This window comes from Pinus tabuliformis, chromosome X (genome assembly GCF_031772625.1).
Source record: "Pinus tabuliformis cultivar Carrire ecotype Pingquan chromosome X, CPIR1, whole genome shotgun sequence".
In the NCBI taxonomy this organism is placed as follows: domain Eukaryota; kingdom Viridiplantae; phylum Streptophyta; class Pinopsida; order Pinales; family Pinaceae; genus Pinus; species Pinus tabuliformis.
Window position 1 is genome coordinate 984,262,374 of NC_142308.1, and position 72,089 is coordinate 984,334,462.

Consider the following 72,089-nt stretch of genomic DNA (forward strand, 5'->3'; position numbering starts at 1 on the left):
ATTTAGGCATCCAGGTTTGACCACGACCTCAAAGTCATATTCTTGGAACAATAAGAGCCACCTACATATGTGCCCCACCAACACAGGATTATTGACCAAGAACTTTAGTGCAGAATGGTCTGTATACATCTTGAAATGCCCTCCTTGAAAATAGTGTCGATATTTTTGGAGTGCGTAGACCATCGCCAACCCCTCATGCTTGGTTGTGGAATAGTTCTTCTCAGCTTTGGACAATCTACGACTTGCAAACATGATAGGATGATCCAAGCCCTCTCCACCCTCTTGTGTGAGCACTGCTCCCAACATGATACATGACGCATCAACATGGACATGAAACTCCACATCCCATTTTGGGAAGATCAAGATTGGAGCAGAGGCCAATTTCCCCTTTAGGACATCTAGGCTCTTCATGCAATCGTCATTCCAGCGAAATGTGACATCCTTTTTCAATAGTTTCTCCATTAGTGGGGTGATTTGGGCATAGCTTTTAATGAACTTCCTGTAGTACCCTGTGTGTCCCAAGGTAGCACGCAACTGTTTAACACTTTGCGGTGCTTCCAAATTTAGAATCACTGCAATCTTCGCAGGGTCCACCACCAGTCCCTGTTTGCAGACCACATGTCCCAATAGGTTTCAAAAGAGAATGACGAATGTGCACTTCTTAAGGTTCAATGCAATCTAGTGTCGTTGGCAAGTATCTAGCATCAAGCGTAAGCTTTCTACGTGGTGCTTAACCAATCCAAAGATAGTCCAATCATCTAGATAGACCTCCAAGAACTTGTGGATGTTTTCTTTGAATGCGGCAACAACGATGTGTGAAAATATGGCTGACACGTTCTTCAACCCAAATGACATAATGGTGTATTAAAAGCAGCCCCATTCCGTTGCGAATTTCATCTTGCTCCTATCTTTCGGCGTGATTTTGATCTGGTGGTACCCTGAGAACTCATTTGTGAATGAGTATGCTTCTTGTTTGCTAACATCTTCCAATACTTCATCTGTGAACAGTGTTAGGAATGGGTCACATACACAGGTGTCATTCAGCTTCCTCAGGTCCACGCATATTCTTATTTTACCTTTCTACATTTTCTCCTACACTACCATCGGGCTCACCCAATCGGATTCTTCCATTGGCTCAATAATTCTAGTTGCGAGCCTTTTATCTAGTTCTACACAGACCTTTTCCTTGTACTTCAGATTCAAGCAGTAAGACCTCTACTTGACTAGCTTCGCATCAGGTTCTAGGGTGATCTTCATCATCCCTAAGTCACCAACGATCCCTTTTAAGTCTGTAATCTTGGTCGGGAATAAGTCTTGGTACTCGCGGAGTAACACAGTGACCTTATCCACCTTGGCATCATCCCAATGGTCATCGAGTGTTGCATACATTGGTTTAGCTTCTGTCCCAATGTTTACTGCTTCATTTTTAGCGGTACGATGATGTGAGGATCTTTAACCAAGTGTCCTCAAACCTCACGACAGCTTTCAGTTTCTAGAATGTTAATTTTTCATGGATCCTCATCATCCTCCTCAATATTCAAAATTGTAACGCTCCACCGTGCAGCTCAGCTGGGTTGCCCATTCTGGCTGAATCACTTCCATTGGTTCCTGGGGTATTTTGAAGATAACTTCTTTTATTGCTTGTAGCGCATCATCAATAGTATCCCACCAATGATCGTCAAATGTGAAGGTTAACAGGAATCCTTCGTGCAAGATATCCCATTTGCTCATGCCATGGCAGAGCGCTGTCTTAGTATACCAATTCATGGGTATGACAAAACAAATGCACCCATTCAGGTTGTGGCTCTTCCCCATAGACCTTCGTCCATTTCGTGAGGTGTGCATGTGGATCATCCTGTCTATCATACTTGTCTATTAGCCACATCTGCGATTTCCCAAATTGTAGGCACATCATCCTTCTGCATCCCCGTCAGTCCTTAAAATTCCGCCGGTACGTACACCACCACCTTGCGGGCATAGTGCGCAGTACCCATTTTAGAGCATCAAAACACTGTTGTTCTGACACGTCTTTGTCAAACTTGTTCAGGAAATCATCCACCGCTGTCAACCCATCATACATAGGTAGATCTGTTACCTCTGTTTTCACGCAGCATAGTGATCTTACCATCATGTTTCAATTGAGTGTGGTTACCTCATGTAACCAGTTCTGCCATCGTTCTATTTCCTCATCTGAATCTGATGTGCAGGAGCTTTCGCTTTCCCACGAAATCTTGCCATCCAATGTAGGATACACCCAGTCCTATTCTTGATTAGTTATCTTGTAGATATAGTCTAGATTGTTGCCACTGTCATCATCACGCACTAGCTCTGTGTAGCATGATCCTTCCACAGGGTATAAAGGTACCACTACACGTAGTGACTTTTTCTCAAAAATCATCTTGCACTTCTTTAGATTTATCACTCCATTCATGTCAGTGGCCTAATCTATCCCCAGTAGCGCAGGATAGAAATTTTTGTCATCAACAATGTCTATCACTTCAAAATATGCAAGTGTACTGGCACCTTCGATATCTACCGTTATTCCCTGCAATCTTCCCATCGATAGGATATTTTTCTGGTTTTCCATTTGCAGTTGAATAGGAGACCATTGCAACATGGGCCTGCCCATGCGCTCCCATGTTTACTTTGATAGGACGTTCGCGTCCGATCCTAAATCCAAAATCACTTGATCCATTTCATATTCCTCGATTTGCACAGTCAATCTCATCTCCCTTATTGTTCACGTTGTGTGCTTTTCGATCTTCAGGACTACGTGCGGTTCTCCTGACCTGGTGCAACTAGTGATGAGTTTTTGCAGTCCCTTCACAACCTTGCTGTCGCATAGCAGTTTCATGCATGTTTTTAGAAAGGTAGTGAGCATTGAGGGGTCCATCTCCAGTTCTAGTTTGGCCTTACCACCTAAAGTGGAGGCCTCCATGAAGCTCTTCTTAGCTTCCATGAACGTCACCTTTGCGCACTCCAAATCAAACTTTGGTTCCTTTGTTGACACCTTGCAAACAGAGGCGCTCTCTTCAGACTACTTTCCCTTGTCATCTCCTGTTGTGATATTGCTTCAGAGCACAATGTTTACATTTGGGTCCTCTTCATGTGGCTCAGACTTCATCATTTGTAGGTTCTGAGTTGGGGGATGCTGGAGTGTTCCTTTATTGCAAAACCTTGCTATCAATGTGGGGCAGTCCTCTGTCTCATGATGAAACTGGATACGATATAAACATGATGCTCTTGTCAGATTTGTACAATCGCGGGCATAATGCCTTGGCCCTTCGCAATTGTAACAAATCAGCTGTCTACGTCCCCTTCCTAGTCCCATTCCACCTCAACCTCATCCGCGCCCCTGAAATCCAGTGTGCGCCATCCCTGCATTTTCATAAAGGGCTCGCATTTCGGTATGAACTCTATAGGTAGGAGCCTGATCCATCATCAATTCATAACTTCTACAGGTGTGCTCATCATGGCCTACTGATCTGCAAAAATTGTAGAACAACTACTGGGATTTAAGTATGGGGGATTTACGCAGTGCATTATATTAGATATCATTTTTGGGATTCAACTGCGTTAAGTAAGTCATTCAAACGTATGACCATTTCCATGAGAGGTAGTCGTAACTGACTAATTTCTCATGATTTTTGAATAGTTCACTTAGCACTCATTGCATCGGGTGATGCTCACAGGGGTGAAGAAGTGGGATTGAAACTAGTGAAATGTGGAGAACGAATCACATAGCATCAATCATCACTTCCGGGGCTTGCACCCGGTAACCAGGACTTCCCAGGAGGTCACCCATCCCAGAACTCCTCTGGCTCAAGCGCGCTTAACTGTGGAGTTTTTCCCCACAATCAAGCCCACTTAGCTTGCTACCCCATTTGCAAAACCTTAGCAAGTATTGTGCCTCATGAACCATTCAAGTAGAGATCCCTTGACTCTTTTTGAATTTAAGTATGGGGGATTTACGCAGTGCATTATATTAGATATCATTTTTGGGATTCAACTGCGTTAAGTAAGTCATTCAAACGTATGACCATTTCCATGAGAGGTAGTCGTAACTGACTAATTTCTCATGATTTTTGAATAGTTCACTTAGCACTCATTGCATCGGGTGATGCTCACAGGGGTGAAGAAGTGGGATTGAAACTAGTGAAATGTGGAGAACGAATCACATAGCATCAATCATCACTTCCGGGGCTTGCACCCGGTAACCAGGACTTCCCAGGAGGTCACCCATCCCAGAACTCCTCTGGCTCAAGCGCGCTTAACTGTGGAGTTTTTCCCCACAATCAAGCCCACTTAGCTTGCTACCCCATTTGCAAAACCTTAGCAAGTATTGTGCCTCATGAACCATTCAAGTAGAGATCCCTTGACTCTTTTTGAATTTAAGTATGGGGGATTTACGCAGTGCATTATATTAGATATCATTTTTGGGATTCAACTGCGTTAAGTAAGTCATTCAAACGTATGACCATTTCCATGAGAGGTAGTCGTAACTGACTAATTTCTCATGATTTTTGAATAGGTCACTTAGCACTCATTGCATCGGGTGATGCTCACAGGGGTGAAGAAGTGGGATTGAAACTAGTGAAATGTGGAGAACGAATCACATAGCATCAATCATCACTTCCGGGGCTTGCACCCAGTAACCAGGACTTCCCAGGAGGTCACCCATCCCAGAACTCCTCTGGCTCAAGCGCGCTTAACTGTGGAGTTTTTCCCCACAATCAAGCCCACTTAGCTTGCTACCCCATTTGCAAAACCTTAGCAAGTATTGTGCCTCATGAACCATTCAAGTAGAGATCCCTTGACTCTTTTTGAATTTAAGTATGGGGGATTTACGCAGTGCATTATATTAGATATCATTTTTGGGATTCAACTGCGTTAAGTAAGTCATTCAAACGTATGACCATTTCCATGAGAGGTAGTCGTAACTGACTAATTTCTCATGATTTTTGAATAGTTCACTTAGCACTCATTGCATCGGGTGATGCTCACAGGGGTGAAGAAGTGGGATTGAAACTAGTGAAATGTGGAGAACGAATCACATAGCATCAATCATCACTTCCGGGGCTTGTACCCGGTAACCAGGACTTCCCAGGAGGTCACCCATCCCAGAACTCCTCTGGCTCAAGCGCGCTTAACTGTGGAGTTTTTCCCCACAATCAAGCCCACTTAGCTTGCTACCCCATTTGCAAAACCTTAGCAAGTATTGTGCCTCATGAACCATTCAAGTAGAGATCCCTTGACTCTTTTTGAATTTAAGTATGGGGGATTTACGCAGTGCATTATATTAGATATCATTTTTGGGATTCAACTGCGTTAAGTAAGTCATTCAAACGTATGACCATTTCCATGAGAGGAAACTGTGCCAGTACAAGTTAAGGATCCATCCCAGCCATGGACATAGAGAAAACATGGTGAGAAGTGTTGTTGATCATATGCAAAGGATCTAGCAACATGCATGTCATTGAGGGCATGAATGCAATCCAACCCATTCAACACACTCACCAACGAGAAGACAAGAAACAAGTCCAACTGGGGATCAACATGCACTTTGGCAAGTTGATGCGCATGACCACCAACACACACTTGAAGATAAGCATGGACACTATGCATCAGTGTGTTGTTATTTCAATCGTACCCAAGAAGAACATGCACATGTTAGCAGATGAGTTGGATGAAGGGGTCGAACCAATGCACCAGTGGCAACAGAGGGAAGAGTTCACTTCAACAAGATGTCACCATGAGGTGGATGCACACCATCACGAATGACCAAGCTTGGCATCAACTCACTAGCTTCACCATCACAAGCATGTCAAAGAGTTGGCCTCACTATAGTGGATCGAGTGTCAGTGATGTTTTGCAAGGCTTGATCAAGCCATGTTGTCTCACATGAGTACATGTGCATTGTAATGTTGAGTCATGTCAAGTGTAATACAAGTGTTAACAGTTGGATGTAACAGTCATAGAGTAGGTGAAGTGTCATGAGGGTAGTTGAACTGACACAAAGGGGAATGTCAAGGGTCACCCCACCATTTACTATAAATATTCCCTCATAACTCATTGTATTGGATTTTGGTTAGCCAAGCTTCTACTAAGGCTATGTTCAAGAAGGCTTTGATAATATTGTAACGCGCCTTGGCTTCTCCACTACACAGAGCTAGTACATCTCTTTGGAGGAGAAGGGGGATGTGGCTGTAACGTTCCACTGATAGGGCTAGCATGTTTACATGGTGTATTGTATGATTGTGACTTACACCTCTTTATATAATAAAAGCCAACACATTTTCATGCATATTTTGTTATTGTATTTGTACTGCTCTGGTTTCCTTAATGATATATGTTGTTTAACATACATACTTGTGTATGAATTGATTCACGTGAAATTTTATGAATCTTGTTGTTAATGTGTTGCATATGTTATTAATGTTGTCAGCATCAGTGTCAACTTCTCTGCCAGACACCATAGAGACCTTTCTCTAAACCTTCTTATATCAACCTTCACACTCGTCTCAGACTGATCCATGAGTGTTGTTCATGTTATCTTACCTTGTATGTTGGGACTTTCGCCTCCATGTCGACTACTCTTCCTGAAGCCGTGCATGTCCTTTGTGTGGTGTGTTTGGTGACTGTTCCCCCTTTGAAGTGTTGGAACCTCTCATACTCATTCCTTGGCTCCCTGCATCATTCACGCCCTTGCTATTGACAAAGTTATCTTAGTTGCCTCTGTGCGACATCGCGGTCAAGGTATTACCTTACGACCCACTGTTGGGACTCCTACACCAAATGGTCTCAGGTCTAATTGGGACATCTTACTGGGGAGATCCCCTTGACATGTTGGCAGATCTAGCACAATCAACATTTTCTGGTGCTAGAAGGTGGGCCTAATGACAAGCAGTTTACTCTCAGCTAGTTTTGAACCTTTTCATATCTTTCATGGAATATTACATTCTTCTTACCCCTAGGTGTTTTTCAAATCATGAAGATGTCTCCATCTCGAGGAACCTTTTCAATCTCTTGTTCACTCACATGTACGATGGTGAAGGAGAAGTAGCCTGGCCTGAGCACTTACATAACTTCCTTTCCATGATTTATGAGGAAGATGAGTTCACTGATGAACACACCATTATGCTACTTGCATTCACACTTCGCAAATCCCCATTTTGTTGGGTGCTCAGCCTACTAGCTGACATCGTGCACTCATGTGAGCACTTATATGATCTTATTGAAGATACATTCCATCATTCTGATCCAGACCATCTTGACTAAAAACTGTTACAGCAATGGAAGGCCCCACATGAATATGTTATTAATTTTTGGAAACGCTTCCATGACTTACAGTTTCAAGATCTGAAGAGCTAGATGAAGTTCGCTTATCTCTCAGACTGGCTCAAGTGCTGCCTCTAGGAATCTGCCCATCCGAAGAGAAAGCTTGATATCAAACCTCGCTCAACCTTCTTCGTTGATGGAACTGCACAATCACATGCAAGAGCAAGCACTGTCTCAATAGACTATCCACCTCCCTGTCATTCAACAGTTCCACTATCACCTAGTGATGTTGAGGATCATGTTCGCACATCTGTTCATTCTTCACACCCTCCCAACATCACTCCACTCTACTTTCGCACAAAGTTGGTTGTTATTTCTTTGAGTTCCCATATTCATTATTTTCTTCGACCTTAGGATGATGATGTCTTGTGTTCGTCCATTTTGGACTCTTCACTTGTTGTGAATGAGGAACAACTCACTGACAGAGTTGGTGTTGCACAACCAATATGCGCTATCATTCATGGAGAGTATGAGTGGGAGTTTTCACATCAACAACTCAATGAAGGATGATTCCCTTTCATCTGAGCCCCCTCTGTTCATTCCTAGCTTCTTTGGTGAGCCTGCTATCCATGATTTTGTATGTCTGTCTTCATCTACAAATGCACACATTGTTGATCACTTGCGAGACTCACTGGATGCTAGTCTATCATCCGACAACAGAGAGGACAAGTTATTCATTGAAGTTCCACTTGATCCTTCATCTATATTTTCAAGAAACACAAAGGATGAGTTCGTTCACTTTTCATCTACCACTCAGTTTGATTCATCTGATCATGAGGATCCCAAAGAATTCATTGATTTTTCTAATCATGGCAGTCGTGATCCATTTTCTTCCATTTTTTTATCACGATCATGAACCTATCACAGTTGATCTTTCGAGGCCACCAGTTTATGATGATCTACTTAATGATGAAGTTGAGGCACCCAAGACTGTCGAGGCACTTCAGTCTAAGTTGATGGTTATGTTAGGTCCTCGCCCTCTTAGGGTTAGTCTCACTTCTGATCATGAAATTTTTTAATCACCCAAGGCTCCTAATCACTCATCGATATCCATTGAAGATCCATCTCACGCATAGATCACACTTCCTCTACTTGAACTAGTTGATCCCATTTCTCATGCATTGGAGGAGTCTTACATTACAGGAACTCTTGCGCGATGCAAGTTATCTTTGTTTCTTTCATTTGCTTACATTTCTCTGTCAAGATTGTACTTTTGGTTCAAAGTTGCACATACTGTCACACATCACCATGATAAGTCCACGAACTGTCCGTCATGAACATGCACTCACGTATGTCCCATGGTTACTTTCAAACACGAAGTGTGGCTGTCTTCATTGCCAGATCTTTCTTGTATGCTAGTCTGCACAACTGGGTTACTCGTGGACCAAGCCTTCACCCACATGGGTCTACCAATGTGCCAGTGGTTGCATTGGAAGTATCACTTCACATGATCAGGCCCATGCACCATTAGTGTAGGAGTAGGAGTAGTGTTTTCTTTCAGTTGTTTGCTTCCATGCTTTCTTATATGCTTTGTTTGCTTGTTGTTTGCTTACTTGTTTTCTTACTTGATTTGCATCCACTTTCGCTTCTCCTTTTTCTTTGATTTGATGTTTGTTAGTTTGTTTCATTCATTCATAGGTTAGTTTGCATGAAACCATGTGTGACTCATGAAACAAGCTGGGTAAAGTGCAAGAGGACTTGTACAACTTTCACTACTTGGTTATCTATCATCTTGCCTCTATATGATGAACTTGTTACTCTTAGTCCATGATATGTCGAAGGAAAATACGTACTGTTCGAAGTGAACCTTGGTGTAAACGCAATGCTTGCATGTTGACTACTGTCACCTTCTCTACTCGATTGTTTTTGGGTTAACCCTTGTCAGCTCAGTCAATTAGAGTAAGGTGAAGGGGAAAACCTTAATAGACAAGTTAGAGATATAATAACCTACTTATCTACTAGAACAAACTCCTCTATTCTCAATAATTCGGGATCCCTCTTCTGCCTCTGAAATGAATAAGTGCTATGCACAGTGAAAATGAAAATGAAAAAAATGAAAAGTCAAAAAATTATAAATGAAAAATGAATAAGGTGAAAGGAGAGAAAGGCTTCCTGTGGAGGGAGGTGATGCAAGAAACTCTGCCGGGGTACTAACCAGGCTCGCTGGCAGTGGAGCTATGCTTGTGTTCCTATGTGACTCCACCGGGGTATTGTCCAGGCCCGCTGACAGTGGAGCAAAACTAGAGATGAAACTTAGACTCTGACGACTATACTACTTGTGCACTTATATACCCCTTAACTCCAATCGAAACAACTGTGTTTCCTTGGCTTTGAATGTGTGTCAATCTACCAAGAGTTTGGCAGATGCTACATCTTACATCAAGCTAGTGTGAAGCCAAGATGAGCTAAGAACTGAACAATACTTTAAGAGGTGTTATACTTGCTTTTCACAAACAAGGTCTATGCAAAGAGTTGGAGTTCTACCATTGTGTCGCCACATGTTGTAGCAGTTACAACCAACCTCCAAAATTTTCCTTAGCCTGTTTTGGAGCCTCCATACCAACCTTCACAACAGTTTGCCTTACTTCGTCAATTTCTCAAGCTTTAGTGTCTTCTTTCTCAAAGGCAGCCTCTCGATCACAGTTTGATCTTTTCCCTTCACACGCTGCTCACCTAGACTTGGTCTAGTTGTAGGCTAACCAACCTCCCAGTGAGATTTGTACATTTCTGTAGGGAAACTAACCATTCCCTCCAGGAATTGCGTAATTCCCTTTGATAGCCTGCTAGGCTCTAGCATTGTGAATCCTGCCGGCCAACCCTCCCAGCAGGAATTATGCAACTTTTCCCATCAACAGGCAGTTCAGCCCAGGATTTGCACAAATCTGGGTAGCAGTCAGCTGCTGGGGCCAGAAATTGTGCAATCCCCTTGGGCACTCAGCCCAACCTATAGTTAGAAATGTGCATTTTTCTCCAGCAGTTCAGCAGTCACTTGCATGTTTAACTGAGTTGACCAGTTCCCTCCAGGACCAAGCAAAACCAACTTTCATGCATAAGCTACTTCTCCCAGGGCAACATGCAAAGGAATGCCTTGTTTCTGGGATATATGTTTAGTAGTTGGAGGTTACATGTAAGGAGTAATTTCGAAACCTCCCTCCAAGTGTCGCTTCCTCCTAGATTTGTGGCATGAGCATCATAACCTCGATGTTATAAAAACTCATCAACCAAATGCTGTAAAGCTCATTCCTCACATCAACTTTGTAGCTCTATCATCCCACATCACATCTAGGAGAAGTTGGCACATTCAGCTCAATTGTTTTGCGGTAAGCTCACTTCCCATGACTTCTACTACATTTCTATCGCTTTTTGTGTATTCACTTGTGTGAGTGTTGTTTGCTTGATTTCTTTGAATGCTTGCTGTCATTTACATATATTCTAGCTTGTCCTAGCTCTGTTTCAATTTTTGTTTCTATCTCACTACTGTTGCATGCACGAAACTGTTTTGCATGGACCTTCGCCCAACCATCGAACGACCTCACCCACATGCATGTTGATCTGTTTGCTCAATATTCCATTCATGTTCTGCATGCACTGTTTATCACTTCTGCTATCACTTAATGTCACCATGCATTTCATCGACTTACTTATTTTCAGTTTCTTGTCACTGAGTTGGGGCAACCTTGGCCTAGTCTCTACCTTCACTAAGGCTACATTACGCAAATTGGAGAAGGAACGCTCACCTTCCTCTCCAGATTCATTCAATATGGCCCAACACTGGCCTCCTGGACTTAATTGTTCATTCCTGGAGGTCAGCGGCCATGTGGCCCAAAAATTTACGTAAATCTGTCCCTAGGCCAACAATCTTTCCCAATTATAATCACGCATTCCACAATCCCAGCAGCCAACTGCCTAACTAGATTGTGCATTTTGCAGTTCTAGTAGTCAGTTAGTCTCCCAGAAGCCCGGATTGTACCTTTTGCAGTCTTGGAAGTTGGTCTCCCGACCTCCGGGCCGAAATTATGTAACCTTCATGATCATTCACCCAGGTATGTTGCAAGTCAGTTCTCATGTTCATTTTGGTTTTCAACTGACAGATTGCTTGCTATGAGTGTTTCCATGTCTCCAGGTATCATAGGTGTTCATCTGCCTCTCAGTAGTATAGGTACAATGGTTTCCAAGAGAGCAGAGATGAAGACACTGTTTAGAGCACGCTTGGGGATGCAGTCGATCAAGTGTCCATGGGCTTACCTACTCATGAAGACATCAAGTTATTCATGGACAAGGACATCAAGCAGCAGCATCAAAGCAAGCAACTTCATGAACAACAAATGAAGGCAATATACCGAATGCTGCGAAGGTAGTGAATGCAGTGAATGCATCGAATGTAGCGAATGCAACGGATGCAAGAGGAAGGTTGTTGACAACATAGAGGCAGAGCAAAGTTGCAAGATCAAGCAGATACATTGATAATGAAATCAACTTCGGAGACATAGACTATGAAGTGACGACGCGACATGAAGATCGCGCGAAGGCAAAAGATGGAACAAAGAAGGAGTTGCATGTGCTGAAGTAGCAACTCAGGAAGAACATGAAGCTGCACAGACTTTCCAATGAGTTGCAACAGGAACAAGAAAATCAACGGGCGCAACATGCACTCATGGAGGAAACTGTGCCAGTAAAAGTTAAGGATCCATCCAAGCAACGAACAAAGAGGAAACATGGTGAGGAGTGTTGTTGATCGCCTGCAAAGGATACAACATCATGCATGTCATTAAGCACATGCATGAAATCCAACTCATTCAACACATTCACCAAGGCGAAGACAAGAAACAAGTTCAACTGGGGCTGAACATGCACTTCGACAAGTTGATGTGCATGACCACCAACATACACTTGAAGATCAACATGTACACTATGCATCAGTGTGTTGCCAGTTCAACCGTACCCAATAAGACCATGCGCATGTTAGTAGACGAGTTGGATGAAGGGGTTGAACCAATGCACTGGTTGCAATAGAGGCAAGTGCTTGCTTCAGCAATATGTCACCATGAGGTGCATGCACACCATCACAGATGACCAAGCTTGGCATCAACTCACTAGCTTCACCATCACAATCATGTCAAATAGTTGGTCTCACCATAGTGAACTGAGTATTAGTGATGTTTTGCAAGGCTTGCTAAAGCCATGTTGTCTGACATGAGTACCTGTGCACTGTAATGTTGAGTCATGTCAAGTGTAAGTCAAGTGTCAACAGTTGCATGTAACAGTCATAGAGTAGGTGAAGGGTCATGAGGGTAGTTGAATTAACACAAAGGGGATTGTCATGGGTCACCCCACCCTTTGCTATAAATAGTCCCTCATAACTCATTGTATGGGATTTGGGTCAGCCAAGCTTCTACTAAGACCATCTTGAACACGACTTGGACAATATTGTAATGCAGCTTGGCTTCTCCACTGCATAGAGCTAGTACATCTCTTTGGAGGAGCAGGCATATGTGGATGTAACATTTTACTGATAGGACTAGCAGGTTTAGATGGTGTATTATATGATTTTGACTTACACTTCTTTATATAATAAAAGCGGACAAATTTTCATGCACATGTTGTTATTATAGTTGGATTTCTTCGGTTGCCTTAATGATATATGTTGTTTAACTTACATACTTATGTATGAACTAATTCACATGCAATTATATGAATCTTGTTGTTAATGTGTTGCATATGTTGTTAATGTTGTCACCGTCCGTGTCGACTGCTCTGTCGGACACCAGACAGACCTTTCTCTAAACCTTGTTATATCAACTGTCACACTCGTCTCAGACTGATCCATGAGTGTTGTTCATGTTATCTTACCTTGTATGTTTGGACTGCCACATCCATGTCAACTTCTCTACCAGAAGCTGTGCATGTCATTTGTGTGGTTTGTTCTAGCCGAGTTGGGATTGATCCCTTTCAACCTGGAACTCACCTTCACCTTCCTCCCCCTTTGAAGTGTTGGAACCTCTCATACTCATTCCTTGATTCACTGCATCAGTCATGCCCTTGCTACTGACAAAGTTATCTTAGTGCTTGTATGCGACATCACAGTTAAGGCATTACCTTATGACCCACTGCTGGGACTCCTACACTAAATGGCCTGAGGTCTAATTGGGACTTCTTACTGGGGAGATCCCCTGGACATGTTGGTGGGTCGAACACCGTCAACAGATTCAAAAGATACATTCAAGGAAGGATATCAAAATTCATTATTTCTGCAAGTCTAACATCCAAAATTAGAATTGCGTAGTAATATTTGGCATCCTAAGAGCATCCCTAAAATAAATTTATTTTCTAGCTTCTTAGAAACTAAACGATTCTCATTGTGGAAGATATTTGCAAGCATGACATTCATGGTTCTTCTAGGTGATCTCTTTACTCGTTAGCTGAAGAAAATACTTTCCATCTCTTTTTGGAATGTAGCTTCACAAAGGAAGTATGGAATATTACTCTCCATACCTTGGCAATAAGCCTGAATTCGCCTACTTATGTGCAAAGACAAATTGAGGATTGGAATAAAAATTATGCTAGGAATTTCTAAGGAAATACTTGCTTCAAATATGGTTGGGATGCTCTTTATAAATTCATATGATGGAATATCTAGCTAGATAGGAATAGGTGCATCTTTGAAAATAACAAATTGAAACCAAGTAGTAGCCATAAGGGTTCACTTGCTAATGGTGAAGAATCCAAAGTCAAGAGTCAATACATCCTTCCTTTGGCAAGGTCAAGATAGAAATGAATATGAATGGATGAACCTCTTCTTTCATCCCACCTTTGGTGCATTAGTTTCCACCAAAATTATACTTGTGACATATGATAATTGGCAACTTCACTCATTTGAGGTAGAATTGAATCAACTTATTTTTTCTTAGAATTCTCACATCCTTTATTTTTATGGAGCTTCAAGAATTAACCTCGAGGTGATAAGAGCTAGGGGGTGGGGTTATTCTTTTCCTTGGTGAAAAAACAGAATTAACCTTTTTTGGGGACATAGTAATAAGATCAAATAATCAAGTAGAAGCATATCCTCTTCTTCAAGGATTACATATTGTTCAAGAAATGAGTATTACAATAATTTTGATCCTATGAGACTCAAATTATAATACAAATATGGTCAAGAGGAACCTTCAAAAGGATATGAAATTGAAATCTATTATAACAAACGTAGTGGGGGTATTAAAAAAGTTCACTTACTTTAAGGTACATCATATTGTGAGGTAGCATAATAAGGAAGTCGATTTCCTAGATAAAATTTGTTGTTCATTAGAATTATGGGTGATCAAGGTGAATAATATGGAGAGGCATTGTCCCATCCCTTAACCCCATGGAATCCAAAATTTATTTCAAAATTAAAAATTTATTGGCATGATAAATTGTCATTAATATAAGTGTCATGCATGCATGTTGCAAGTTAAGAAGGTTAGGGCGATCTCATCTCATTTGACATAGTCTACAAATGGGTTGTTCTTGGTGGTGGAGGTATGTTGAAACCCTTCAAGTCAAAGTTTATGTTATTTCTACTTGAACCATTGTGAGGAGAACCCTGGTGGCTAAAATCATCAACATAGTATCCAGAGACACAAGCATCAATGAATAGGATAGGGTACATTGGAAAGGTTACCAAATTCACATGACAAGTAAACACAATGTTTATGGTGACTTTTTTTTGATGACAATGTATGATTAGAGATAAGAAACATGTGAAGCATAATGTTAAAATGAATTTGACAAGGGGTGCTACCTTAGTGGATGTCATGCATGGAAAACTCAAGCTCCCTAAATTGGGAAGTATATTACAAAATGGATATGTTTTAACTTACCAATATTTTGTGGAATGCGAGGCTCTCATCAGAAATTGACTTTTTATATTTCTTTATTAAAGTCAAATTATGAAATCCCTCTATCCAATTTGAAGATTGGATTCTTGAAAAACTTGCTAAGTACGCAAGTTATGACTTGGGTTGGTTGGAGGAATTGTTGAGGAAATGCTCTACATACTTTCCAACATATCACTATTCCAAATTGGGTACAGAGGCAAGAAATTATAGGAACTGGGGAAGGAGATTTTTTGTGGGATAACTTGGAAGCTCTTATTGTTGCTTTGGTTCTCACTAATATTTCTGTCCAATGTATAGTTCTATTTAAAGCTCAACTAATTTTAGAGGGGTTGAGTAATGCTTTAGCTAAGGGGACCCCCTGGAGCCTTGTCTAACTCGCAACTTTTTTTAAAGTGATTCTAGTCAAAACCCTTTTGATCAGTCAAGTGAAGGAAGCAATTGTGAAGCTCTGGTTATTCTGAAACTGCAGGGGTAAAGTGGGGAATCTTGATAAAGAACGCTGGAATTGGAAGGTTATAGAGATGTTGCATCACTTTGGCAGAAAGAATATTGATGTTTTGGAAAAGAAAAAAATTGCAAAACAAAATTCTCCCCTTGCAAATGAGATACGATCAATTTGTCTCAAGTCCCACCTCCATCATGGAGATTCTAACTGACCAAGAGACAACGATGGAGAGGATAGAAGATGAGATTGCTAGTTTAAGACAACAAATTGAATAGTTGTAGCACACTTTGAACAATAGTCCTTTAAATCAACTACCTCTGGAAATAATGTCAATCAATTTGATCAAGTTTTCCTTAACCTAGATCTGTTGCCCTCCAAAAAATCCATGGAATCTAGGTTAGAAGATCTAGTCAATCCTTAATAAACTCTTCATGTATTGTAAATCTTGCTTGATTTTTCTTGTCTTTTGGTATATTTACTCATGTAAATGCAGGAAAATAGATAGATTAGAAGCCAAAAAATATTGGATCCAAAGGGCATACCTAGATAGATACATGGGAAGCAATTCAATTCAAAATGTCAAATTTTGATGTACCAATTGTGTCTCATCATAGAATTGTCAATACAAAGTTCTCATTCATGTTAAAACTAAAATGGTTAGGTAACCTGGTCATTATTTAGATGTCGCCTAAAATATTCAAACATTCATCCCGTAATAAAAAAATATTAGTTAATTAGCACCAAACATTTGCAATGGAAGTTATAATGTGTTCACAAAAGTTGTTAGTGACACAGTAGAAGACTCCTTAGACTTTACAAGTCTTGTATAAGGATTCTAAGAGAGATCAAGCCCACATTATTTTCCATGATAATTTGGGATAGTTAAGGGTTAAGGTTTGGTGGTCCTTCTATAATGGGTGTTCCATCTAAGTTTTTTCTAGACTTCCTATTAGTAATATATGCAACAATTTAATAAAAACAATTAATTTTTTTTTGTTTTTATTTTAACCAATTGTAAATTAAAACAAAACAAAATAAATAAAAAATCTTAAATGAAATTAAAAGACAAGAAATTTTATCAACCCCTCCTTAAATTGTTACTCTAATTAATTTCCAATTTACTCAATATTTACCCAAAAATACAACACAATTTCCTTTACGAAAAAATAAAAATAGATTAATTTCTTTTATTGATATATACATACTCGTAATTATATCATCATCATAAAAAAAAATATCTTTCACTTCCCCTACATATATAAATTTGCTTTAAGTGATAATCTCATCATCATAAAAAAAATTTCATTCGCTTCCTTTACATATATAAATTTGTTTCAAGTGATATCATCTTATCAAGAAGAAGTGTTATTGACTTTCCTTTCAAAAAAAAAATTTGTTTTAGATGATATCATTCTCATTATGAAGGTCAAGTTTCATTCATTTTCTTTGCACATATAGACTTAATTTAAGTGATATCCTCACCATCATCATTAAAAAGTCTTTTTATTGACTTTCCTGCCCAATCTGATAAAGTTGCTTTAGCTGATACCACATGTTACCTCACTTTAACAATCTCTTGACATCACTTGAGATCTCATCCTTTCTGGTTACATATCCTTGCATAAGTTCGCTTTCGAGTAGCCATAAATGCATCTCTTTGAGCAAACCAAGCATTTTCGTGTGGCTGTGCTACTTTGTGTCCCTCATTACTCACCAGCTTGTAGAGTCATGGCTGCCCAGAATCAGATGGAGTTGGGTTCTCTACCATCTGTACGTAAATTACATAAATGAAGGTAGCAATGTGGTGGACGAAGAAGAATGGGGAAATGACCAGTACAGAACCAGAGTCCCAGTGGTGTCGATTTTGTCGTGTGTTCGTGGTCACGGGGTAGCGCCAACAAAGGCCCAAAAGCTTACCAAACGGGAGACAGATGAGGAGGGGTCCTTCAATCGCAGAAGCCGAGGGGGATGGAATGCTGTGCCTTTTATCATAGGTAAGCCGCTACCCATATTAGTTTCATCAATGATAGTTACTACCCCGGGCTAGTTTAATATTGATAACTCAATGCCTTTTCTCACAAAAATTTTGTTTTTTTAAATGATATATCTAGTAAAATTCTTAGTCTCTCCATTGATTGAGGTACCATGCGTTGCTTCCATGGTCTAAAGTTCTCTCAGCATTTAATTTAACCAGTGTCAAAATATGTCTCTGTCCTATTTGTTCATGCCATTGCCATACTGCTTCAGTCAATATTACCTGCAGCTGTGTAAAATTGGAAATAAATAGGTAGGAATTTATGACCAGCCTGCTTGTTTTTCTAGGTTTTTATAACCATTTTAGTTATTTTAGTCAATATTACCATCAGCTTTGTAAAATTGGAAATAAATAGGTAGTAATTTATGACTAGTAGGTTTAGGTTTCTTTTTCTAGGTTTTTATAATAATTTTTTGTTTTTTTTTATATTATGATTAGTTTAGGTCAAAACATATTGAATGGAAAAAGTCTAATGGAAGAAACCCAATCCACCCATAGTACATTTTAATCTTGTTTATGTGCTCTGCTGGTTTCCCTATTTTGTTTCCTACTTGGTCTTGCACATCTGATCATGTTCCCAAACGTATGATTACTCGTAGCCCAATTTCATATAATTGTCTTACAGCAATAGGTAACACTGCAATAGTTAAGACTTTGTTTTTTATCAGTTTTAGATGCCCAACTTGTTCCATAGTTAGACCCATTTTGGATATATCTTGAAATGTCATTGTTAACTCGATAGTTCACCCTCGCACAAAGATGGGCGTGTTTTTTTCTCAACACAGAGTTTGATTTTATCCAGTGCCTGTAATATGTCATTAATTTAGTGATTTTGCGGATGTATCTTAGTGATAAAAATTGGATTTGTCAGTGTTGAAATGGCAGGAAACGGGGCTTGTGAGAATTTAGTAACTCTAGGTTTGTCCTCAAATTTCATTGTCTACTTAACAAAAGAATCCCACGTGCCAAATGTGACGGCTGCATACATTATTCACGTGTGGACGGGAACGGTGAACGTTGCCCCTCTTCTGTGCGCATTTCTCTCTGATTCTTATATGGGCAGATACTGAACTATTACTCTTGGCAGCATAGCATCTGTCATCGTAGGTTGCCTTCTCGCATAAAAAATGTCAAGAAATCTATTTTAACCAATGTCAAGAAATATATCATAACCAAAGTAATTCGAAAGAAAATCTTTGACTCCAGGCAGTAACTCTGTCTGTTTGCCATAAAGTGGAAAATGTATCTAATCTGTTGGTTTTTTTTGTGAAGGGACTAGCTCTTCTCTCACTTACGGCCATATTTCCGCAGTTCAGGCCGCCTCCATGCAACACTAATGTAGGAACCCTATGTAGACTTGCATCAGGACATCAAAATGCCTTGCTCTATTCCTCCTTTATAATTATGGGCATAGGAGCAGGGGGAATCAGACCGCGTTCATTAGCGTTTGGAGCAGATCAATTCAATTACACTAGCGAAAAGGGGAAAAGAATTTCATAGAGCTTCTCTAACTGGTATTACTTTTCAGCCACGATATCGACTGTGGTGGCACTCACTGTCATAGTATACATTCAAGTTAATATAAGCTGGGGTTGGGGTTTTGGTATCCCCACCATTCTGATGTTTCTTTCTGTCACAACCTTACTTCATGGGGCAAAGCTCTACATTCGTGTTAAACTATAAGGAAGCTCATTCACCAGCTTGCTTCAAGTATTAGTTGCTGCACGAAGAAAATTCCATTTATCATTGCCTTCGCAGACACCCGATTACTATGACCTTCCACAGAACGGAGTTCTCAATGTTAAAGCTGCCCCTCCCAATGGCTTTCTCGAAACCAACTGCAGTAATTTCTGGAGACCAACTATATTCATTTTATTAGATTATGGAAACCAACTGTAGTCTGTAGTTATTCGCTTAAATTACGGAAATCAACTGTAATTAATTAATTCCTTGTTGGGAGCTTCTGGAGTGGTCCATTACTCCCTCTGCAGTTCTTTACCATGATCTGTGGAACACTTGACACATAGCCAAAAAAAGCTTAATGGAAGCTTGGGTATATATACTTATGTTTGGTCCCCAAGCTCACTATCAAGTTAGAGTGAGCAGAACTTGGAAGTGCCACATGGATGAGAGATTTTAGGTGAAATGCTGCTGCCACTGCTCCTCATTGTTCGATTCCCGTTGCATCCTGCGTGGCGTATTTTTCTTAGGTGTGATCCTTGATGCTGTTCGATTTGCAAGTAGCTTGCTTGCAGTTTGTTTTTCAGTCACCGCCTTTGCTAATAAGGGATCATTTGTTTGGGACAGAACATTGACTTTAAGATCATTATCTCTGATAGAGCGTATGAAAGTTCTTGATTGCTAATTTCATCTCTTTTGCGTAGCAGCTCACCCTTTTGAATATAAATATGAACCATATGTAACATATTTGCTTTATCTCTTAGGGTTTTTATAATCACATCGTTGGTTGTAATTTGTTCTTCTAAACTCGTGTTTTTCTCCTGTAACTGTAAAAGCTCTTCACTTTCTTTAAGGCATTTTGAAGATCATCTTTCAACTTTCCATTCTCTTGCATGGGAGGAGTTTGCTATTGTAGGTGGTTGTGTACGAAATACATCGGTGTGTGAATAGCATCAATGGCCAGAGGTATGTTTTCTTGGGCATCAAGTTTTTACATTCTTTACGATTTCTTTAAGTTTTAATTCCGCATTAAAGAATCGTTATTTAGCTAACATTTGGTATCAGAGCCTTTTTTTTATCTCTGCCTTGGTGTTTATAGACATGCTCTATTTTGCTAATGTTATATTTTGAGAATTTTCTGAATTAAGGCATTTATTTGGAAATATATCTAATTTTTGCTCAATTTTTATGGTTATAATATTTATTTAACTATATGTATTTGGATAATTATTGTGCAAAATTTATTAATTATGCTCGTATTTAATTTGCATGAATTGATTATTTCCGTTTTAAATTAAAACATGCTATTTTGGATGAGTATACGAGACCCATCGTTAAATGTTATGCACGAATATTATAGTTTTATTTATGCAAATTATCATTATTCTCATATCAAGTTAATTTTTATCTAAGAAATAATGTCTAGTGATCCATATAATTTTAATTGATTAGAGAATATCCACAACATCTCTAATTAAATAATATTATATACTATGATTGATTAGAATCACATAAAGAATATTTAGACATTAATTGTAATTAATTATACAAATATAATAAATTTTATGCCACGTGAATTTTTATTATATTTATATAATTAATTAGGATAAAATATTCATAACTTACCCACAGGAATTATGAATTAATAGTTTTATCATAAAGTTCAAATCTAAGATAGAATTTATATCAAATTATAATCATAATATACCCTTTAGAATTATGAATTAAGTGAATAATTTGATAAATTATATCATAAAGAATAATTGAATCTGCTTGAATTGAAAATTTAGCCCACAGGAAATTTTTATGTCATTAGATTCAATTTTAAGCATGGTTTACATTGGTAAAGCATGAAATTTTATTTTTAGGCCTCAATTTTAACATAAGCATGTGATATTTAATTTTATGCAGTTGTACAACCTGCAAATTTCTCTAAAATTCATTGTGATATCTTTGAATTTAAAGGAGATAACTATAAGGTCTGGAAAGAGAGAGTTCTCCTTCATTTGGGGTGGATGGATATAGACTATGCTATTAGGAAAGATGAACCATCAGCACTCACTAATACTAGCACTGCAGCGGACATCATGCTTTATGAACGATGGGAGCAAGTTAATCGCCTAAGCATGATGTTCATTAAGACTAAAATTTCAGCTGGTATTCGTGGTTTTGTTGATCAACATGAAAAAGTCCAAGACTTGCTGAAAGCCATTGATGATCAATTCATCACTTCAGACAAGGCACTAGCAAGCACTCTAATCATGAAGTTCTCATCCCTGAGGCTCACCAGTGTGAAAGGTGTTTGCGAGCACATCATGCAAATGAGGAACACTATGGCTCAATTGAAGAGACTTGAGGTTGAAATATCGGAGTCCTTCCTAGTGCACTACATTCTGAACACCCTTCCGCACCAATACGGACCCTTCAAAATCTCATACAACACACATAAGGATAAATAGTCAATTAATGAACTCATGACCATGTGTGTTCAAGAGGAAGAGAGACTGGTGATAGAACTGGGAGAAAGTGCAATGCTAGTTACGTGAAGAAATGGAAAATCTCAAGCCAATCGGAAAGGGAAAGGTAAAGTACCTCCTCAAGCCGATATCAAGAAGGATTCCAAGTGTTTCTTTTGTAAAAAAAAGGGACACATGAAGAAGGAATGTGCCAAATTTCAGAAATGGCTTGCGGATAAAGGTAATCCATTCTCATTTGTTTGTTATGAATCTAATATGGTTAATGTCAATATTAAGACCTGGTGGATTGATTCTAGATCAAAAATTCACATTTTGAATTCCTTACAGGGTTTCCAAAACCTAAGGAAGCCAGTGGGAAGTGAGCAAAGCATCTTATGAGGAAACAAGATGGGCTCGCATGTGGAAGCTATAGGAACATGCTATTTAACTTTAAGTAGTGGCTTTGTTTTAGAATTAAAAAAAGACCTTTTATGTTCCAAGTTTTTCTAGAAATTTCATTTCAGTTTCAAGGCTTGTACCTTATGGATATTCCTTCAACATTTTAGAAACATCATTCAATTTATTTTATAAATCTGATTATGTTGGGAATGGTATTTTGTCTAATGGTCTTTACTGCATTAATTTACAAAACAATGTCACTTATGATTCAATGCATGTTCACACTGGCACTAAAAGATGTGCTATTAATGAAGATTCCTGTAAATTATGGCACCGAAGATTAGGTCATATCTCCATAGAAAGAATTAAAAGATTAGTAAATGAAGGGATACTTAATACTTTGGATTTTACTGATTTTGAGACTTATGTGGACTGCATAAAGGGAAGGTAGACCAACAAGTCAAATAAAGGTGCCAATAGGAGTTTGGACATATTAGAGATCATATATATTGATATATGAAGTCCAGACATGGACTCACATGGTCAGAGATACTTCATCTCTTTTATAGATGATTACTCACGATATATGTATCTCTACATGCTTCATAAAAAGAGCGAAGCATTAGATGCCTTTAAGATCTTTAAGGTTGAAGTAGAGAAACAATGCGGGAAGCAAATTAAGATCGTGAGATCAGATAGAGGTAGAGAATTTTATGGTAGATACACAGAAGATGGACAAGCACCTGTGCCATTCATAAGATTTCTTCAAGAGCATGGGATTGTTGCCCAATACACCATGCCTAGTTCACCTGACCAGAATGGTGTAGCAGAAGAAGAAACCAAGCATTATTGGACATGGTGCAAAGTATGCTTAGCAGCTCCAATCTTCCTAAATCCTTGTTGACTAAAGCACTTAAGACAACAATGTATATATTAAACCGAGTTCCAACCAAGGTCGTTCCTAAAACGCCATTTGAATTATGGAAAGGTTGGAAACTGAGTTTGCGACATATGCACATTTGGGGATGCCCGTCTGAAGTGAGAATACATAATCCACAAGAGAAGAAGCTGGACCCAAGGACCATCAGTGGGTATTTCATTGGATATGCTGAAAGGTCTAAAGGTTACAAGTTTTATTGTCCATCTCACAGCACTAGGATTGTGGAATCAAGAAATGCAAAGTTTCTTGAAAATGACTTGATCAGTGGGAGCGATCAAACTAGGAACATAGTTTCTGAGAAGGGTCATTTAGAATCTCAACCTTCCACCTCAAGTGATAAATTGGTTACTGTTCACAGCCCCCCTTAAGTACAAATTGGTGTTGAACAACCAATTGTTGAAGTTCCACAAGCTTTTGACGACATTCTAGTAGATCAGGTAGTTCAAGAGTTGCCAAGAACTTTTGAACAATGAGTTGAACCACATACTTCTCAGGAAGATGGTGGTACAACATTAAGAAGATCTACTAGACCAAAGAGATCAGCAATTCCTGATGATTATGTTGTGTATCTACATGAATCTAATAAATCAGAATTATGATATGATGCATGAAGGAAGAGATGAATTCTATAAAGAGTAATGGATTCTGGGATCTTGTTGAGTTGCCTAATGGTGTGAAAGCCATTGGATGTAAATGGGTCTTTAAGACAAAGAAAGACTCATTGGGCAACATTGAGAGATACAAGGCAAGATTTGTTGCTAAGGGATTCACTCAGAAAGAAGGAATCAATTACACAGAGAATTTCTCTCCTGTATCTAAGAAAGATTCCTTGTGCGTTATTATGGCATTAATAGCCCATTTTGAATTAGAGTTGCAACAAATGGATGTGAAAACGAAATTTCTCAATGGAGATCTAGAGGGGGAAGTTTACATGAAACAACCTAAAGGGTTCCCCTCTAGTGATGGTGAGCATTTGGTTTGCAAGCTCAAGAAATCATTATACGGTTTAAAAGAAGCATCCCGTCAAAGGTATTTGAAATTCCATAATGTGATTTATTCTTTCGGTTTTGTAGAAAATATTATGGATCAATGTATATACTTGAAAGTTAGTGGGAGTAAAATTTGTTTTCTTGTTTTATATGTGGATGAAATTTTGCTTGCAACCAATGATAAGGGTTTGCTGCATGAGGTGAAACAATTCCTCTCTAAAAATTTCGATATGAAGGATATGGGTGAGGCATCTTATGTCATTGGAATTAAGATCCATAGAGACAGATTTCAAGGCATCTTGGGTTTGTCTCAGGGATCCTATATTAATAAAATTTTAGAGAGATTTCGGATGAAGGATTGTTCACCAAGTGTCGCTCCCATTATGAAGGGTGATAGGTTCAGTTTGAACCAATGCCCGAAGAACGACTTTGAAAGGGAAAAAATGAAGAACATTCCATATGCTTCTGCTGTCGGAAGCTTAATGTATGCTCAGGTCTACACAAGACCTGACATTGCATTTGTTGTGGGAATGTTAGGATGATACCAGAGTGATCCAGATTTAGACCACCGGAGTGCTGCAAAGAAAGTAATGAGGTACCTTCAAGGAACCAAAAACTACATGCTTATGTATAGACAAATGGACAATTTGGAAGTAATTGGCTACTCAGATTCTGACTTTGCTGGATGTGTTGATTCATGCAAATCAACATCAGGATACATTTTTATCATGGAAAGTGGAGCGGTATCATGGACGAGTGCCAAGCAGACCTTGATTGCCACTTCCACTATGGAAGTCGAGTTCTTCTCCTGTTCTGAGGCTACTTTACATGGTGTATGGCTTAAGAGTTCATTTCTGGGCTTACAATTATGGATTCTATCTCTAAGCCATTGACAATATATTGCGACAATTTAGCTACTGTTTTTATGGCTAAAAACAACAAAAGTGGGAGTCAAAATAAACACATCGACATTAAGTATTTAGCTATAAGAGAACGTGTTAAAGAAAAGAAAGTAGTCATTGAGCATGTCAGCACTGAGTTGATGATCACTGATCCTTTGACTAAGGGCATGCCGCCGTTTAAATTCAAGGATCATGTAATGAATATGGGACTTGGTTCCATTATATAGTTTCTCATTGTATGGACAATGTTATTTTAATGAAATTCTTAATTACTGTGATGTTTTTCTCTTATTTATGTGCACCTTAATTTGATTTGAGAGAATTCATCTATGTAGGACCAAGAATAAACATAAGGTTTATTCATTAAGAAATTGCTGCCACATAAACTTTAATAGAAATAAATACATAGTAATACATGGAAGATAATACTCGTCATTAGAGGACTTATCTCCATGATTCATGTATCTATTACTTAATATAGATTATCGATGTGTTTTAAGATGAGACACTAAGATTGGAAGTATGGACCAAGTGGGAGAATGTTAAGCTCCCTTTCCCAATGGCTTTCTGGAAACCAACTATAGTAATTTTTGGAAACCAACTGCAGTCATTTCCTTAGATTATGGAAACCAACTATAGTTATTTCCTTAAATTATGGAAATCAACTGCAGTTAATTAATTTCTTATTGGGAGCTTCTAGAGTGGTCCATTACTCCCTCTGCAGTTCTCTACCATGATCTGTGGAACACTTGACACACAGGCAGTAGAAGCTTGATGGAAGCTTGGCTATATATACTTCTGTTTGGTCCCCAAGCTCACTAACTCAATCCCCTTCAGCTTTACACCATCAAGTTAGAGTGAACAGAGCTTGGAAGTGCTACACGGATGAGAGATTTTGGGTGAATTTTTATCTATGTTGTTGCTGCTGCTCCTCATTGTTTGATTCTTGCTACATCCTGCTTGGCGTATTTTCCTTAGGTGTGATCCTTGATGTTGTTTGATTTGCAGGCAGCTTGCTTGCAGTTTTTTTCAGTCACCGCCTTCACTGATAAGGGATCATTTGTCTCGGACAGAACATTGACTTTAAGATCATTTATCTCTGATAGAGCATAGGAAAGTTCTTGATTGCTAATTTCATCTCCTTTGCATAGCAACTCACCCTTCTGAATATAAATATGAGCCATCCCAGCCTCACTCTTTTCACTTTTGATGTGTAACATATCTGTTTTATCTTTTAGGCTTTTTATAATCGCATCGCTGGTTCTAGTTTGTTCTTATAAACTCGTGTTTTTCTCCTGTAACTGTAAAATCTCTTGACTTTCTTTAAGGAATTTTGAAGGTCGTCTTTCAACTTTCCATTGTCTTGCATCGGAGGAGTTTTCTCAGATTGTAGGTAGTTTTGTATGAAATACATTGGAGTGTGAATAGCATCAATGGCCAGAAGTATGTTTTGATAGGCATCGAGTTTTTTACATTCTTTATGATTTCTTTAAGTTTTAATTCCGCATTAAAGAATCGTTATTTAGCTAACACTCAAATCAAGGATGGCTCTAATAGACTGTTATCGGGAGATCTAGTGTCTATGCAGAGCTGCTAGTCCCACTAAGGCTGGTAGCTACCTTAGAAACAAACAAACCAAAACCACTTTCGTTTTCCTTTATGAGAGGTAGATAAGAGGGGAAAGAAGGAGACCAACCTCTGTCTTGCGCTTGGTTCCTTGCTTGACTCCTCTCTCTTCTGATAGATCTTTGCCACTCGCTTCCTCGTCTACCCAGCTTCAAAGAGCACCTATAGAATCAAGGCAGCATAACACTATCCAAGAACATAGATCTACTATCATTAACAATATAGGACCAGATATATATTGACCACACAAATGCATATATCATCAACCATACAAGAATGTGGAGGAAAACTCGAATAGATTTATTAATAATCAAGAATAGTAAAGAGGATTACAACCAATTGTTCTGACCCAGTGTCATCCTCTCAGAAAGAAAGCCCTTCTTCACCTCATGGAAAGCTTAGATCACCCAACACTATGATGTTACACCAAGAAACTAGCAGCACTTCCTTACAAGATACAAAATTCCAGCCTATGGACCTCTGGGATGAGGGATCCATATATAGATGTTTGCATGGGGGGTGAGTTAGCTTTTGAGATTTGATTAGTGTCCTCTCTCTGATAGTTCTTGATTCCACTTGGATATTGATGATCTCTTACTCATCCCTGGGAGAATGCAGAGAGGCAAGTGTCACAGGAGAAGTTTCTGGAAGATTTCATGATCCTCCACCTCACAGATTGACCTTGCCATTTGTCCACTCTTGCCCATCGCACCCCATAGAAGGGATTTTCAGTATGCATCGCACCTCCTGTGTGCATTTAGGTGGGATGCAGTGCACTTTGACCATGCAGCAGGTGAGATGGTCCAATTTTGACCAGTTTTGAGTAGTTTTTAATGGAGAACTTCGGGGAGATGATGTAATCAGTTGACCTTGTTCTTTTAGGGGTTGGAACAACACTTTTAGGGACTTAGGAGCCCTTGGTTTATGGAAATTTATGATTGGGGTTGCAGTGCCCAAAAATGTCTATAACAGTTGCCCCCTAAAGCATGAGGTCGTTAATCTTTTGATGTCGGGTGAAATGCTTTATCATGAGGATCCGAAGTTTTCTCAAAATGGAAGGCAACCTGTAATAAGATACAATACAATACATTATCTTCATAACATTTTCATGATCTAGTTGAGGCGGGCATTCCCATGCTCAGCTTTATAAATTCATTTTCATGTACATAAGACGGAAAATCGTCTGTGGGCAGACTGATGATTTTGGTAGAGCCATCATCCCTTGGATGGGATGATTATCTGTGCAGCAATGATGTACATTTTATGTCTTTATTTTCCTGAATATATATCGCAGCCTGGATGGATGAAACTAGATCCAAGGTCTTCAATCTCGTTCGATCTTCACTCAAAGTACAAGTCGATCCATGTGAGAGATGTTCTGGAGTCGAACATGGAAAGACATCACCTGATTACTAGCCAATGATGTAAGCTATTAACAGGCATGAGAGGAATCACCCATAATGATGATGACACTCAAGGTACTACAATACAATTCACGTGGTGTGAATAAGGGACTTGGCATCGAACACCACACAAAATCTTTCGGTCGAAGGCAATTGATGTAAACCTGTCGCCGAAAGTGAGAAACTTGCCATTGAGGCATGCAAGCTTCAAAGTACTGAAAGTGTTGTTCCTAGATCGACTTCCTGGATAATGAGCTGATGTCGACAAGAAGCGATCCGTCATAGGAGGGCCTTAGTGAATCCCACATCAATGACACGGAATGGAGCAAATGATTTTAATGGAGGTGAAAACAATATGATGACATAAGATTCATGGTGGTGGTCATGAAAGAATGGAGTGTAAATGTATTATAGTGGATGAGACACAGGTGAATTCTCTAAGCGACTTCTCTTGAACATATCGGCGACACTGACATGATGGATTGGTAGCGTTAACCCCAAATATGGATGGTGTGATGGACCAATGGTGATATGACTAGTGAATGGAACAACCCAACCCGACTCAGATGCAGAGTGAAAGTGTCATGTTCAAGAGCGACTTGCTACCAATAAAGTTTCTTCAAGTTTTCTTCCCAATTTTTCCCCAGTCATTTCTGACCAGTACCTCTTTATTTTTGTCAAGTTTGAGGAGGATAACATATGCTTGTTCTATAATCTGCCCTTCGGGCAAACCCATCGCTATGTTTTAACAAGCCTAGCGATAGTGAAACTCATTCTTGTCTGTATGGACAAGTTTGTCGCTATTCGGGTTTAACGAGTTTAATCACAAAGATAACTTGGTCCTTTTCAATTTTAGAGAGTCTAAAAAGGGACGTAAAGAAAACTCCAATAATCCTTTTTCGTCATATAATCCCTTGAGTCCGGAAAAGTATAAAACAATACAAAAAGGATGAATTTTCGGTAATTTTAACAAGCCGAACAAAATAAGCGCTCGATATTTTTGTGTAATAATTACTCAAGTCCAAAAAGATTAAAATATAAATGAGGGATATCACTTCCGGTCACTTTAATGAGCTGGAGAGGCCAATCGCTTGGCAATCTTTACATATTTTATGAGTCAGTTGAAAAGAGCTTAAAGGAGACTCGTCTTTTAAGGAACTAGAGATAAATTCGGGTAGCAGCTAATTCCAGGTAAGGTTTGGAATTTTCCGATCACGGTAGTGTCACAAGGATGGCTAACAGGATCACTCTTCGCAGCTGTTCCTCAAAAAGGGTAAACAATCAAATGGAGGTGAATAATCGGCAAAAATAGAGTGGAGGTGATGATGAGAACATGACGAAGGTTTCAAAGGCTGATTATAGTACATTCACGATGGTTATTTACTGGAAATTGGTTCATTTTTTAATGAGCTTAAACTCTGGGGAAACATTTTCTCATTGCTTATGTTTATTTTTTAACGAGATTGAATTCTGCGTTAAAACTGCTTGATCCAATCGTATAATAAGGATGTCTCGTTTAAAATGGGATTTTTTCAAAGCTTTGCCCCGCATCCTTTCTTTGTGCAAGTTAGGAAACGACCACCTACGAGTTTAAAGGGTTAGAGGACCTACAAATTTAAAAAATAAATGGCCACTCTTCGCTTGCATGCCAAAAGGTTTGCATGCCCCCAGGTATAGTGAAGTAGAGTTTCCAGGTTACCCCTCAATTTGCAGACAAAACATTTGTTTTATTGGGAAAGGCCTACCTTTTAACAGAGGTATCTTATTCTGGTCTAACCCCATTTTCCTAAATGGACGGGTGTGTCAACCAGTCATATATCCTTTGTGGAAACCTACTCTATGCCCAAGGTTTTCCTGCCGAAACAGACCAGGGTGCATGCCCCCTGGGTTTCAGTCATGTCCTCATGAATCACTCGCGCTCATCAGGTGGACGGACTGGGGATTGATGAGACATTCCTTGCATGAAAAGACCATTCAGGGATGGTATTTGACTATTTGCGATGTGTGAACCAAGGAATGAAAGTTGGTCTATGAGCTTGACCACTCTTCCTTCATGCGGAAAACACATTACTCTAAAGAGTGAGGAGACAATGGCTCCCATGCAATAAATATAGTCACGTCCAAGGAGTAGATTATAATACAGGGGTCTTTGGACTACCATTACGTTCATGTGAATGGTTTTCTTTCTCAATGTTATTGGCACACTGGGAAGGATCCCTAACGGTCGACCGGTTCCTTTGTCAAAGCCTGTTAGATTTCTCATTTCAGGCAAAAGCGATGGCGAACCAAACGCTTTCAAAGCAATTGAGGAAAGGATACTCACAGAAGCCCCTTCATCTATGATGGTACTGGCCATGACCATTCTATATATTTGAGCAATGATTTGAAATGGTACACTAGCCGGTAAGCGGGGTCTGCCTAGTAGATTCCAATCGAAGGAAACAACTAGGTTGCTTGGAGGTGGGACCGAATAGACGGCCGGATACGACTCTGACGAACTTCCTTCCTATGGTAAAGGAATGGGTAGACTGCTCCCATGTTCATCAGAGTCTGTGCTTACGAAGAGAATTTGGATGGTGTCGTTCTTGTTCTCTCCGGTGACTGTATCATCTGAAGATGGATCCTCTGAAGGCAAGACCGGGTCAACTAGCGCCTCAACCTTTTGACTTTCGTCTGGTGTGGATTCAGATGGTTTATCTTCAATGATAGACGCTTCGGCCGACCACAACGGCGTGTCGGCCAGATTTTCGACTAGTGACAGACTCGGCAAGAGCTTCTTATATCTAGGAGGAAGCCGTAACGGTGAAACCAGACGGTCGTCCAAAACTCTTTTAGCCTCATCTAAGAAGGGACAACGGTGGACGGCGTGATCGCTTCACATAGTTTACAAGGAAATTTACATTTTCCTTTTTGTCCAAGGGCTTTACTTTCACTAGTTGACGGTGTATTCTCGACATGATCGTCAGAGGTTGATGACACCTGATTGTGCAAACGAGGAGACCAGTCCCTTAAGATCCAAGGGATGCAAGGACAATCTCGATGATAGTGCTATCCTTTGCAAATGACACATGGCAATTTAGGCCTGGATGGTGCAGTGTGTGGATTTTTGCTAGGCGATACCTGGTCGCCCCTTTTCGCCTTTGGCTCCTTCTTCTCTTCTCTTTCTTCTTCTTCTCTTTCTTTTTCTCAGTTACTTGATTTTTGGCTTTACCAGCATGATCAAGCGAAGAGGAAGGAGGAGAGGGAGAACTGGACGAAGTAGAAGGTTGGGGGGTAACTTTGGTATCATTTAGTTGCTGACTTGATTGTTCAGGAATCACGATGTTCTGAACGACGGAGGTCGAGAAGAGCCATACAGGCAAGCCGATTGTCAATCTTGGAAGCGACAATGTGGCCATATGGGGTGCACCAACATCTCCCCAAGAGGAGAAAGGACTAGGATTTCCTCCAAGGGGAAATCCTTGGTTGGTGGACTCCATTTTTCTCAACCTAATATCAACGTAGGAAAGGTGATGTTTATTTCGATTAAAATAAATTTTAGACACTTTGACACAACTTGTTTTTTCAATTTTTAAGAGTCGAGAAAACACAAAAGATGACTCTAGTCGCCTTCGATTTTTAATGAGATTGAAGTGACAAGTGCTCAGATGGACCTTTTCCTTTAAGGAGTCTGAAAAGGAACGAAAGAGACTGCTCTGGAAATCTAGACAGAGGGATTACCAAACCAATCACAAAACTGCAGAATACTTTTTACGGTACGATAGTCAATCTTTCTGAATGCTATGTTCAGCGCATTGTGATCGATAGGGCGGCAGACACGGCTTCCTATGGATAAAGGATAAAGCCTATTGTGGTCTCCCAATATATACTCGACGGTATGTGGGAGCACAAGTCCGTACTTGCACTTATCATCTCAAAGTGGAGGAATCACCCAACCAGCGATGAAAAAAATAGTTACTAGGCTTTACGACGCCGGAATACGTCTCTAGCCTAGACTTCTAAATGTTGTGCGTCAGGTTCCAAAGTGTTTTTAGATTCATTAAATTTATTTTACAGTTGATCTTGCTTAAGAAATTTTCCTTTCAGGTTCACCGTGTGATATTGATATACAATTCCTAAAATGCAATCTAAGATGATAAACAATCGTTTAATCTCCTTTTTGCAATGAAAATCCTAGCTACTAAAGAAAGAGAGATGATATTCTTTAAACATAGAGCAGAGAGCACACAGTATATGCACTATCCTAAATCAAACCAACAAACAGTCTAAATGCAAATTCACATGCATGTATTTGTTTTCAGCCTTCTTAATATGTGAATGATAAAAAGAAAGCTAAGCGCAAATCTGAATTGTTTTTCAAAGCGACATTACTAACAATTTTCTTTTCAAGACAAAATGAAGACAATGATGACACTTTGCGATTTGGAATTGAAAACTTGCTTTTGACACTTGAAAAACTACTAATTCAAATCAAATAAAAGAGTAACAGTGTAATCGACTATCAAGAACAATCAGATTCTCTTCTATGACTGAAAACGACACTTGCAACACTTCCAAATCAAGAAACGACAGTTCAATTACGCTACTTCTTTCTAAAAGAGAACTGAAAATGGCTCAAAATACATAAAAACATTTACAGTTCTTTTCAAAATGGAGGCAGAATAATGGTAAGGAAGGGGGTTCCAATAGATGTATACTGACTACATACAGCAAAACTCCTGAATAGAGATGAAAAGAGTGAACACAGAAACCAAAATCTAAGAGCAGAAGAGGTCTTGTCTGATCAGCGCACTTGTAACAGAGGGAAAGTGAGATGCAGCGCACCTACTACACACGGGAAGTGTGATGCATCCAGTTTCCAAAGACGAGACAGTGCGATGGTCCAGGGACGAGACTTCAACTGGGTTCCGGGTCACAGTTTGCAGCTCAGTTCAGTGATTTAGGCTGAGCAAGTGGTAATTAGTAAATAAATCACAGGGGTAGATCTAAAGAGGTTACTAGAGCCACCACAAGGGCAATAAGAGAGCTTGTAAATCTATTGTTCAGTTCATAAACAAAACCTGGAGATAGACTGAAGAAGCATTGATCTACTTTGCACTTGCATAGCAAATGCAGTTCAAAGGCTAGCTGGCTTGACTTCAGGCTCCATCTGTAAGTTTATAAAGCAAACAAATATAGACAAACAAACAATCTATTTGCTCCCCAGCGGAGTCACCATTTTGTTATCGGGAAATCTAGTATCTATGCAAAGCTGCTAGTCCCACTAAGGCTGGTAGCTACCTTAGAAAAAAACAAACCAAAACCACTTTCGTTTTCCTTTATGAGAGGTAGATAAGAGGGGAAAGAAGGAGACCAGCCTCTATCTTGCACTTGGTTCCTTGCTTGACTCCTCTCTTTTCTGATAGATCTTTGCCACTCGCTTCCTCGTCTACCCAACTTCAAAGAGCACCTGTAGAATCAAAGCAGCATAACACTATCCAAGAACATAGATCTACTATCATAAACAATATAAGACCATATATATATTAACCACACAAATTCATATATCATCAATCATACAAGAATGTGGAGGAAAAATTGAATAGCTTTATCAATAATCAAGAATAGCAAAGAGGATTACAACCAATTGTTCTGACCCAGTGTCATCCTCTCAGCAAGAAAGACCTTCTTCACCTCATCAAAAGCTTAGATCACCCAACACTATGATGTTACACCAAGAAACTAGCAACACTTCCTTACAAGATACAAAATTCCAGCCTCTGGATCTCTGGGATGAGGGATCCATATATAGATGTTTGCAAGTGGGGTGAGTCAGCTTTTGAGATTTGATTAGTGTCTTCTCTCTGATAGTTCTTGATTCCACTTGGAGATTGATGATATCTTACTGTTGTGGGGAAAAATGCCTATTTAGGATGATCCTATCCACCTAAGGTGTGATAACGCCTTAGCAACAAACGAATACAGCTATCATGATTACTTCCTTTATGAAATATGAAAGAGAGGAGATCGGCAGACTTACCGTTGTCTTCCGGTTGTCCCTCGAACTAGATCCTCTTCTCTTTGTGTGTCCACAGCTACTTGCCTCCTCGTTTGATCAAGAGAACAGCTACTTGAATCCCACGAGATCACAAGAGAACAGCTACTTGCAACAAGAGAAGAACACAATACAAAGGCAAATATACATATTCATAAATGATTCAGGATTAGAAGTAAATCAAATATACTAATGCAATCATACAAAATACACCAGCATATAGGAAAGAATCAAGATAGCTTTATTGAAAGTAACAGGATTCAGGAAGAGATACAACCCATAGGGCTCCAACCCAGCATCTCCTTCCCAGCAGAATGGAATTCCTTCTTCAGCTCCTTTCAAAGCATAACACACCCAATGTTTCTAGCCACAAACCAACAACAATTCTTTGCAAATACCAAATTCCAGCCTCCTCAGACCTCATGAGAGAGATCTATATATAGGAGTTTTGGAGAGAGGATGAGTCAGCTTGAGGCTGGTATGAAGCTGACTAGTGTCTTCTCCCACTTCAGTTCTTGAGTCCACTTGGAGGTTCTTGCTTCCACTTGGAGATTTGGAACCTCTTACTCATCACCAGTCGAATTCCCTGATCCAAGTGTCATTTTGGAAGCTTCCTGGGCATTGACACCTTGAGAAATGACTCTGCCACTTGTCCAAACTCGCTCAGCGCAGGTAGCCTTCTTTGCAGTTGACATTCAACGCAGGTAGACAGTGGAGCAGTTGACATTCAGCGCAGATGCTCAGTGGAGCAGTTGACATGATCCAGAATTTCCTTGTTTTGAGTGTTTTCAGGTGGAGAACTTTTGTTAAGTGTTGTGGTTTGCTGGCCTTGTTCCTCTAGGGGTAGGAACAACATGTTTAGGGACTTTGGATCCCTTGATTATTGACATTTCATGCTCAGTGATGCAAAGCACAAAAATGTCTATAACAGTTGCCCCCTAAAGTATGAGGCCGTTTATTGGGTGAAATGCTTTATCCAGGAGGGTCCGAAGTTCATCCATCTGTTGGGAGGAGACCTATAATAAAATAGAATACAATACATTATGATTCATTCTGCTTTCATGATCTAGCTGAGGCGGGCATGTCCATGCTCAGCTTTATAAATTCATTTTTGTACATAGAACAGACGATCGTCTGATAGTAGACTGATAATTTTGGTGAAAATTATCATCCTTTGAGTAGGATGATCATCTGTTGCAATGATGTACATGTCAAATGTCTCTATTTTTTCCTGAATATATATCGCAGCTCGGATGGATGAAACTAGATCCGGGGTCTTCAAACTCGTTCGATCTTCACTCTAAGTACAAGTCGATCCATGTGAGAATTGCGCTGAAGTCGAACATGGAAAGACATCGCTTGATTATCGGTCAATGATGTAAACCGTTAACAAGCGCGAGAGGAATCACCGATAATGATAATGACCCTCAAGGTACTGCAGTACAATTCACGTGGTGTGAATAAAGGACTTGGCGTCGAACACCACGCAAAATCTTCTGGTCGAAGGTCATTGATGTATACCTGTCACCGGAAGTGAGAAACTTGCCATTGAGGCATGCAAGCTTCAAAGTACTGAAGGGGGTGTCCCTAGATCAACTCCTTGGATAATGAGCTGATGTCGACAAGGAGCGATCCGTCAAAGGAGGGCCTTAATGAATCCCACATCAGTGACACGGAATGGAGCTAATGATTTTAATGGAGGTGAAAACAATCTGTGACATATGATTTAGGGTGGCGGGCATGAATGGATGAAGGATAATGTATGGCAGTGGATGGGACCCGGTTGACTCTTTCTGAATGACTTCTCTTGAACATATGGTGACACTGATGCGATGGATTGGTAGCATTACCCCAAATATGGATGGTATGGCAAGACCATGGTGATGTGACCGGTGAATGAAACAACCTAACTCGATTGTGGTACGGAGGAAAAGTGTCATGTTCAAGAGCGACCTGCTACCATCAAAGTTTTCTTGATCTTTCCCAATTTTTCCCCAGTCATTGCTGACCAGTACCTCTTTACTTTTGTCCAGCTTGAGGAGGATAACATATGCTTGTTCTATAACCTGCCCTTCGGGCAAGCCCATCGCTATGTTTTAACGAGCCTAGCGATAGGGAAACTCGTTCTCGTCCAAAGACAAGTTTGTCGCTATTTATCATTTTAACGAGTCTAATGACAAGGATAACTCAGTCCTTTTCATTTTTAGAGAGTCTGAAAAGGTACATAAAGTTAACTCCAAAATTCCTTTTTCGTCATCTAATCCCTTAAGTCCGAAAAAGTATAAAACAATACAAAAGGGATGAGTTTTCGATATCTTTAACGAGCCGAACAAAACAAGCGCTCGATCTTTTTGTGCAATAATCCCTCAGGTCCAAAAAGATTAAAATCTAGAGGAGGGATAGCTCTTCCTGTCCTTTAACGAGCTGGAAGGCCAAAACTCGGCAATCTTTTCATATTTTACGAGTCAGTTGAAAAGAGCTTAAAGAAGACTCGTCTTTTCAGGAACGAGTGATAAACAGGGATAACAACTGATTCCAGGTACAGGTTGGAATTTTCCAATCACGGCAGTGTCACAGGGATGGCTAGGTGAAATCACTCTTCGCAACTATTCCTCAAAATGGGTAAACAATCATATGGAGGTGAACAATCGGCCAAATGACAAGTGGAGGTGGCAGGTGCAAACACGACCAAGGTTTTTATGGCTGATAAATTTACGATCACAGTGGTTATTTACCAGGATAGGTTCATTTTTTAGTTAAAAATGAGCTTAAACACTGGAGGAAACTCTGCTCACTTCTTATATTTATTTTTTAACGAGCATGAAGACTGCGTTAAAACTGCTCGGATCTTGCGTTTATTTTTTAACGAGCATGAACTTTATGCTAAAACTGCTCGATTATATAGTCAAATTTTGATTTTTACCATAAATAGCTTTTCTCTTTTCAAGGATAGTACTGCATTCTCAATTGCTGCAACAAACTTTGTTAGAAATGAATAATATTTGCATGAAAATGAGATTATAACCCTAATATTCCGCTTTGAACTACGTAAAAAGCCATTAAAAGGTGTTTTTACCTCTCATTTTACCATTTCATTTGAATTTGGTTTGTTGGAGTTCTGGAGGTGCCTCTTCCCCCTTGATTTTTACCAGCTGATTCCGGGAGATTCTGCGGACGATTTTCAGCGCCGTCTGGACCAGGTAGGAGCTAAACCCTAGCTCTTTCTTTTCATGGTTTCCTTTTTCAGTTTTGTGCCTGTTTTTCAGTCTTTCTAAGCCTCAGGGGTTTTGCCAGGGCACCCTACCATCAGCGCAGGTTGCCCATTCGAAACCTGCGTTGAATGTCAAGCTGCCTTAAGGCAACCTGACCTTCAACGCAGGTAGGACACTCTCTACCTGTGTTGGGCTCAGAAAACTGAGTTTTTAGCACATTTTTTGATGAATTTTTCAGTTTCTCATCAAACTCAGGAAGTTACTCCTTCTCTTGTTTGTTTTGCAGGGATCTTTGAGCAAAATGTCCCTTACATGTCGAGAACGAGAACATGAAGAGGAGGACATGATTGCCCTCCATGACCCTGTCACGGTGAATGCGCTGCGGAACTGTGGCCTGCTGAAGTTTTTCCGTATCTCTAGCATGAGAGCACAGATTACTTTGCTGCAGTATATGCTTGATGCTTGGGATCCCATCAACCAAGTATTCCAGATTAGGGGAAAATCCATCCCCTTGACCATAGTAGACATTTACTTCTTGACTGGGTTGTCAAGGCGGGGTGCCCACATTTCTTTGTCAGGTTCGGCCCGGGGGACTGACTCTGTGAGAGATTATGTCCGCCAGTATTGCAGGGAAGGTTCCCAGCCGAGTAGAGACGGCAAGGTTGTTATCCGTGAGATTACTGACAGGTCTCTCAGGTCCATTCTGTATACCATTGGTAGGATGGCCGGTAGCGCAGCTCTACATGTTGCCAACAGATCTTATGTGCAGCACGCCTTGGAGTGTCTCCAACCGAAAGTATTCAACTGGTGTGATGCAGTACTTGTTCAGATGAAAAGTCAATTGACCAAGGTAAAGGACGGGAAGCTGAAGAACTTTGGATTTGGTTCTATTCTGACTGCCTTCGCCTTGGAGAAAATCCCACTGATGCAGCCTCAATATATTGTACTCGACTTGCCTTCTCCGACCGAGCCACGCATGCAGAGGTGGGTCGATCACATGTCCAGGCATGCTGGTCAACCTTAGATTACTTTCACTGATGCCTTCTTCAGGTGGTTCGAGCACCAGGAGATGGTCTTTTCCGAGTATCCATATGTGGGTATGGATTTCCGAGGTGATCCGGATTTGGTGCTACCGGATGGCGAACAGTGGGGCGCTATTGGTAAACTCTTTGACCATATCACTGTTTACTGTTTTATTCATAATGTTGATGTGCTTTATTCTATCAACACTTTTAATCATACTCTTGGGTGTATGCAGATGTTGGTCATGTTCGTCCAGCAGTTCGTCTGAGACCGCCAGTCGCTGCCCCGACAATGGAGCCTGCTGGGAGAGTTATTCTTCGCGACCTTGACGATGCTGAGACCCTTATAGTTGTGCAGGAGCAGGTTGAGAGCCTTACTCTCGGTATTCCAGATGTAGGGATCGATGAGTTACCTTTACAGTTGCAGCGGCATACTACTGGTGTGCCTAGACGATGGACTCGTCTCTTGCGCATGATTGCACAGGCCGTGACGTGCTATCATGAGCACCACTAGGCTAGGGTGCCCCCTAGCACTTTATGTATGAACGATAAAAAGCTTATATATATTTTGATTTTCGAGTTTTATTCTGGTTGAGTTATATGATCCATATGTACAATCATTGATGATGTGTCCCTTTTTACAAATGTCGCAAATGTCTATCTAACACATAATTTGCTAATGAGTCGGTTAATGTGTTTAAGTTTCTAGAAATATGCTGGTATTGAATTGAATCAAACTGTCTTTCCAAAATCTTAACCCTTAGGAACATGCGATAAATAGCTAGATTGCAAACGGAATATATACCATTGAGTTGTAGTATTACGAGCTGTGAGTCTAGCCTGACAATTAGTCGGCGTATGCCACGTGTGATGGCATCAGAGAGTAGTTCTATCAACGCGCTATACTCAGCGATGTTATTCGTTGATTGCCCAATACACACTCCTCTGAAACTTACTAACTCGCCGCATGGATCAAAAATGGCCCAGGCTGTGGAGGATAGGTTCTGCGAACTACGACTCGCTCCGTCGGCATATCCAACACATGTCTCGAGAAGGTTCGACATCTGCAACAAATGAAAAAGGTGGATCACTCGACCAGAACAAATACTTTTAGCGAAAACAAAATACAACAAAAGCATGCAGGTTACTATTTAAGCATAGTAACGCTTGAGGTACAACCCGTTGCGGGGCTGCGCCAGTGGAATTCTGGCATAATCCATTAACTTGTAGGCTCCTTTTGTTAACGCCCTTTTAACAATATAGGGGCCCATCCATAAGGAATTAAATTTACCTGCTCCCAATTTATCGGATTCTTGGTCATAAAGCAAGACCAAGTCACCTTCTGAGAAGACACGGGGTTTGACATTTTTGTCGAACTGCGCCTTGACTTGTTTCTTATGGGCTTCGTTAGCCAGAGTGGCATCACGACGGGTTTCATCCAACTGGATTAATTCCAAGAAACGAGCCTCTTCTTCTGAAGTTCCGGGGAGGAGATCAATTGCGAGTTTAAGCGACGAAATTTCGCACTGGATTGGCAAGACTGCTTCCAGGCCATACACCAGTTGAAAAGGTGTGAACCCGGTCGCGTTCTTTACCGACGTTCGGTAAGCCCACAAGGCTGAGTACAGGATTAGGTGCCACCTTCTTTTATGAACCCCGATCATCCTTTGCAACATACGCTTCAGGACCTTGTTGATTGCTTCAACTTGTCCGTTGGCCTGCGGATAATACGGGGTAGAGCTGTCGTGAGATAGCCCTAGCTTGGCAGCTAATTCGACCATCATGTCATTGCGAAAATGCGATCCATGATCTGTAACTATAGCCTGTGGTACGCCGAATCTGGCGACTACATGATTGAAAAAGAAAAGGGCAGTTGTTTCACCAGTGTTATCCAATGTAGGCATCGCCTCGGCCCATTTGGTAAAATAGTCAACAACGACTATAATATACCCATGCCCCCCGGTTGAGGTGGGGTTACATTGCATGAAATCGATGCCCCATTTGGCGAAAGGCCCAACAACAACTATCGGCTGTAAAGGTGCGGGCGGTCTTCTGGTTTTGCTATCAAAAAATTGACAAGCATGGCAACTTCTGACTGCGATTATGCAATCTTTGAACATGGTTGGCCAGAAGTATCCTGCTCGTAAGATTGTTTGTGCTGTTGCATATCCAGATTGATGCCCCCCACACGCGCCTGAATGACACTCATTCAAGGCTTTTTCGGCCTCCTCATGGGTAAGGCACCTCCTCAGAACTGTATCGATACCACGATGATAAAGTGTATCACCGACGATCATGTAGTCTTTTGCTTGGTATCGTATACGTTTCTGTTCAGAGTGAGAAGTGTTAGGCCTGAATTTTTGGGTTTGGAGATAAACTATGATATCTCCATACCACTCATCGCTTGTAGATATCAGAAACAAACTTTCGTCCACGATTGACTCTTCTGATGTTTCATCGTTGGACGACGATGGGAGATCGCATAATAATTCTGCGAAAACTAGAGCTTTCTTTGATTTGGATTTTACAAATTCCAGATCAAACTCTTGAAGGATCGCTATCCATTTTGAATATTTGCCCCCCAGCAACTGTCGCGATAGTATATAAGTCATGGGGTTGCAATCTGACAAAATGGTAGTTTTCCGAAAGAGGACGTAATGTCGAAATCTTTGAATCGCTTGAACAGCTGCAAGCGCTAGTTTTTCAACATAAGAATATTTACTTTCTGTATCATTTAAGTTCTTACTCAAATAATATATAGGATGTTCAATTCCATCGACTTCTTGAACTAAAACCATCGCAATGGTCATATCCGCTGCAGCCAGATACAGGTTAAAATCTCTTTGATAGTCCGGGGCGTACATTAATGATGCTTTTACTAGACAATCTTTCAGAGCATCAAAGGAAGCTTGCGCCACCTGGTCCCAGACGAAAGGTACATCCTTTTTCAAAAGACGAGTATAACCTTTAGCAAGTTCTGCGTAATTTGGAATGAACCTCCTCAGAAAGTTTGCTTTCCCTGGAGTTTCTGAATCTGAAGCAAATTTGAAGGTGGAGGCAAATTAATGATTGCCTGAACCTTGCAGGGGTCGAGACGAATCCCATCCTTAGAGACTACAAAGCCAAGTAAACGACCATAACCGACGGCAAACACGCATTTGTGTAGATTGAGTCTTATCTTGTAGTGTCGGCAACGTAGAAATATCGCTCTTAAATGCTGCGGATGATCAGTCCACTTTCGCGAATGAGCCGGAAGGTCGTCGAGATAAGGTTGAACGATGTTCTTGATGTCATGGAAGGCATAATTCATTGCCCTATGAAACATCGCCCCTGCGTTCTTTAAACCAAAGGGTAATTTTCGATAAGCGAATGTGCCCCACGGACAAATAAATGCAGTCTTTGACTGGTCCTGTGGGCGGATATTTATTTGATTATACCCGGAAAATCCATCCATAAATGAAAAGATTTCACATCCGGCGCATTCATCAATTATCTGGTCGATGAAGGGTGTAGGGTAGTTGTCCTTCGGACAAGCTTGGTTTACATCCCTATAATCGACACACACTCTAATCGTCCCTTGTTTCTTCATAACAGGGACAATATTCGATACCCAATCGGTTAGAGGAACCGGGTAGATGAATCCAGCATGGAGAAGTTTTTCAACTTCTGCTTTAATGGCAGCGGCTTTCTTGGGGTGCACCTGCCGAAGCCGTTGTCTAACTGGTTTGACATCAGGATACATTTTAATTTCATGTTCAACGATACTTGAGTCAATGCCTGGCATCTCATCATATGACCAAGCAAAGACATCTCTGAATTCGCGAAAAAGAGCGTTGTATATTTCCAGTTATGAAGGGGAACAACCTTTGCCAACATAAATATTCTCTACAACATTTGATTTAGTCGAGATATTTATGGCTATAGTCTCTTCAATATTGGATAAGTTTCGCTCGGAATCCACCGTATTTACAGTATTTGTTAGGAATTCAAAAACTGAAGGGTGATAAAGGTCACGTTGAGTATCTTCTTCATATTCAGGAAGAAGGGAACGATGGTGGTGATCATTCCATGGTGCCCCCTCAATTAACATTGATTGTAAGATTCCTTCGTCAGTCCCATGTACTTTCGACCAAGGATCTAATGGGGTACCATATTCTCTAGACCTATCTACCCAAACACTTGACGAGCATTGATTTGGGTTCGCCTCCCATGCTTGAAACATTGATTGCTACAATATTTCTAAAGGGCTTGGGGGCAAAACAATTGCATGATCCATGTCGACCTTGTCTTTTGCGACCTTCGTGGAAGATATCATGTTGCAGGTTGCTACAAACGGTATATTTCCTATGTAAATAGGAGGCAGTAGCACGAAAGTTCCCATCATTGTGGGGTCTTTCAATAATCCTACTCCGATATCTTGAAGTGAATGGTTGCTTTCATGGATCATGGGAATGCTTCCTGTAACTTGTGAACCATTAGGGAGGAAGTTCTGTTGGTCGACGACCGTAATCCCTCCTTCAAACGGGAATGCGATCTTCCTAAAATAAGTCGACACAACAGCTGCCATGGCATAAATCCATGGTCTACCCAGTAGGATGTTGTAGTCAAGATTTCCATCGATGACCTCAACATCAATTTCTACTGTTTTTCCTCCCAGTTCAACTTTCAAGTTATTAAGGATACCATACGGGGTATAAGTCCTTCCGTCGAAAGCTTTCAATGTCGTCGAAGATCGCGACAAGGTTGGAGATCCTAAAGTTTTCCAGCAACTCATCGACATAATACATGTAGATGCTCCCTCATCAATAATTGTTCTGTGAACAGTTTTGTTGAGGGCTTTCACTTGAATAAGGAAAGCTAGTTGAGCTGGTAACTGAGGATCGTATCCTTCGTGATCAAAGGATACAAGATTGGAATCCTTAGGATCAACCCCACCAATAGCCGATAACAAAGCCTGCCTTTGGGATGGGCAATTTTGTAATACTCAAGAGTCGACATAGCGGATGGCGATTGGGCCAAATCTTCTACTATGTTATAATGCTGCGCCGCTCTGGCGCGAGGATTAAATGTCGACTTGTGTACTACTCTCGTTGGTGGTTTTATTGTTAATTCAGGAATGATGGGCGGTACAACTTCTGTCGAAGTTGTTGTCGAACTACTTGGTTGATCTTTACCTTTGTCGTTCGACAGCTACGGATTCCCGTAATCTTTGTTCCTTGTCGAAATCAAAGCATCATTCTGCTGTTTTGAAACCGACAACATAAGCACTTGAGACGGGGAAGCATTTCCACTCTCAACCATGTTTTGACCTGGGTTGGGAAATGGATCAGTTAACACAGCTGAGGTTTGGGAACTTTTAAAGAACCTCTTTAACTCAGCTTTGAATGGACAATTATTTGTCCAGTGATCCTCCTCGTCACATATTTGACATGGAAAATTTTTTTTCCCTTTCCCAGGAGGGTTCGAAGAATTCTTTCCAGGAGATGACTCACCCTGTTTTTTCTTCTTCCCTTTGTTTTGCTTCTTCCTTCTTCCTGGTTGATTGGTTTCTTTGCCTTTATCTGCTGATACGACATTTACTTCCGAAGCAAGAATTTCTTCTTTTTCATTTTGATCCGAATTCTTACGGGCTTTCTTAGACGAAGCCTTTATCGTTTTCGAGTTTGCCGTGCCAATCACGCCATCACCGGTATGAGAGTCACTATTGGATTTTGGAGGAGGAGGAATTGAAAACTCCGGTCTAGGAGCGTCAGGTATTTTGTCGTAGAGCATGCCGGACTGAGTATAAACTAAGTCCAGATACTGTGCACGAGCGATAACTTGCTCCTCTGTTACGACTCCCCCCTTTGCCACATCTTCCTTTATAGGAGGAAGTAACGACTTTATAAACCATTCAGCCAACAGCTGATCGGGAACGTATGTTTTCACCATCCTACGACGACGACGCCATTCATGTATATGATCAGATATATGAGTGGCAGTTGTCTGTTTGAAGTTGGTTAATATTTCTGTCCCCGTTTCATACCTTATCGGTAATTGAAAATGGGTTAAGAAAGTCGTGGCTAGGGAGCTAAAATTGTCGAAAGAGGCTCTAGGTAATTCAATATACCATTTAGCCGTTGGACCTGTCAATGTCCTCTAAAAAAGGCGAAGCCTTAGCGAATCATCGTTCAGGGTGTTCGATGAGCACCACAGATGAAAAGTCATCACGTGATTCGATGGGTCTTCACCTGGATTTCCATTGAATTTAGCAATGCCAGATGGAAGTTTGTGAGGAATCGCTGGCCACCAAGGGGCATAAGCAATCGGATCATTGGTTAACCGGTGTAAATCGGGTAACTCTAAAGTTGCCACGAACGGTAACTGCTGATTCAGGTTAGGCGAAGCATAACCAGGGTATGATGGAATCGCTTGAGCAGTGGGTCTTTGCATACCAGCATAATGTAATTGATGTTGGTATGACTGATACGGTTGGTGGACTTGACCACTGTAAAGGGGTTGGTTTTGACCGTTTTGAATATACAGTTGTCCATTGTTCGCAAAGATCTGCTGCTCAGAACCTTGGTACACTTGCTGGAATTGTGGTTGCTGGTATTGCACTAGACATGGTTGTGAAGCCATGTTCTGTTGTGCTATGCTAACTGTTGGACCAAGGTGTGGGGTAATTGTACCCGTTTGGACCTGTGTCGCCCCACCAGTTGGCGATTGTGGTTGTGACCCATGGTCAAGGGGCTGTTGCATTACAACCTGAGAAATCTGAGGTTGACATGCAACAGGCATCGCTTGAACTTGTGACACTGTTACAATAGCCGGTGTGGTTGGGATGTTCGTCATAGGTACACACTGTTGCATAGAATATACAACCCTTGGTTGTTGAGGTAGCATAGGTACCCAACCACTTGATGTAATTCCAGTATAACCTGAATACTGTTGCGAACTCCCGTATGGGTACCCTCCCGGAGGGGGTAATGAAAGGGCATACTGCCCCCCATACGGTAGCAATCCGGAACTCAAGGGGATTGATTGTCCTTGGGGATTGGATTGCCCAAATTGACCTCCAAATGGATCAATTTGGCGAGTCTCAACATAAGAGTTGCCGGATATTACTCCGGATGAACAAACTGGAACAGACCACACTGTCGAAATAGTCCCTTGGTGGACTCCTTCTAGCGGTTGAGAGCTAGTTGGGACAGATGGTATGCCGGCAAACATTGTTGGAGTGACGGCAGGGGCTTCTGCTGTCGCTGTGTCGTTTGACACAGTCCTAGATGATGATGGTTGTTCAGACATTTTAAGTCTATCCAATAGATTGCCTAGCGATTCTACAGGAACCTCCACTTGTGGTGGATTAACTTCTGATGAAGGAAATAGAGTGACCCCGACTCCAAAATGGGTTGGAGTACTTGCTTGCGGATCCTCTACAATTTCCTCTATCGCAATCAAACCCGGTGGAAGAGGAAGACCGTCAGGTCCGTAAAATATTTCTGGTGCCGAAGAAGGGGTTGTTTCGACAACGACAGTTGTTTGAGGAACAAAACTCTCTGGACCGGTTACAGATGGAACTGGTTCAGTTATACAAGTATTTGCCCCCAGACTAGGATCAGTATTACTGTCCTTCTGTGGCTGTTGAACTTCTTCTATAGTGGCAGGGTTTCCAAAAATGTTTGGAGTAACCGGAATCTCAGATGTAGTTGGAACGCTAGTTCTAACTTTTATAGGAGATTTTGAACCGGTTAAACGGGTTCACTTTGTCCGTACTGTTTTCGATTCCGGAGACAAAGACGGTTGACTCGTAAGCCTCCGCGAATGACGGGGTTTCAATTGACTTTCTTCCACGATTGCGGATTACTCGATCAACCAAAATATTAAAAGGGGAAATTTGTGTTTCCGAACTGAATGAATTTTATTAGACGCTTTAGACACAACTTGCTTTTTCACTTTTAAAGAGTCGAGAAAAAGCTAAAGATGACTCTAGTCTCCTTCGATGTTTTAACGAGCCCGAAGTGACAAATGCTCGGATGGACTTTTTCTGTTATAGAGTCTGAAAAAGGCCAAAAGAAACTGCTCTAGAGATCTAGGCAGAGGGTGTGCCAAACTTTTCGCAAAACCACAAAATACGTTTTACGGTACGGGTGGTCGATCTTCGTGAATGCTATGTTCACTGCATTGCGATCAGTAGGGCGGCCGACACGGTTTCCTAAGGATAAAAGATATATGCCTATAGGGGTCTCCCAATATATACGCGACGGTACGTGGGAGCACAAATCCGTACTAGTGCTACCGTCTCTCAGGAGGAATCAACCACCTTCTTAGAGATCGACAGTCACTAGGCTTAACGATGTCGGAACACGTCTCTAGCCTAGACCTCTATGTTGTGCGTTATGTTACAAAGCGTTGTTAGGTTCATTCAGTATATTTTAGGTTGATCTTTTTAAAGTTTGCCTTTCAAGGTTCACCACGAGATGTATGATACAAATTCCTAAATGCAGTCTAAGATGATAAGCAATCTTTACAATCTTTCAACTTTGAAAATCCTAGCTACTAAGGGAAAAGAGAGCGACTATATTTTCTCAAAGAGCAATCAGCACACTCTAATGCACTTTCCCTAAATCCAACATGCAAACTTATCAAATGCAAAATGCACAATGCAGGTGTTTGTTTTCACTTTCTTAGTATAAATGCCTACAAAGAAAGCTTTTTGCACAACTTTGAATTTGCTTTTACAATGATCAAAATAAACAAGTTCTCTTTCTTCAAAATCAACAAGGGTAGAAGAGATTACAATCAATTTGCGATTTTCGAAATAAAGACTCGTTTTGATACTTTGAAAAGAACAAATTCAAACCAATAAGCAAAAGTAAAAACTATAATCAATCTGAACAAACAGCCAATGAACTCTCTTCTAAGATCACTCTCAATCAAATCTGAATCAAAGGCTACAGAAAGATTACTTTACTCATGCAAAGGAAGACTGTAAATGACGTCACAAACACATAAAAACATTCACAATCTTTTTGTACAAAAATTGGGGCGGAATTCAGGCAAAGAAAAGGGTTATCAGACCAGCACCTATACTTGGTTAAAGGCTGCAAAAACAGAGATCAAAACAGGGAAAAAAAGGACAAAGAACCCCAGCTGCACAAGGCCACACTGGTTCAGCGTAGGTACAACACTGTCAGTTTGAAATTCAGCGCAGGTAGCCCCTTTGGGACCTACGTTGAAATGCAGACTGCCTTCACAGTGTCTGCGCTGAAAGGGAAAACTCTCGTTTCCCTTGGTTTCTGGGTCACAAAATGCTCAAAAATACACTGTTTCAGGCCAAATCAGAAACACAAGCAAGGTATAAACAGAGGGATGCTTTGATAGGGTACTAAAGACTATCACAAGGATCAATCAAATCATTTGTGGATCTGGTTTAGATCATAGACAAGTCCAACATACTGGATCAGAGCAGCAACTTTTACTTTGCATCCGGGAAAGATGCAGTTCAAGAATTGCTGTCAAGTCTATGAAGTAAACAAATGAAGGAAACACAAATGAAATGAATAAACAAGTTCTTCCCCAGCGGAGTCGCCAATTTTTTGTGGGGAAAAATGCCTATTTAGGACGATCCTATCCACCTAAGGTGTGACAGCGCCTTAGCAACAAACGAATACAGCTATCATGATTACTTCCTTTATGAAATATGAAAGAGAGGAGATCGACAGACTTACCGTTGTCTTCCGGTTGTCCCTCGAACTAGATCCTCTTCTCTTTGTGTGTCCATAGCTACTTGCCTCCTCGTTTGATCAAGAGAACAACTACTTGAATCCCACGAGATCACAAGAGAACAGCTACCTGTGACAAGAGAACAGCTACTTGCAACAAGAGAAGAACACAATACAAAGGCAAATATACATATTCATAAATGATTCAGGATTAGAAGTAAATCAAATATACTAATGTAATCATACAAAATACACCAGCATATAGGAAAGAATCAAGATAGCTTTATTGAAAGTAACAGGATTCAGGAAGAGATACAACCCATAGGGCTCCAACCCAGCATCTCCTTCCCTGCAGAATGGAATTCCTTCTTTAGCTCCTTTCAAAGCATAACACACTCAATGTTTCTAGCCACAAACCAACAGCAATTCTTTGCAAATACCAAATTCCAGCCTCCTCAGACCTCATGAGAGAGATCTATATATAGGAGTTTTGGAGAGAGGATGAGTCAGCTTGAGGCTGGTATGAAGCTGACTAGTGTCTTCTCCCACTTCAGTTATTGAGTCCACTTGGAGGTTCTTGCTTCCACTTGGAGATTTGGAACCTCTTACTCATCACCAGTCGAATTCCCTGATCCAAGTGTCATTTTGGAAGCTTCTTGGGCATTGACACCTTGAGAAATGACTCTGCCACTTGTCCAAACTCGCTCAGTGCAGGTAGCCTTCTTTGCAGTTGACATTCAACACAGGTAGACAGTGGAGCAGTTGACATTCAGCACAGATGCTCAGTGGAGTAGTTGACATGATCCAGAATTGCCTTGTTTTGAGTGTTTTCAGGTGGAGAACTTTTGTTAAGTGCTGTGGTTTGTTGGCCTTGTTCCTCTAGGGGTAGGAACAACATGTTTAGGGACTTTGGATCCCTTGATTATTGACATTTCATGCTCAGTGATGCAAGGCACAAAAATGTCTATAACACTTACTCATCCTTGGGTGAATGCAGAGAGGCAAGTGTCACAGGAGAAGTTTCTGGAAGATTCCATGATCCTCCACCTCACAGATTGACCCTGCCATTTTTCCACTCTTGCCCATTGCACCCCATAGAAGGGATTTTCAATATGCATCGCACCTCCCGTGTGCATTTAGGTGGGATGCAGCGCACTTTTCCCATGGAGCAGGTGAGATGGTCCAATTTTGACCAGTTCTGAGTAGCTTTTCATGGAGAACTTCTGGGAGATGATGTAATCAGTTGACCTTGTTATTTTAGGGGTTGGAACAACACTTTTAGGGACTTAGGAGCCCTTGGTTTATGGACATTTATGATTGGGGTTGTAGTGTCCAAAAATGTCTATAACAAAGACCAATTGATGTAAGCATACAAAACCAAGTATGATTGATTCAATAGTGTATGTCAACTGTTCTTGCTCGCTATGATTTGGTTTTTCAACATTTTTTTATAGAACATAATAGAATAGTAATCACTAATCTGGAGTATAAAATGTTGAATTGATGGATATTGGGTAACTATTTTTCAGGTTTCTGAACAAGACTTCTATCAAAACCCAACAAGATTTAAAGGAAGATAGACCCGTAGCCAATCGATGGAGATTGTGCAGTCTTCAGCAAGTGGAAGAAATGAAATCGGTGATAAGAATAGTGCCCATATGGTCAACCACTATCGCCATGTTTGTGTGTATGGCACAACTAAACACATTCTCAGTTTTGCAAGTGATGATGATGGATAGACACGTAGGAAATCACTTCCAAATCCCTGCAACGTCATTTGCATTTTTCAGTATGGTATGGCTCACCATGTTTTTGCCCGTCTATGACAAACTTATCATGCCCTTCTCTAGGTGAATGACCAAGGAAGGCGGGGGCATAACAATATTACATAGAATGGGGATCAAATTTTCTCTCACCACCTTGTCAATGGCCTTAGCTGCGGTTGTCGAGAAGAAGCATTGGAATGTGGCAGTAAGCCACGGTTTAATGGAGAAACCAGGGGATGTGATTCCCGTGTCACCACTGTGGCTGGTTCCTTAGTATTCTTTTTCCAGTATGGCAGACGTGTTTGGTGTAATTGGATTGGTAGAATTTTTGTACTATCAATCCCCGAAAACTTGAGGAGTGTCGGGGGTGAGCTCTTCTTCTTGTCTATGGGTGTGGGTAGTTATCTCAGCAATCTCCTCGTCAATATTGTGCATGACACCACAGGTGGTCCCAGTCACCATAAATGGATTGCACAGAATATGAACAAGGCCCAACTTGATAACTTTTACTGGCTAATCGCGGGATATGTCACTGTCAATTTAGTGTACTTCGTCATCATTGCACGTTGGTACAGATATAAAGCAGCGATCGAGGATCAAACAAACCAAATATCCATTATTGGGCATGATAATCAAATCTTTCCTGATGCATAGGTATGATTTTTCATGCAAAGTTGCAATTACCTGTAACAAATACTCAGTGTCCTGCTACAACCATGCTATTATTAATGTCTTATAAATGATATCTAGCTTGAAAGTCTCAGGAAGCTAACTGTCACTGTCAGTTATGAGGCTTGAAAGTCTTGGAAGTGTTGATTAGGAGTGATAAGATGTATAATTTTGATTTTATGAAATAGGATGTTTGTTTTAACATGAAAGAAAGAGTGTTTTAAATGACCTGAGACAGTTCAATGTTTTTCAGTATTGAATTTATGTCAACTTGTAATCTTATTTATATTGTGACTAATAATTTTTATTATGAATTTAAATATTTATTTTAAATATTCTTAAAGAAAAGGATCATAAATAGCTTTATCAATTATTTTTGTAAATATTGTAATGGTAAAGTTTAATAATTTGATTTAAATATTGTTAAGGAATGAAAAACATGGAGCAAAGATTGCTTTTCTCAATATTCAAAATAGTGAAATAGATTATATGGAAAGCATCAACAATAAATGACTCGAGTGAAACTCAACTAAAGTAAAGTAAATCTAAATGACTATGACAACTAGCTGATAGTGGAAATAAATGTAATGACAGCTAGCATACAATGAGATTAATATCTCTAGATCCCCTCCTAATCTCAATTGTTACAGGCAGAGACACCTACAATGCTTAATGCAATGGCCCTTGTGGAGGACATTTTGCTGATAATAGAACATCACATAAAATTCTCAAGATGGGTTATTATTGGCCATCACTTTTTAAGGATGCAAAGAAATATGTCAGGGCCTGTGATAGCTGTCAAGGAATGGTTCAACCTAATCATAGAGATGCAATGCCACTGAACCCCTAGGTAATACTTCAACCTTTTGAAAGATGGGCTCTAGACTTTATAGGACCCATCAATCCTCCATCCAGTCAAAGAGTTTATATATTGGTTTGTACAGATTATATGACTAAATGGGTGGAAGCAAAGGCACTTACTAGAGCTAATGAGGAATCTGCTTTAACCTTTCTATTTGAAGAAATCTTTGTTAGATTTGGAGTGCCTAGACAGATAGTCACAGATGGAGGACCTCCTTTCAAATCTCATGGTTTTAAAGCTATGCTTCAAAAATATCATATCAATCATAAAATGACTACACCATACCACCCCCAAGCTAATGGTCAAGTGGAAAGTATAAATAAAGTCATAGAGGCCATTTTAACAAAATCAGTGAAGGAGAATAGGAAGGATTGGTCCCAAATGCTACCTGAGACATTATGGGCTTACAAAACTACCTGGAGGAACACTACAGGTTTTTAACCCTATGAATTGGTTTATGGTAAAAGTGTTGTTTTTCCTATGGAATTTGAAATTAAAACCTTAAGAACTGCTTTAGCTGTTAACCTTGATTTGACTGATGCACAGATAGCTAGGTTGCAACAACTTCAGGAATTGGATGAAAAGAGGTTGGATGCCATCCATCAAACAACTGTGATTCAACAATAAAGAACCAGGTGGCATGATAAAACTATTAAGCATAAGCAGTTCCAAAAAGGTAATTGGGCTCTATTGTATGATTCCCGGTTTGAAAATTTTCAAGGAAAATTGCGAACAAGGTGGCTGGGACCTTACGAGGCAGATATTCTTTTTCCAAATGGAACAGTAAGGCTCCTAACAATTGATGATTCTAGAACACCATTGTTAGTGAATGGGTATTGGATCCGTCTATACCAGCAACCAATTTCTAAAGAGGATTTTAAGGCCACTTGCATGGCAGATTCACATTATATCTTTTTGGGGGAGCTTGCTGCCCCTAATTGCATTTAATCTCTGCATTATATCTTTCTTTATTAGATTAGATTTCTTAACTAATAATCCCTGTCAAGGGTTGCCATGTTCCAATTTATTATTTTGCAGGACTCAGATTGGAAGGCTGGTTGAAAAGAACAATTGTATTGCAAGCAGGATCAAGTTTCATTTTTGGAAGCATTCTCATCTCACCTCAATTCATAGCTCATTCCCCCACATTACCTCTCAGCAACACTTTCCTATTTTGCTTTACAACAACATATCTCTTTATTTTTCCCATTGCTGAAACACAAACTTTCCCCCTTTTTCCCGTTGCTGAAACAACAACTTTTTCCCCTTTTCCCGTTGCTGAAACACCAATTTTTTGCCTTTTTCCCGTTGCTAAAACACCAATTTTTTTCCCATTGCTGAAACACTGACTTTTTCCATCTCTCCCTAAAACACCAAATTTTCCCATTTTTCCCATAATTGACATATTAATTCCTCTCAAAAGAATGCATACATATTACTCCCCATTGTGAGAATCATCTATTGATCCTTATAAATTTGATCTTTCACTACCTCCTCCCATGTTTATAAAAGCCTTTCATATAAATACCCTCATATTACAAAACCCTTTTTCATAACCATTGGTGATCTATTAGCAATGACATTATATTTTCAGAATATCAATCGAAGGTAAACATGAGGTATGTGTTTTTATGTGTAAATATTAAACTATAGTTAATGAGAAGATGGTGATATGATTACGCAATCGCCATACATTCAAACTTATCGTTTTGGCCGCAGTTGGGGGGGGGATACCAAAATTTTGCAATCATTTCACGATACGGCAATCACCGTCGTTTTTTACCACGATCATGTCCCGTCATCCCATCTTTGTATTATTATGTTTTGGGTGCTGTAACTTGGCTCTGTACTGTGCATTTTACTGAAGCAAGTAACTATGGGAGGCAATGCTATTTGAAATGAACCCGGCTCAATAGCTCTATTGGAATTGCACCCAAAAGTATATCAGATTTTTCAGTAGGCAGGCTGGGTAGATTATTTTCGAAGGATCGAAGGATTTGATCCTCAACAAGTCCTTGAATTTGCACGCAATTTACGGGAAGGTTACTCTACTATTCAAGGAGTTCGAATTCCAGTAAAAAAAGTATGATATAACACAGGTTTCAGGTTTACTGGCCGATGGAATTCGATGGTTCAGTCATAAACACATCATTTTGAACACACAATAGGACTTCCTTCTACTAGGAGAGCGGGTCGAGCCTAAAGGCAGGGGTGTTGCACTTCATTCATTACCACTTCCATGGCTGACGGTTTCCGAGTTTGTCAAGCACTATCTCACCTGCGAAGGACGTTACCAGGTAGTTTATCAACATGATTTCGTGTTCTTAAATCATTTAAGACATGGTTGTCTACTAAATATGCCATACTATCTGCTTGGGTGTCTGAATAATATGTCACATTATTCCATGAATGTGAAGTACCCACTCCTTTCCCTCACTCACCATCGTCTTGTTCAGCTTCTAATTCAGAGGGCTTTGCTCAACAGAATCCCCCTCTCCTTAACAATCCACCCCCAGAACCCCATGAATATGCTGAAATTCCTCAAGAAGCAGCCGAAAATCCCCAAGAAACTGCTGAAGTTCCTCGAGCAGCAGCCAAAAATCCTCAGGAAACTACTGAAATTTCTCAAACAGCAGTCGAAACTCCCCAATTAAATGTTGAAAATCCTCAACAGACCCCTGGAATCCCTCAGCAAATTGAAAATCCTTCTGCACATCAACCAGGGAGCGTCTTTGATTCCCCACCACCCGTAGCAGTTAATCTAATTGAACCCTCCATTGCATCGACCCCACCCCATAATTTAGCTGAATCATCCACTCCCACTGTCCATATCCCCAGTGATGATTCAGATGACAACATTCCCATTGCTAAGCTAAAAAGGAAAAGGCAAGAAAAGGCTACACCCCTACCAAAAAGACGAACAAGGGCCTCAATTAAAGAAGCTATCACTTCTGATGACCCTCCTACCCCAGAGAAAGCTACTCATAAAAGAAAAACCACTGTTCTTCCTGCCTTTTTACCTCATAGATGAACGAGGACATCTTTTGAAGTAGCAACTAAAACCAATACCCTAAATTGCCCACTTATTATCCTAAAACCCCATACCCCACCGTAGTCCCAAGGCCTTGAATCTTTACCTACCTCACCCTCGGGTACTAAAATGAAAAATGCACAGGATTTTGTGACATCATTCCTTTCAGAGAACGTAGCTATCACATAAGAACCAGCTACTGATTCAGCAGCTGCTCCATAAGAACTAGCTGCTGATCCATCAAAATTGGATACCCAAGATGATATATAGCATGTAGCTCTCCCACAACAACCAGCTACCGACTCAGCAGGTGCTACACAAGAACCACCTATTGATGTCCATAAAATAGATGACCAAGAAGTAGCTGCCCCACAAGAACTAGCTACTGACTCAGCAGTTGCCACACAAGAACCACCTGCTAGTGTCCATAAAACAGACGACCTAGATGTAGTTGCCCCACAAGAACCAACTACTAACTCAGCAAGTGTTACACAAGAACCACCTGCTGATGAACAAAATATAGATAATTACGAACCAGCTATGCAGTCAGCAGCTGCCACACAAGAACCATCTGTTGATATGCAAAATTTGGATGTGCAGGATGATATAGCTGTTACAGAACCAGCTGATGATTCAGCAAATGTCACACAAAAACTACCTGCTGAGGCTGCAAACAATGAAGCTGCTACCGAACAACAACCCTTCCATCCACTGGAATCAGCTACTAAGACTGTGACTGCTATACAAAGCCCAGTCACCTTGGCTTCCCTTTTACAAGAAAATGAGTTTCCGAAATCAGAGCTCGAGGTTTATAAGCAGGAACTAATAGTGGCAAAGGAAGCCTATGAAAGAGAGCTTAATCTGTATACTTTAGCTCATGTAGCATTTGCAGCTGAGAAAAGTGCAGAGAAAGATCAATATAATGAATACATGTGCAGCCAATGTGGTAATATTTATCATCAGGCTGGTTATAAGATAGTCGAAGACCCATTGCCTGGAGCCACCCCTGCATTGACTCCTGTTATAGTTAAAAAGGAACGCCCTGCTGTTACACAAGAACCAGTAGGGCCTTCAAAGATTTTTGAAAAAGAAGTAAAACCATAAGTATCTCGGCCTACTTTGGTTGTTAAAACTGAAAGTCCTACATCATGGCCTACAAAGACTGTGTTTACTCAAATTGAACCTTCGCATTCAAAGACTGTCTTCACTCAAACCACAAGCACTCAAGCACAAATGGATATATGGAAGAAGGAATATGTTATGTCACAGGAAAGGATATTGCAGGAACATAAATTATCATGGAAAAATCATATATATGCAAACTGGGAAGTGTTGGAACAGTCTTGTGCACAAAACAAGGAAAATAAACAATTAAAAACTAAATTGTCTTTCATGTTTGATCCGGTTCAAAGACTACTGGCCACCAGGAAACCATCCTTTAATTATTCTGTGTTTCTTGCAGAGTGCCTAGTGTTCTTCCAAGTAAAGGCAATCAGATATGGATGATCTCATGAGGTATCTACACCTCAACAGTTTATCAAAACATTCACAGAGGCATCACTCAGTGAACAAAATTTACTCTGTGAACTATACCTCCGTAATGAAGCCATGCCTGAGTATAGAAAGCTTAATCTGATTCCTCTGGTTGGGGAAATTTAGATGAGAGCCTTTGTCTCTTTCCTAGCCAATCATCTCACATGGAAAAATGCCTTCCTTTCAGAAAAACGCAATGAAGATAATCGCCTTTTGTGCATTCGATCCGAACCACAGAATGTTGTTGTTTTTGTTGTTGAACATCATCGGTTTTTAAGGGAACCAGGAATGACCGAGCATCTTAGAGAATTATAGGCAATAGTCTTAAAAGATTGCCAACATTATGTCAAATCCAAGGAAGCTCTTGCCTTATAGGCAAACAATCTATGTTGGGAACACTACCCTAAGGAGAGAAAGGAATATCATCCCTTTAACCCTCTTAATCTTCAAACAGAAATTTCACGGCTACCTAATTATGTCAAATGCATTCAACAGTGTGCTGAAAATTGGTTAGGATATCATTTTCACTTCCCTCTTCTATGGTTTCCAGTACAACAATATAAGGCTTATTTCAGGTTGTCCAAAGTGGAGGAGCTCGCAGCATGGTAGAGACTACAAAATGTCCAGGGTTTCAGAGATTTGGTTGATAGCACCTTCTATACTTACTACCTAAATAATTTACACTGTATAGCCCAGTACTCAGACTCAGACTCAGAGTAAAAATTGCATGAGGACATGCAACCCTTTCAGTTGGGGGGGATGTTAGGACCTCATATTGTCTCTTTTTGACCATACATTTTGTTATGATGTCATCCTTTTTCAACTTATATTTAAATTCCTTGTTACTATTTTAACCCAATTATTCCAAAGGTACACAATATTTCTTCTCATCACTATACATTTAATTATTTTACATATAATTACACTATCTTCATTGTTGATCATCGAATTGATAGTTGCTGAATGGTTAGAGAACGATGTGAAGTCCACATTGGTGAAACTGCGTGGAGATTGCAAGATTACTTCTATAGTTGCTGAAACAGTAGGAACGATGCGCAAATCCCGTGACTAAACAGTTGTGATTTTCAGCCTAGATTTGGCAGCAACAGAAGAAGATCACCGAAGGAGCTGCTACACTGGATGTAACGATCATTATCTAAAGACAGTATTATTGTAACAACATGTTGTTGATGGGAAAACTTACATCCCTATTTTTGTATAAAGGGTTAAAATAGGACTTACAATGTAATCTATTGTAATATATGTATCCTCTTTAAAAAGAGGAGACATCTACATTACAGTGGGTGAATAGATTGCGGGGAAGGGCTTAGTTGAAGGAACAGAACTAGAATCCTTTTTTCTGTAACATGACATATTGATATATGAATAAAATCTTGTTCTGAACATTTCTTTCTAGTTCTCGTCTCCTGGAGAATCTTGTGAGAAGGACAGGGCCTACCTTTATCACAAGATTCACCCACTATATTTCTGTAATGTGTTAGGTGTGTCTTTTATCCATGCCTTATTAATAGTACTGTTTTCTGAATATTGTTATCATATTATTGCTGAAACTCTGTTTTCTTTCCAATTGATTGCTGCACTATTTAGTTTATCCACAGTTCATTCATGAGTGTTTCATTGACCATTGAGTTTACAAAGTAAGTTGGTAGTGTGGTGATCAGAAACAGGTGTTGAAGATTCCCATTCTAGGAATAGGGTCCTGTTCTCTGTTATAGCATATCTAGTGCTTTCCTTTGCAGATGGATTCTTTTTCATTAGATTACTTCTTTAATAAATTTAAGCCTTCTTTGGTAGCTGTCTGTAGTAGGTTGTTTTTGCTGTAACTCAGAGTGGAGCTTCAATTTGCTTAAGAAAGGTGTGGTCAATTTTTACTACAACTTTCATTTCTTTTAAGATTGAGTATATATAGTATGCAGTTGCCTTTAAAATAAACAAACTTCCCCGGGTTGACAATTTATGTAGCACTTGGTTGTTTGAATTAATAAGAAATTAATGTGACCAACAGGCGGTTCCTTCCTCAATTCCCAACCCATCCTTAGTGGCCGTCATCATCTCTACACAGTATTTTGTCTCTCGCGAACTCAGGGGCTCTATTATCGCTCGGCTCTCAACACCCTGTGCTCTAGTCAACTTCTCAATGCTCAAATGACCAAGTGTAGTATACTGGCTAGCTCTTTGAGTTTTATAGCACCTTTTGAATTCAAATTCAACTATTCCCCCTCTTTTCAGGGCACCAATGCTTCCTTGGTGGTAGCTTTTCCCAAATCCTTCCCATAACTTCCATCTTAAATGCCCGCTTCCCGCTCCATTTGGCCTGAAATCGGACATCTCGTCATGAATAGTGACACCAACAGTCACTTCCTAGACAACCTGCATGGCAGCGTAGCCCTCAGTGTGTGGTCACGAACCCTGTGACGTCTTGCTGTTGCGCGCATCTCTCATATCGCGCAACCCCCAGGAAAAATATTTTATAGTCATGTGCTCCCTTTCAACTACCTGGAGCGCTAAGATTGTCCTTCCTACGGCTACTCAGGTGGGCACACCACCAGGGCAGGGCTTCATCTCGTCCTCCACCATGATTTGCGGAGAATCGCCATCTTCCATTATAGTGATAGACATCATGCAATCTATTATTTGCACTGCGCTACCCTGGTCACTACGTTTGGTGAGATGCGGTCTCAGCCACGGTAGTAGTCTAGCCAATTCACAATGATAGCTCTCCAATTTGTCAGTATGACTGTACACACCTTGCCTTGCCAACCTCAGTTTCTCAACGAGAAATGCTTCCTTTATTTCATTTTCCAGCTTCTTGACCCCTCCATCCATTAAAACGCTTTTCTCCCTTAGTCGTACCCAATATTTGTCAAGTTTGTGAAGTCTAAAGTTTCCCTGTCGAATTTCTTCCTCAAGTCCTATATGTTATGTTTCGCGCAACTATGTTATTTCTTCATTCCAGTTGATGCAAACCATCATATCTACAGGTGATGTTATGTGCAGAATCGTCTTCGCATGCTCTGCAAAGACTATAGCCCTTCATTTATACGTCAGCTTCAAAAGTGCTTGCATAGTCAGAGTTTTTCACATGGTCCTATAATCCCATACAACCGCTGGTACACGCAGATCCTAGTTGGTGGGTCTCACATGGTGGACCCTGTTCAGCACTTCACACACCATGTGAAAGGCTTCCCCATGTATGATGTTTGGTGCGCTAGGTTTTATCATGCTTCATCATTCATGCACTTGTCTTTCCTGCTTCTGCTTGTTGTTCCTATTGCCTATCATGATTGCGGTGTGCGTTGATGCGAGCTTCATACCATACGCCTATACCCATCTAGAAAGGTGGGCGCGCAATCTGTTTCACCCCTCATAACCGGCTCTCATCCATAGCTGAGGTTTTCAAAATATTATAAGAATCCCCCTTCTGCATTCATGCAAGCTCTCAATACTTGTCTGATGCGTACCCCACCACCTTGCAGGCGTCGCATGCAATGCCCATTTTAGAATATCAAACTGCTGTTGTTTTGGAATTAAGCTTTCAAATTTTTTTAGGAATTCAACCACTGTTATCAACCCATCATACATAGGTAGATCGCTTACCTCTATTTTCACGCAGTGCAGTGATCTTACCATCATGTTGCAATTGAGCATGGTTACCTCGTGTAACCGATTCTGCCATCGTTCTGTTTCCTCATCCGAATCTGATGTGCAGGAGTTTTTGCTCTCCCACGAAATCCAACCATCCACTATAGGATTCACCCAATCTTATTCCTACGCATTTATCTTGTAGATAGAGTCTAGCTCGTCGTCACTCTCATCATTGCACATTGGCTCTATGTAGCACGCTCCTTCCGCAGGGTCTAAAGGCACCACTATGCATAGTGACTTTTTCTCAAAAATAATTTTGCGCTTCTTTATATTTATTACTCCATTCATATCGGTGGCCCAGTCTATTCCCAGTAGCATGGGATAGGGATTGTTGTCATCGACAATCTCTATCACTTTGAAATCCACCAACACGCTCGCACCTTCAATATCCACCGTTACTCCTTGCAATCTTCCCATTGGTAAGATCTTCTCTTGGTTTTCCATTTGCAATTGAATAGGAGACCATTGCAGTGCGGGTCTGCCCATGCATTCCCATGTTTTTTTTGGCAGTACATTCATGTCCAATCCTAGATCCAAAATTACTTGATCCATTTCATACTCCCCAATTTGCGTAGTCAATCTCATTTCCCTTCCTGTTCGCGATGTGTGCTTTTCGAGCTTACAGACTACGCACGGTTCTCCTGACCCAGTTCACCTAGTGATAAGTTCCTACAGTCATTTCATAGCCTTGTTGTCGCATAACAGTTTCCTACATGTCTCCGAAAAGGTAGTGATCATTGAAGGATCCATTTCTGTCTCTACTTGATCCTTACTACCTAAAGTGGAGGCCTCTGTGGAGCTCTTCTTAGCTTCCATGATTGTATCATTCGTGTGCTCTAAATCAAATTTAGGTTCCTTTATAGGAGCCTTGCAAACCCATGCACTTTCTTCAGGCTACTTAAATTTGTCATCTCCTATCATGATACCGCTTTTGAGAACTATGTTTTCATTCGGGTCCTCTTCGCGTGGCTCAGACCTCATTAAATTTTGAAAATTCTGAGTCGAATGAGGCTGGAGTACCCCTTTCTTGCACAACCTCGCTATCACTGCAGGGTAGTCCTCTGCCTCATGATCAACCTGAGTACAATATAAGCATGATGTTCTCGTCAGATTTGTACAATCGCGAGCATAGTGCCCTGGCCCTCTGCAATTGTAACAAATTAGTTGTCCACGACCCTTTTCTTGGTCCCATTCCACCTTGACCTCAATTGTTGGGATGTTTTCATATACTTTTTCAATAGATGACAATTATCTGTAGCGTGTTTTCCTCTTATCTGACAGATCGTGCACCATACTTCAGGTGTTGTGCTCAGTCCTGCTTGTGCCTCTGTTCCTAATGGCATCAGCGCTCCTCCCGCCAAGTAATTCAAGAAGACTAGACAATGGTCCTTGTCATGCCCTTGGCCTTTACATTTTATGCACCATACCTCCTCGCACGCTTTTGGGCGAGTTGTCCTATCTTATTTCAAACTCTGCATTTCCAGACACAAATTTTGCAGTTGCACGTGGATTTGTTGGACTCCCAGGCTAGGATCTTTTATTGGGGTCTCATGCAGTCTCATTGCAATCTCCAAAGCTTTGGTCTAGGTGGATAACTTCTACTGTGACAACGCCATTCTAAGATGTGGTGTTAGTGATGCTACAAACCATGTGAGGTGTTGCCCATCTGTCAAGGTCATGTTGGCATCGCGAATCATACTCTTTAGTCTCTGATCCAGATCCCATGGGGTCTTTCCTAGAAGCATCGCAATCTCGTTAAACCCGATAATCAATTGTGTCTGCAACATTGGCCCTCTAAATTCCCTGTTTAGCACGGCTTGGATATCTGCAATCCCCGCATTCGAATGGTCATTAGAATGCTTAATGTACCATGTTAGTGCGCGATCCTGCAACTCACTCACCAATGTTACCTTCTTTATATTGTCATCCACGACTCCTTGTGCTTCCCATACAGCCCTTACTATGAACCAAAATTGGTCTGGATCTTCGTTCCCTACTCCCTTGAATACCGAAAATTTTATTTCACTCGCCATATTGAACTATGGTGGTGGCGGAGGTAGTCTGGGCAAACATGGAGGTGAAGATGGTGAGACTTGTGGAAATGTAGGTGGAGGTGGTAGGTGCAGAATTTGCTGTCTTATCAGATCAACTGCACTTCTCAGAGAAACTTTTGTGAGCTCTTCCTCGCTTTCCCACTAAGGCGAAATCAAAGGGTTATTTCCTATATCTGCGCTACCTTCGCTTCTATAGATCCTCCCACTTCGCGTAGCCCCAAACATTAATTTATTCGCATAACCCACTTTTCACACAATAACATCTTTATCCAAGTGTTCAAAGATTTAATGTACTTACCTCGCGGTCCTTTGAGGAAGCATCATTCCGCCTAGATGTAGCTGACTATTGTGTCTACCACGAAGTCAGTGATAAATCTCCATATAATTTGATTGAGCCAATGGTCCACAGCACTCATGATCTTATCTTCTGATGCTTCTAGTCTGTGCACTAATTCTGGAGTCAAGACAATTGGTTTGTCGAGCCTACACCTTCCCTCACTGTCTACTAGCTTCGCGATCCACTCAAACAACTCAGAGGGGAAGGATGCAAAGAGAATTTCGTGGATTTTCGATCTAAGTAGCGCTCCAACCATTGTTCCTTTGACACTTGGGGATTCCTGTTTTCTTGCGTCATGAACTCGTGAATATTTCTACCTAACCACCCTTCAATTTCTTTCTTCATTAGATTCCAGTGACACAACATCAGAAAACCCTTATGCAGATCCCAGTCCCAACAACGGAACCATTTGTTGGCTTATTGGGGCTTGACCCAAGTTCAGAGATGATTTAGCCAAAAAAATCCTGGTACTACTGGCCCTTTCGGCAACAGTTCACGGATTGCGGACTGAGATCTCACATGAAGTAGTATGTGATGGTTCTAGAACCAGGTTTTCATACCGTAGGGATGTCTGCTGGGTTCGAGTGGTCCGTGGTTTGACCCTGCATGCACCTCACTACACACACTTATCAGTACCTTGCAACCGATGATGCTGCCTTTGCGCAGCCCTAGTCGCAGGCGGAAAAGTGGTATTACCCAAATCCTTACTAGAAAGCCAATATTAGTTGATTAACTTATCTTATTTGTATGATTTCATTTATACTTAACAATATTCACCATTCATACAAGAGCACATAGTAAATAAATAGTATAATTTCACTTGATATCGAACATGTAATAACATAAGAACAGAGACACGGAATTTAGATAAAACTTCTCTTTATTATTCTTCTTCCTTGGTTATAGACTCGACTCCACCTTGTGCACTCAGCTGCAGGGGTTGACACACTCAATTGTGGACTCTACGAGGCATCTGCACACTTAGTTGCATAGCCTCTTCTACTACTACGACCCAAGATACTTAGACTCTTGCTCTATGCTTCACTATCTCTTAGACTCCATCCGTTGGTGAAATAACTACTTTACAACTTAGAGCCTCGCTCTATTTATACAATCCAATGGTCCGCAGACCATGGGTAGGCTAACACTACATTCAAAACTTAGGGCAAACAACCCTATGACTCTAACATACAATTCATGCTCTGTGCCAGCAATTCGCAGAGTTTTTACAACAATATTACTCAAAACTTGGGCTTTGAGCCCCAAACCATATTGTGGGGGGATTCCATGCCCAAAAATGGGGAGACTAAAGGGCTCGACTTCTATGTACAAAATTCTAAACTCATATGGACATTATTGTAAACAACCCACCATAACCTTAGTGAAAATGTTGACTTAACTTATCCAATTTCTCTTATACTGTTAGAAAAATGGGATACATTTTTTTTTCCTCTTTTATTTTATCAATTCTCCTTTCAAGGGCTTGGATTATTAAATTAAGTGTACAAACCTTCTTCTGCATTAGAGTATTATAACTCGAATAAAGACATATATTAACATTATGGAGAGCTAATTATTTTTGTTATATCTATCTATATCTATATATATATATATCTATATCTATCTATCTATATATATATATATATATTCTTGTGCTACACCTTAAAAAGGGATACATCAATAGTATTATGGGATCATGTCACCCTAACTCACCAACTAAATCCAATGGTCCCTAATGATTGAAAGGGGGGGGGGTGTGATTGATGACCAATAGGTGGCTTGCTACGGATCAATGTACTCGACCATTAAAAATGTGGGCACCTGTCTCAATCATGGATCTAACCTAAGGTTGTAAGGCTTCCATTAGATATTCCTTCATGCTTCTATTGGTCTGGTGACTAATACCAATTGTCCCACCCCATTCCTCCTTGGTAATGTCACACTCCACCTGCAACATTAGATCCTGGAAGAGATCAATGACTTGCAATGTGGGGTTCTCTCCCTACTGACGTCACAAAGGCACACACAGTCAATTTTGAGTGGTGAATCTCCATATTCTTATTGAAGTGGTGGCTCTCACAAAATCAGACCTCAACACTAAGACCTCTACTCACCAACTCCTTCCATGTCATCCTAGTCTTGTTCTCCGAGTGTTTCTATTCATATGGTTCTTTATTATCTATTGGGGCCTCATTACTAGGATTGCATGAATGGTGGGCCACCCAACCCATTTTCCCATTATATGTCCATTATGGCTTTGAATGCCACCACTGCTCATTGCCTTGTCACCTCGTTCCATTTTTAAAGCTACCCTTAAAAGACTCCAAGGTAAATACACTGGCCTCAGTTGTCCTAAGGCCCACCCTGCACCAATACCATTGTAACTAAGATTGTGTGGAGGCCACCATGTTCTAATCCATGTCATTATGCACCTTCAAATAAAACTACACCTACGAACTTACTGGATAAATGTTGACGGGATGAGATATAGGGTGGGATTTGTTACGGCCAATGAGATTGAAGCTAGAATAACATGGAGGCAACCATGTGCCGCCATCACACTATCCCACCCCTTTTTTGCAATCTTCCCCTTTTAACTTATGGAGAAAATAACCTTTGGATCATGTCACCCCTCCTTAGCCCAATAATGATGAGGCAAAATTTGGGCACCCAATACATAGCTTCCAGAGATAGGTTTCCACCAGGTTGTTGGAAAATTGTTATCCTATTAGAGCTATAAGGTTGAATTCCCACCTAGATTCCTTGAATTGATTTGCCTATGGCTTGGCTACAATTTTTTTTGCAACTGTCTAGAGCTACACCAATGTTTCACCATGGCCACAATGGATTACTGAAGCACCCACTGGTGCCATCCCTCTTGATCTTACAATAGAGCTACTCTTCCAGAGTCCATGAGATTCATAGGATACTAAAAGGGACACACAAATATTGACATTCCTTGAAGGGATGGGGAAATCCTTTTGAGTGTTTGAATACAAGCACGTGCTTTCTGGACATGCATATAATGGATAATTTCTAGGCCTTGATCATGTCCCCGCTTAGGGACAAGGAGTTTTAGGCATGTGTACGCTAGCAACCTTTCAGCCGCCCCTTGCCAAGAACTTGTAGTGAACTTCTAAAGGCTCTCTAACTCTCCTTCCAAACACCATGGAGCACCATGTGATTCACAACAAATTTACAATAAATACTATTTTCTTCCAACCTAAGGAGGTTTAAAAACTTCGTAGATAGAGATGAAGTACATCTATAAAATTGTGGGGATATACAATTCAATTCAATCCCTCTTATGAGGTTGTTCTCTACTTAAGACTGCACACAAATCCTATTCAAGTGAATAATGCAGGTCCAACACTAGGACAGTTATCACAACTGGCTGGATAAGCCCCTCATATAAAATCACAATTTATTAAAGTTAAAGTAAAAAAGAAAACCTCAACATTATCCCACTGCTTCATAATAACAACAATGGATTTTATCCAACACATTTATCATGTTGTACATAGACCTTAACAAAATAGGTGGTTTTCGATGTAATTATCAGACTCCAATAAAATAAGTTCTAATATTAAGTAGTACTGCAATAGAATCAACATTCTTGCATGATGTTCCAATTCCCTCAAATAATTCACAATATATTAGTCATTCATGTGAAATATAGAAAAGCAATCCATGTGTTATGAGGAATTTGGTATCTATGGATAAGTACTAATTCCGTAGGTAGGTAGCTATACCTAGAACAACAGATTTAAAGTGCTTATCCTTTTTCTATAAAAGAAAAATAAGACAAAGGGATTAAAAGGACCTACTTGCTCTTTCACTTTCCTTTTGTCTCCTTTGTTTGACTCCCTTCGGTCCTTCTCGAACTTAACTCGCTCAAAAAGTACCCCCAAACATAAATAGAAGACAGAGAACCAATCAAGGCAAGTGATCTATTGAATACAAGTAAATGGAGTCTGATACATTCACACATATAAACATCATATATCAAGATATACATATGGAAAAAGGTGTAAACAACTTTATTAAGTAGAAGGAAGAATTACAACCATGAAGTCTGATCCATTGCCACTCTTCCTGCTTGGGTTCCAACCAACATCATATCAATAACACAACACTTCGGCAGCATAACAACACTTGCTTATACTCTCAATTCTCACACCAACAGTATCTCCTTACAAATTCTCAAAGTCCAGCCCTTGATCACTTAGATGAGTGCTCAATTTATAGGCAAATGGAGGACGTTTGTTCATAAATGAGGGTACTGAATGGCCTTCCAAACTTAGAGTTAGTTTCCATGGAGGAAGGGATGAGAGGATAGGAGGTTACTTAACTCATTCCCTATCCAATTTCGAGCTCATAGGAGATGATAAGTGTGGGAATCTTCTAGATGGTTCTAGAAGATAAGAATATTCCCAGAACCCTATGTTAATTTCGTTCAATCTCACCCGGCGTAGGTCAAAGTAGGCCTATGTGCTTTGCAGAGCACCCTGACATGGGCCTACCTACACTGAAGCGCACTTACCCCTGTCCAAGGCTACGCTGGTCCCTCAAGGAGGAAATTCTGGAGGGTTTCAAGCCAAATAAATCTCAGGGAAGGAGGCATTCAAAATGATGACTTGTCTAGGGCATGTCACAATTGAATTAGGGTTTGATGAGCCCTACTAGTACTAATCTGAATGAAGGGAGTGATGTGCCCAAATGGATCTGTAACAACTGCCCCCTAAAGCATGAAGTCGAAAATAATGATGTCGAGTGATATGCTTTACGATGTGATGAGGAGGTTCTGAAGTGGTTGGTGACTTGCATCAATTACAATACATAATATCATGATATTTTGATTTTTTCTCATGAATTGTCGAGGGAAGGCATACCAAAGCTTAGAATATAAACTTTCATTACAAACACATAGATAGTTGTCTACAAATATAGACCCATGATAGGATGACCATCAATGTAAAGCCATTGTACAGATGATTTGGTACATTTCTTGAAATCGCAGCCCAGATGGATGAAACTAAATTTGGGGTCTTCTATCTCATCCAATCGTTCGCTCAAGTATAAGTCTAACCATACGAATATGTGATTTGAAGTCGAACTTGGGAAGACACCATCTGATTACCAACCAATGATGTAAGCCGTTAACAGACGCGAGAGAAATCACCGATAAGGATAATGATCCTCAAGGTACTGCAATACATTCTGCATGCTGTGAATGGATGTTTTGATGTCGAACACCATACAAAGACTTTCGGTCGAAGACCAACGAGGTCAACCTATCGCAGGAAGTGAGAAACCTGCCATTGATGTATGCAAGTCTCAAGGTACTGAAGAGGTGTTTCTAAGTCAACTTCTTGGATAATGTGCTGATGTCGACAAGAAGCGACTCATCACAGGAGGGCCTTGATGTATCCCACATCAATGACACGAAACGAGTGTAATGATTTTGGAGACAAAATTTGACTGACGACAGAAGGTTCAAGAATGGCAGTCATGAAAATGAAGGTTTATGAGTATTGGAATGGATGGATTTTAAACTGAGCTACTTCTCTTGAATATGTCGGCGACACTGAATGGATTGGCAACATTGAACCAAAACAAAAGTAATGGATAGTATGGTAGACCAAGGTAAGATGACCACCAAGCAGATAACCCAACCCAAATAGTCACAATGATGAAGTGAAAGCGTCATGTTCAAGAATGACCTACTACCTGTTGTGCTCTACAACAACCCCCCATTTCATATCATTTTTATTCACAAAACTATAATATGAAATGGGTCCCTTTTTATTTTAATTGGTATCAACTTTGTATTATTCAAAAAGGTCCGAAAACAAAAAGGAAATATTACAAAACCTTTTTGAAAAACCAATTATTTGGTCTTATAATATAAATGATTAATCTTTTATCATTGCGATAAAGCGATCGCAAGATCGCATATCGCAATAACAAAGGAGGCATAACTTAAAGACCCATTGGTTTTCTCCGACGCAATAACATGCAATAGGCTATCGGATATCGGCAATAATAAGTTCCCATAACAAAAGTGCCTTTCGCTCCGATGCGATGCGATCAAGTCCCTTTCGTTCTGATGCGATGCGATATCGCTATCGGCGATCGGGGATATACCATGCATGCTTTTTAAAGTGCCCTAGTTAATACTCCCGATGCGATGCGATATCGCTATCGGCGATCGGGGATTCCAAAAGGTGCCAATATAAAGATTTAAGTTTTCCCCCGACGCCCGATTGCGATAAAGCCAAAAGCGCAAACTTCAAAAAATTGTTAAAGCGGGGATATTACGATTAATTCGTATTAAAAGCCTTATCTTTCAAACAGTGATTCACCTGCGCTCAACCGCCAAAACATCCAAGGCACGCTTAAACAAATCATTCGGCCGATAAACGATATGATGGGCATTTAAAGGATTGGCAGGTTTTAACGGCCATTTAATGAAATGGTAAGCTTAAAAATATTTTCACAGATTGTATCCGCAGCCACTTTAAGTTAATCCTTCATCGTGCATTGATCAATATATATCTCGCTCGTATTTCGTTTTCGCTACCAATTCTCTGTGTTACGCTTATTTTCACTCCTGTGTAGAATTCTTCCGAAGTAATAGATTCAAGCAGAATGGGGAAGAAGTCTAAGAAAACTGCAATCGCTTCTTCTTCACCAGCCATAGGACAAGCCATTGCTGATCCAGGTACTAAAAAGAAAGGATTGATATCTGATACTACATGTTCAGGACTCGGCAGAACTACTTGGCAAAGTACCTATAATTTGATTGAGGCCGAAGAACCAAAGGTGACAACAGTACAAGCCACAGCGGGTACCAATCGAAAATCTGATGGTACTTTAAAGGACTTAGCCGACTCTTTCCTTCATCGGATAGCGGCTCGGGAACAAATTCTCCCATATACGGATGTAGTGAGGTGGGCAATTGAGGAAATCCCAATCACAGACAGAACCTTCTGCACCAGAGATGGGAGAATTTTCGGTTCATTCCAGGCTAATGATTTGAGGCAAATGTATCATTTGCCTGAGCCAGAGAAGAAGTACAACAAGGCATTTCTGGAGAAATTCCGAAGTGAGAACGAAACTGAATCCGAACCCATTCGGGATTGGAGGCAAAATCCGACAAAACACAAGCATGAAACTTTCGGTAAGTATTCTGTTGATTCCCTATGTTCTCCTTATTGTTATGCTGGGATAATGATGTGTAGATTGTGGGGGTTGCACGATTCTACTAATTTAACTATAGAAGTGGTTCCCTTGATGGAAGCAGCGTATAATAGTGAAATAATTGATTGGGAAACTATACTGTCAGATAAGCTAGCAACAATAGTTCTTAATTTTAGAACTAAAACCTGCGTCACCGAAAGGCTTATTCCCCCATTCTACTACAATGCTTATATACTAGATACCCTGTGTTTTAATTCTGAATTTCCCATGCTCGGCTGGAGGTGGACTACACAAGACCCCACGCCTATTCACATATACCATCAGAAATTGTGGAAAACTTCCTATAAGCACCATTTATACCAAGTCTGCAATGGCTTCATGTTACCCATTCATTACTCTATTTTTAATAAACCTGCTCCCAAAATTTCTTACCAAGTAGGGATTGATTTGACATCAATAGGAAGATGGTTCGGAGAGGAAAAATTTACTTATATAAGAATTTTCGGCAGCCAAGCCGAACCTCATGTCCTTCCTTTGTACATACCCGATAAACTACTGGCGAGGGAGATAGCCTATCAAATTATTTCTGAGGGAGTTACACAAACTCTAAAGAAAAATAAGAAGCAGGTCTGGCCCTCTTTTCCTCTGAGATGTGGTGTCTACACTTTGCATGATTTCAAACATGCAGAGAAATAAGCTACGAAGATGAAGTCATTAACTCTAACAACTCTCCCTAATAGGCGATTTGATCCAAACAAAGTCTTTTATAATGCACTTGAACAGGCCAAATTGACAAAGTTTGACCATAAGGAGGATAAGTTTGATGACCTGTTCTCCTCAGCTGAATCAACGTATCAAGTTAGATCGCTGGCCATAATGGAATACAAAGATGAAGGGTTAGTTGAATTCAACAGACTTAGAGAACAGAGGTTGCAAACTCTGCCTCCAGATCTGTTAGAGAAAACCCTATCAACAGGATCAAGCGAGCCTGAACAACGACATACTAAAGAACCTCCAGTTACAACAAAAGAACAGGAGAAAGTGCAAGAGGAAACCCAGACTAAAGAGCAGGAACAGAGCAACATAGAGGTAAATGTAGATACTCAAATTGATCGCAAATTGCTCCAGGAATGGCAGAAATTCGATTCAATTATCAGTAATCTTGAGTGCTCAAAGGACACCGAAACTTCAAAAGCGGCAGATACATAGGAGACCACTTCAAAACAGGTTCCAAGTGGAACCAGCGGCCTACCTAGTTCAAAAGAAGTAGAGATAATCCCAAAGGATCCCTCCGATCAAATTATTTTGCAGATAGAAGAAATTCCTCCCTTGGATGTCTTCTATAGCCCAAGACACAAAGCTGTGGTAAAACGACAGAGGAAGAGGAGAAGGACTGATCAACCTTCCCTATTCCCAGAACAAACGGTGACGGGAAATGTAGTTTGGAAGGAGGAATTTGACCCCTCTGACGACCTAAAAAAATTATCACAATATGCTGGAGCCTATTCAGCAGCAGCAATAGATAAGGCATCAGAAGTGAGTCTTTTATTAAAAAAAAAAGACCAGGAGATCTTGTTATTACAAGCGCAACTATCAGAAGTACAACAGAAGGCAGAGCAGGAAGAACGACAATTGTTAACACAACATCAAATAAATAATAAATTAACTCAACAGTTGCAGGAAGAGAAACAGAGGATTAATCACAGCGCAGTCCAGAAGCAGAAAGAATTGTCTGAGGCATTGGCACAACTGAAGGCAGCGAATGAACAAATGCTAAAGTTAAAAGTGAGCAAATTGCTCAACTATCAGCCCGGCTTGAGAAGAAAAAGGATCTTCCACAGATAGTGGAATTCAAATCAGAAGCATTACAGATAAATAAGGCATTAATAACACAGATCAAGCTTTTATGTCAACAAATCGCCTAGGCGGAACCATTATACGATTTGATGACATCAATAAGTAAACAATCAAAAAAATCTAGAACAAACTTGGATCAAGCTGATGAAACATTAACTGAGTTTCTTGAGTGGCAAGATACCGATCAGGGACAGGCGGCAAATTTACCAAAGATTTTAGAATCACATGAGGAAATATTATTTACAAAATGGCAGTCCCAGTTAATGAAAGCAGAGAGGGCAATTTCAAGATGCAAATCAACCACAAGTAATTTGGTTGAATTGGTTAATAATACTCTCTACATGTCTAACATGATTTCCCAATGCACTCCAAGTAAATTGACAGCGGTGAAAACATTGGAGTAGTCATGTTATCCGGACCTAGAGAAAAATGGGAGATTAATCGCCTTAACTAACAGTTTAACATGGGACGCCTATTGCTTCTTCTTAGTAAAACCGCACAGCCAAAGAGCCGCCCTCAAATGCCTTACAGATGCAATCGGGTATATTATTCCCGATATTCAGGATGCCACCTATGCCGCTAAGCTTAACTCTCGCCTCAACAGACGCCTGAAGTGGAGCCAATGCTTGCGATATGTCAGCTCAGGTTTAAAGGCAAATAGCCTACATGATGATTCAATACCACCGACTGCCAGATTGCTGAGAAGGAGATATTCAAGATCGTTCGATACAAATTAAGTAGGATTTCAGTTTCATAGATAGTTAGTTTAATTTAGTATTTATAGACCCTTTCATTGTTTTGGAAAGGGTCGTAAAGTTTTGTACATGACTTAAAGCCTGAAGTTGCACTACTGTACTTCAGGCATATTCTTTTATAAAATTGGACCAATTATTCTAATTTTGGCAAGGAAGCTTTTATGCAAATGTGCACTATTGTCTTTGTTTGAAAGTATTTCTGCGTTGGAATAAGAATCTCAAATAGCGATTGATATTGGGAGTGACTAGCAGCTCATATGGTACTATTATCTATGTCTGAATTCATTCTTTTTA

General features: G+C 40.3%; 1 pseudogene; it reads left to right on the forward strand.

The window, feature by feature from the left end:
* Positions 1-17,385: 17,385 nt before the first annotated feature.
* Positions 17,386-50,482, forward strand: LOC149143023 (protein NRT1/ PTR FAMILY 2.9-like; annotated as a pseudogene).
* Positions 50,483-72,089: the final 21,607 nt, after the last annotated feature.